The sequence below is a fragment of the Rattus norvegicus genome, chromosome 15, assembly GCF_021556685.1.
Source record: "Rattus norvegicus strain SHRSP/BbbUtx chromosome 15, alternate assembly SHRSP_T2T, whole genome shotgun sequence".
NCBI lineage: Eukaryota > Metazoa > Chordata > Mammalia > Rodentia > Muridae > Rattus > Rattus norvegicus.
In genome coordinates this window covers 34,895,573-34,954,594 of record NC_141548.1, presented here as the reverse complement: position 1 = coordinate 34,954,594, position 59,022 = coordinate 34,895,573, and the positions used below count along the sequence as shown (strand labels likewise).

The 59,022-nt window shown below is 45.8% G+C and overlaps 2 protein-coding genes and 1 pseudogene across 3 annotated transcripts; 2 read left to right on the top strand and 1 right to left on the bottom strand.

The window, feature by feature from the left end:
* The first annotated feature begins 528 nt into the window (after nt 1-528).
* Nucleotides 529-6,701, top strand: LOC102549747 (MLV-related proviral Env polyprotein-like; annotated as a pseudogene). Its single transcript, XR_015638298.1, has 2 exons — nt 529-640; nt 4,004-6,701. The product of XR_015638298.1 is annotated as an MLV-related proviral Env polyprotein-like (transcript).
* Nucleotides 6,702-13,402: 6,701 nt separating this feature from the next.
* Gja3 (gap junction protein, alpha 3) lies at nt 13,403-38,865 on the top strand. The gene is made up of 2 exons (NM_024376.3): nt 13,403-13,601; nt 37,475-38,865. The coding sequence occupies exon 2, from the start codon at nt 37,492-37,494 to the stop codon at nt 38,740-38,742; it is 1,251 nt and encodes a 416-aa protein (NP_077352.2). The 5' UTR covers nt 13,403-13,601; nt 37,475-37,491; the 3' UTR covers nt 38,743-38,865.
* Nucleotides 38,866-47,697: 8,832 nt separating this feature from the next.
* LOC148000966 (uncharacterized) lies at nt 47,698-58,195 on the bottom strand. The gene is made up of 7 exons (XM_087587207.1): nt 58,066-58,195; nt 57,299-57,386; nt 56,505-56,810; nt 55,995-56,212; nt 55,337-55,424; nt 48,413-48,715; nt 47,698-48,125 (listed from the first exon to the last, which is right to left on the bottom strand). The coding sequence occupies exons 1-7, from the start codon at nt 58,069-58,071 to the stop codon at nt 47,833-47,835; spliced, it is 1,302 nt and encodes a 433-aa protein (XP_087443333.1). The 5' UTR covers nt 58,072-58,195; the 3' UTR covers nt 47,698-47,832.
* Between the last annotated feature and the right edge of the window lie 827 nt (nt 58,196-59,022).

Here is a 59,022-nt window from a genome sequence, read left to right as displayed (position 1 = left end):
GTACCAAAGCCGTGCAGCACGCCTGTCTGTTGTTTGTTTGACTGTTGGTGTTGTTTGTTTTCTCTGTGTCCTAATCTTCCTTAGAAGAAACCTGTCCTCCCGGCAGACCCAAACTCCCCTCTCATAGATCTTCTCTCTGAAGATCCTCCTCCCCCATATCGTTTACCTACAGGCCCGGCTGAAACGGAGGAGGCAGAGCCGCCGGCCAGATCAGTTGCCCGGCCACAGTCTGATAAGGGTTTCTCCCCTGTCGCAGGGAGATTGCGCAATAAGCGCGAGGTGATGCCAGATTCAACCTCCCAGGCTTTCCCACTTAGACAGGGAACCGGTGGCCAGACCCAATACTGGCCGTTTTCAGCAGCTGACATTTACAATTGGAAACAACACAACCCTTCTTTCTCCAAAGATCCGGTGGCACTCACCGACCTAATAGAATCTGTTTTACTTACCCACCAGCCTACTTGGGATGACTGCCAACAGCTCTTACAGGCCCTCTTAACCTCAGAAGAAAAACAAAGAGTGTTCCTAGAGGCCAGAAAGCATGTTCTGGGAGATGATGGGCGTCCCACCCAGCTGCCTGAGAAAATTGATGCTGCATTCCCACTTAAGAGACCAAACTGGGATTTTAATACAGCTGAAGGTAAGGGACACCTACGCCTTTATCGCCAGTTGCTTCTAGCGGGTCTCCGAGGGGCTATACGACGCCCTACTAATTTGGCTCAGGTAAACAGGTATTACAGGAAGCAGGGGAAACTCCCTCCGCCTTTCTAGAGAGACTTAAGGAGGCCTACCGTATGTACACTCCCTATGACCCAGATGACCCAGGACAAATGACGAGTGTCTCTATGTCCTTCATCTGGCAGGCTGCTCCAGATATCAGGACTAAGTTACAGAGGTTAGAAAATTTGCAGGGCTATACATTACATGATTTACTTAAAGAAGCTAAAAAGATTTTTAATAAGAGAGAGATAAAAAAGAAACAAAGAATTGAGTCGAATCTTGGCCGCCGTAGTTCAGGGCCAAGAAAGGAAGGGAGATGGGGGGGAGCTCAAAAGGGGCTGAAGCTGGATAAAGATCAATGTGCCTATTACAAAGAGAAAGGGCACTGGGCCAGAGAGTGCCCCAAGAAGCCTGGCGGACCCCGAAAGCCTCGACCACGAACCTCCCTCTTGGCTCTAGATAAAGATTAGGGAGGTCAGGGCCAGGAGCCCCCGAGCCCAGGGTAACGCTTAAAGTTGGGGGGCAGCCGGTTACTTTCCTGGTAGACACAGGAGCCCAGCATTCAGTCCTCACCCAAGCTTCAGGACAACTCAGCGACCGGACGGCCTGGGTACAAGGAGCTACTGGTGAGAAACAATACCGATGGACTACGGACCGCCGGGTTCAGCTGGCTACCGGTAAGGTGACCCATTCCTTCTTACATGTTCCGGACTGCCCGTACCCTCTGCTGGGCCGTGACCTGCTCACCAAACTAAAAGCACAAATTCATTTTGAGGAAGGAGGGGCCCGAATAACTAGCCCCCATGGAACTCCCCTTCAAGTTCTAACCCTACAATTAGAGGATGAATATAGACTATATGAACCGGGACAGGACAAGCCACAATCCCTAGAAATAGACACTTGGGTCAACGAATTTTCCACTGGCTTGGGCAGAGACTGGTGGGATGGGGTTGGCGCTCCAACAGCCCCCCTTAATTATACAGTTAAAGGCCACTACAACTCCAGTCTCCATAAAACAATACCCCCTGTCACATGAAGCTTATCAAGGTATAAGGCCTCACATTACGAGGCTTCTGGATCAAGGCATCCTAGTCCCCTGCCGGTCGCCTTGGAATACGCCTCTTCTGCCTGTTAAGAAACCCGGCACTGGAGATTATAGGCCAGTACAAGACTTGAGAGAGGTCAACAAGAGGGTAGAAGATATTCATCCGACTGTTCCAAACCCTTACAATTTGCTCAGTACACTGCCCCCTACACATACTTGGTATACGGTTTTGGACCTGAAAGATGCCTTCTTTTGCCTCCGGCTGAGCCCGAAAAGCCAACCCTTATTGGCCTTTGAGTGGAAAGACCCTGAAATAGGGCTTTCAGGACAATTAACTTGGACAAGACTGCCTCAAGGGTTTAAAAACAGCCCAACGCTCTTTGATGAGGCCTTACATCAGGACTTAGCTGACTTTAGGGTTCAGCATCCCACCCTCATACTCCTGCAAACCTTTTGAACTGTTCATCGATGAGAAACAGGGGTATGCTAAAGGGGTCCTAACACAAAGGTTGGGACCCTGGAAACGCCCTGTAGCCTACCTGTCTAAGAAATTGGACCCTGTGGCCTCCGGCTGGCCACCGTGCCTAAGGATGGTGGCTGCTATTGCTGTCCTGATCAAGGACGCTGGAAAATTGACTTTGGGACAGCCACTCACCATCCTAGCACCCCACGCAGTGGAGGCCTTGGTAAAGCAGCCCCCAGACCGCTGGCTCTCTAATTCCCACATGACCCACTACCAAGCCTTGTTACTGGATGCAGAACAGGTTCAGTTTGGGCCCGTAGTCGCCCTCAATCCTGCCACCTTGCTTCCTCTACCAGAGGAGGCAGAACAGCATGACTGCCTACAAATCCTCGCAGAAGTACATGGAACCAGGCCGGACCTATCGGACCAGCCTCTTCAGAATGCTGACCACACATGGTACACGGATGGCAGCAGCTTCTTGGCAGAGGGAGAGCGAAAGGCTGGAGCTGCGGTCACTACGGAGGACAAAGTGATTTGGGCGAAAGCCCTGCCTGCTGGTACCTCCGCACAACGGGCTAAACTCATCGCCTTGACTCAGGCGCTCAAGATGGCAAAAGGTAAGAGGCTAAATGTATATACAGACAGCCGTTATGCCTTTGCCACGGCACACATCCACGGGGAGATCTACCGGAGGCGGGGGCTGCTCACATCTGAGGATAAAGATATTAAAAATAAGGCTGAAATTCTGGCCCTCTTAGAAGCCCTATTCTTGCCCAAAAGACTGAGTATTATATATTGTCCAGGACACCAGAAAGGGCACAACCCAGAGGAACGAGGAAACCGGCTGGCCAATGCCACGGCGCGAGAAGCAGCCATGAGCAAACAAATCTTGCCCTTAAATAGCCCAGACCAACCCACGCCCCCACCAGTGGGACAAACCAGTTGGGTTTATGCCCATGAGGACATAGAGCTCCTAGAAAAAATGGGGGCCATCTACCACCCTCAACTAAAACAGTGGGTCTACAAAGGAAAGACAGTTATGCCAATAAAAATGACTTTTGAATTGATCTCCTTTTTACATAAATTAACCCATTTGGGGTTTAAGAAGATGAAAACCTTACTAGATCGGGAAGAGATAAATCTGTGTTTTTTGAATCGGGACAAAGCGATACAAAAGGTGACTGAAAGTTGCAAAGCGTGCGCTCAGGTAAACCCGGGAAGGACCATGATTGGACAAGGAGTTCGTCCTAGAGGACACCGTCCCGGCATCCATTGGGAAATTGATTTTACTGAAATTAAACCAGGTATGTATGGATACAAGTATCTCCTAGTGTTTGTAGACACCTTCTCAGGATGGGTCGAAGCCTTCCCCACAAAGCACGAGACTGCAAAAATGGTCACCAAGAAGCTCCTCGAGGAAATCTTTCCCAGGTATGGCATGCCTCAAGCGTTGGGTCGGACAATGGGCCCGCTTTCGTCTCCCAAGTAAGTCAGTTGGTGGCCAAATTGCTGGGGATTGATTGGAAATTACATTGTGCCTATAGACCCCAGAGTTCAGGTCAGGTAGAACGCATGAATAGAACAATTAAGGAGACTTTATCCAAACTTACGCTTGCAACTGGCTCAAAGGATTGGGTGGCCCTCCTTCCCCTAGTTCTATATCGGGCCCGGAATACCCTGGGCCCCCATGGTCTAACTCCTTTTGAAATAATGTATGGAGCACCACCCCCATTTGTCCATTTCTTTGATTCAAACATTGCTGATTTTGCTGACAGCCCTTCTCTGAGGGCCCATTTACAGGCCCTACAGATTGTGCAGAGAGACGTCTGGAGACCTTTGGCCGCTGCTTACCAGGACAAGCTTGAGCATCCGGTGGTGCTACACCCGTTCCAGATTGGAGACACCGTGTGGGTGCGCAGACACCAGACCAAGAATCTCGAGCCACGGTGGAAAGGACCCTACACCGTCCTCCTGACTACCCCGACCGCCCTAAAGGTAGACGGAGTCACGGCTTGGATCCACGCATCACACGTCAAGGCAGTCCGGTCTGAGGAATTGACTAATCACAACACTACACCCCAGACATGGAGAGTTCAGCGCACTCCAAACCCCTTAAAGTTAAAACTCCTACGTGGCTCCTCCTAGTCCTTTTGTGGCCTAGAGTCAGTGGGGAAATAAGCCCCCACCACATTTATAACATTACCTGGACAGTCACTAATCTCATGACAGGAAGGCTGGCTAATGCTACCTCCGTAAGGGGGACGCTGGCCGATGCCTTCCCTCCCTTATACTTTGACCTTTGTGATGTGATAGACTACAAGTGGGAGCCTGGCACTACCCATAATTGGCATCCCTCAACCACCTACTATGGTTGCAGTCTGGCTTCCCACAGCAAAGAGATCTACGTTTGCCCTGGACACAGAGTGAGCCGGCAGTGCGGAGGGCCGGGGAGTGGGTACTGTGCCCAGTGGGGATGTGAGACTACTGGGGATGCGTATTGGAAGCCATCCTCATCTTGGGACCTGATAACTCTGAAACGAGACGGTCGGCTTCCTTACACCTTGTGTAAACGGGGTGCGAAATGCAATCCCCTCGTCCTCCACTTCACCGACTCAGGTAGAAGAGCGACCTGGGACGGGCCCAAATCTTGGGGCCTGCGCTTATACGTCACAGGGACCGATCCGGTGGGTCTGTTCTCTCTAAATAGACAAGTCTCTCCCCTGGCCACTCGACCCATTGGACCCAACCTAGTTCTACCAGATCAGAAGCCTCCCTCGCTCCCGGCACAAGCCCAACCCCCATCATTGCCTAAGGTCACCCAGGCCCCGCGTAGTACCCCTACAAGCCCCTTCTCCACAACGGGGGGCTCCACCATTTTGATCTCCCCGTCGCCAGGCACCGAGGATCGATTATTCAATTTGGTGGCTGGTGCATATCTGGCTCTCAACTATTCAGACCCTTTTAGGACTCAGGAGTGCTGGTTGTGTCTCGTTTCCAGTCCGCCCTATTATGAAGGAGTGGCAGTCATTGGAAATTATACCAACCTGACTGCTGCCCCAGACAGTTGTGCCAATACCCCCAGCCACAAACTAACTCTGCCCGAGGTCTCGGGACGAGGGCTCTGCTTGGGGAATGTACCCCCCACACACCAGACCCTCTGCAACACCACTCAGAAGATTCCCATCGGGAATTACTTCCTGGCAGCCCCAAAAGGCACTTACTGGGCCTGCAATACCGGACTAACACCCTGCATCTCAGCCACAGTCCTCAACCAATCCTCTGACTATTGTGTATTAGTAGAAATTTGGCCCAAAGTCACCTACCATGAATCCGAGTATATATACTCGTTTTTCGAGAGACAGACTCGTTTCCGACGAGAGCCTGCCACCCTGACTTTAGCTTTACTCCTAGGAGGAATCACCTTGGGGGGAGTGGCCGAGGGTATAGGGACCGGGACCACTGCACTCATAGAAACTGGTCATTTCCGTCAGTTACAAGCAGCCATGAATGCAGATCTTAAAGCTATAGAAGAGTCTGTGCGTGCATTAGAAAAGTCCTTAACATCGTTGTCTGAAGTGGTCCTCCAAAATAGACGAGGGCTAGATATGTTGTTCCTCCGCGAGGGTGGATTATGTGCTGCTCTAAAAGAAGAGTGCTGTTTCTATGCAGACCATACTGGAATAGTAAGAGATAATATGGCTAAGCTTCGAGAACGCCTGGCCCAAAGACAAAAACTGTTTGATTCCCAACAGGGATGGTTCGAGGGGTGGTTTAACCGATCCCCTTGGTTTGCTACCCTCCTGTCTACCCTGACGGGACCCCTACTTATTCTTCTCCTAATTCTTCTTTTTGGACCCTGCATCCTTAATAGGCTGGTACAGTTCATGAGGGATAGACTTTCAGTCATTCAGACCCTCGTACTGACGCAGCAGTACCATAGGCTGAGACAACAAGAGACAGAAATTTCTTGACCAAGTCGAGTGAAAGATTTCACTCAAAGTTAGCAAAAAAAATGGGGGAATGAAAGACCCCAGCTTAGCAGCAGTAACGCCATTTTGCAAGGCTGTACTTAAGATGACTGGTTCAGGGAAAGGTTAGAACACTGAGTACACAGCGGCTGCCAAGCAAGATGTGTTTGGTTGAAGGCCTGGCAACAGGACGACTGCGGCTGAGCACCTGACAATGAGAAAAGCCCCGAGAGAGGTCCCACACCCTGGTGGGGGGCCGAGTCAGCCGTTATGTTCCAGGAAGGTAGCTAGGAAACTTGCCCCTGGGCTGAACCCTTGCCACATTAGAATCCACCAATTATATCCCTGTAACCATACATCTGCTTCTGTATGCTTGCTTCTGCTCCCCAGAATCCTATAAAAAGCCCATCCTTGGTTCCGTGGGGCGCACCAGTCCCCCGAGTGACTGAAGCGCCCACAGGTGCCTGTGTATCCCGACAATAAACCAAATCCTCTTGCTGATTGCATCCTGTGGTCTCGGTCTGGTCATTGAGTTGGAGGGTCTCCATCCCGAGGGAAAGTTCTCCCTGAGAACTTTTCAAGATTCGTAGCCTGGGAACAGTGAGCAATTCCACACAGCTTGGATCCTGGCCCACGCTATGGAGGGTTGTAAAGTTTTACCCTATGAGGTTTGCAAAAAGATAGAATTTCCTAGGGAGGCATTTCCCAGAAAGTCCCCTTCCCAAGCTGGTTAAGAGTGGTGCTTGGGGCAATGATTCATATCAAACTCCTGGCTGTGTAGTCTCCAGAGGGAGCTGTCAACTTTCTGAGCCTCCATTTCCTCAGTGAAAAGTTCTGTGGATTTCAGAAAGTGGAGCCTGAATGAGTTTATAATATGTAAATGTCTCTGCCCAGTACCTGGATCAGGATGCCAGGCAACTCTAAGCTCTCTCTCTCTGAAGTGGACCTGTTTAGAAATGGTTCTCTGGGGCTGGAGAGATGGCTCAGCGGTTAAGCGCACCCGACTGCTCTTCCAGAGGTCATGAGTTCAATTCCCAGCAATCACATGGTGGCTCACAACCATCTGTAAAGAGATCTGATGCCCTCTTCTGGTGTATCTGAAGACAGCTACAGTGTACTTATATATAATAAATGAATAAATAAAAAAAATTAAAAAAAAAAAAAGAAATGGTTCTCTGGAGCAAATCCCATCAGCATTGTCAGGGAATCAGCGGTTCAGTTCTCAGGTAAGCAGCAGTCCAGTTCAGAAGTGTCAGGTTAGTGGCAGCAATGGCACGACCTAGCAGGAAGAGCCAGGCCTCAACACGAGTCAGCAGGAGGAACCAGAGCCGACAAGGATGCCAAGAGAAGTTCTCGGCTGTGCAAATAAAGATCAGCAAAGATGCAAGGCCTGAAGTGTTGCATAACTAGCTCTATAAGCAAGCCCATCTCACAGTCTGTGGAGTCCTATTTATACTCCCTCCAAACATCCATGGGGCTTGCCTCACCAAGTGTCTTGCCTCAGCACAATGAGTCTGTCTGTCTCAGCTGACATCATCCTGCCAACTAGAGTCCATGAAAGCAGCAAGAGATAGAGGTACACTGCCAGAAGGTTTTTTGGTGAGTTTCTTCCTATGGAGTCCTGACAAATGGGGCTCAACTATGCAAAGCAAGATGGACTGAACATGCACGTCGTTATCAAAGGATCCTTCTTCACATGTCCTTCCACGTGCTTGCTTTATCAGAACGTCTTTTCACCTGTGTCTTCAGTGAAACGTTCCTTCACCAGTCTGCCTTAGCCTTTCACCTGTGTCCGCTTCAGAAAAACACTCCTTCCTGTGTTTGTCCCAGCAAAACACCATCCTGACTTTCCAAAGAACCCTTAAGTTCCACCTACTCCACTGCACCCCCACCTCCCTCTCTCTCTGAGAGAGATCTACATAGTGAGGGTAATTCTGGATCCCCCCAACCCCCAAACTGTTCCAGGGCCCTGCATTAACTGCTCATTCTTTCTCTGTTTTGGTTTCTCGTTGCTCTCTTCAGACATACCAGAAGAGGGCATCAGATCCCATTACAGATGGGTGTGAGCCACTATGTGGTTGCTGGGAATTGAACTCAAGAACTCTAGGAAGAGGGGTCAGTGATCTTAACCACTGAGCTATCTATCTCCCTCCAGGGAGGGTGGGAGACTAGGTCATATGAAGCCCAGATGTAATGGGTAGTGGTAATTGTTAACTTCACAAAACCTGGAATCAATTGGGAAAAGGACTATGCCTGGAGAATTATCTTTATTATGTTAATTGGGGTTGGAAGATATGCCCATAATGGGTGGCTCCATTCCCTAAGCAGAGGCTCCTGAATTTTGTATAGTAAAGAGGAGCTGAGCATTAGAATGGCTGCAGCTCTAACAGCTTCTCCCAAGCTCCGAGGGCTGTGAATTCTCTAAAATGGTGGACTAACATGTGCAACTGTGAAATCTACTTCCTTTCTGACCCCACCTCTTTCTGTGCTGATAGCATTCCTGTCAACAAGACGCGACTGCTGTTCCTAAAATCTGCCAGAGTCTACAGTGGCAAGCACTAGCCCCACAAAGTGACACAACTCCACAAACGGCAAAGATTCTGTCTCCCCAGGGAAAGCGGTGTTATGACAGGATATGGAGTGGCTTTGGAGGGCAGAGTAAGCCTATTTTCCTCAAAAGGCTTGTTGTCTGTGCCCACTGCCTGACCCTACTTGTCCTTGGGGGTTGGAAGTGAGGGAGGCACAGATTCAATGCACAGACTCCGGGAGCAGGCGAGAAATGCAAGAGCTCTGAACCTGATATACGATTCTTTAATACCCTCCAGCCATGTTCCATTGGTTCCAAGAAAGCATCTCTTCTAAACAACAATTCCTGATTGGCTGGCATTGTCTGTGTCAGTAATCCTTGGTCTCTCAGGCAGTCCTTAATTAGGCCCTCCCACAGGAGATGGCTCTGCAGCTGTGTGGCTGCCAGCATTTATGAAGAGGTGGCCATGCTGTGCCTCCTACCAAGGCTAACACTACAAAGAAGATTATACCGAGGCTTGCATGTGCTGAGGGAACTGAGAAGGGAACATGGGCTATTGTAAGAGACGAACATTGTGGCCTGGAAGGAGAGAAGAGAAGGCGCCAAGTGATCCGTTTCTAGGACAACTTCGTTATGAAGACAATACAAAATCACCAGCCTCTAATGAAATAAAATAGTGCAGACATGAGCTAGATTAACCCTTCCCAGGGCTGGGAAGACAGCTTGGGGGTGAAGAGCACTCGCCTCTAGGGGACCCAAGTTTGGATCCTGGCAACACTAATTGAGAAACTATTCCACAGATTTTCATACTCTTCCATGAACACCACTTCCTAGTTCCCATCATGCAGTGCTACGAACAGGACAAATTACAAGAGCAGATGTCTGTTCCTGTCACTGTTTTGATCAAAGGTATAGAGGCCACATCTGGCAATGGCGTTGCTGGCAGTCGGAGGTGACACGAAGTATCACATGATAAGAGACAAGAGCACTAAGGAGCCACCGGAGAAGGAACCTGAACTTGGGATAGACAGGATGATCACCACAAGTTTGGGGCCAGCCTGATCTACACAGTGAGATTCTGTGTCAAAATTCATGCAAAGCCAAACAAAGACCGTCTAGTATCAACCACAGGCTGGGCCAATGCCCTTAGGGAATCCCAGCCATTTCCTACAGGCCCACCGCTAACCCCACATTTGGGCTGGGCCGGGGGCTTATGTCTAGACTCCCAGCAGCTGAGAAGCACAGCAGTATCAGAATGATCACATTGATCCCATCGTTTTGTTTTCACGATGCTGGAGACTGAACCCAAGGCCATCCAGACAAGCTCACCCCCTCTTCAGAGCTCCCCTGAGCTTTATAGCATGTGATGTAACTTAGTCCTGCCATGGTTGAGATGTTCTCTACATAGACCCTGAATGTGCTGGAGGTCATTCAGGATGAGAAACATTATTTAGTTTTTGTTTTTTATGACAGATTATCTCTGTATAGCCTGTGTTGGTTTTAAACTCACAGTAATTCTTCTGCTTTCTAAATCCTGAGATCACAGGCTTGTGCCAGCAGGCCTTCTTTGACTACCATTGTCTCATCAAGACTTACATGTGCCTGTGAAATCACTTTGTAATAAACACTGTTAATCCTTCGGAGCACAGAGATTGGCAGAACCCAGCACCATTAGACGCTCTGAGTACAGGAAGTGGGGCCTCCCCTACCCCCAGCCCAAAGTCTGAGATGACCAGATGTTTGATAAATAATTGGGCTTGTTATAGATGTGCTATTAAGGACATTTATATCCCCAAGTAGCGAGACACTGTGCCTGTCAATTAGTCAAGTAGCTACTGAACCATGCTGTCTGCTGCTTCTTAAAAACTCAAGTAGGAGAGTTTTATATGTCCTAAACTTTGGTGCTTAAAGTCCCATTAAACTCTGTCCTAACAAGATCAAACACAAGACTGCTCTATTACTCTGAGCTGTCACAGTGAGGAAGGACAGACACAGTCAACAAATACGGGTTGAATTTTCACACACACACACAAAGCAAATTCACTCAGAGAAGCAATTCCTGTCCTGACCACCAGGGGACGCCACACACAAACACATTTTCACTCAAGTGGCTAATGGGGTGAAGCTCTCTCTCCCAACACCCAGGTTCAGGGCACCTACCACAGAGCCAGGCTCACTGTGTGTCTTCACACTCAAAATACTGCTAGAACATAGATATGTGACCCAACTGAGAATCCCTGTCTAGTCAGTTTGTCTTATGTGTGCATGTGTATGTATATATATTCTCAAGTAACCTAAATGCAGTCTCTGTTAAAAACAAATAGTTTACAACTAACTATTAAAGCATATAGTTATTGTATTGGTTGTCACCTAGAAAATGTGTGCTATGACAGGTGCAAGTCTTTCTGGTCTTTGCATCATATCAAGTAAGATGTTCATGGTACTAAATATGTAATTTATAACTGATTGTCTTCCGCATTTTAAATACACGGTTCCTGTGGCTTTAAGTACATCCATACTGCAAAAGCCACCCCATCTGTTTCCAGAACTCTGCTTCCCAGACTGAAATTCACCACCCACCACTAACACTGCATTCTCCGCTCCACGAGTGTCAGAAACTACCATTTTATTTCCTATCCCTATGAACATAATACCTTTTTTTTTTTTTTTTGACGCAGGATCTCTGGCAGCCCAGGCTAGCTTTGAACTCCCAGTCTTTCCGCCTCCATTTCCCAAGTGCTGGGAAGACAGGTGTGTGCTTCCATACCTTAGTCTCTGTGTTTGTTTGTTTGTTTGTTTGTTTTCGGAGCTGGGGACCGAACCCAGGGCCTTGTGATTGCTAGGCAAGCGCTCTACCACTGAGCTAAATCCCCAACCCGTTTGTTTTGTTTTTAAACAGAGTATCCCTATCTACCTCAAAACAGCCTCAAATTCCCACCAAACCTGCCTGGGTCTCAAATGCTGGGGCCATAAATATTTCCCTGGACTATAAGTACTTCCCCCTGTTGAATAGTGACATGAAGTGGGTGTGCAAATACTGTTTGGAGTGGAGTTATACATCTTAATTTATTTTTCAAGATTTTTTTATTTATGTGAGTACACTGTAGCTGTCTTCAGATACACCAGAAGAGGGCATCGGATCCCATTACAGATGGTTGTGAGCCACCATGTGGTTGCTGGGAAGTGAACTCAGGACCTCTGGAAGAGCAGTCGGGGCTCTTAACCGCTGAGCCACTCTTCCACCCATACATTTATTTCTAATAAAACGTTGTAAATCATTATTATACTTCTGGTTTTACCAGAGTTTGTCCAAGAGCGTGCAAGAGTTTTAATACTTTTGATGCTTCTGCGGGGGAAAGTATTCTTGTACTTCTTAGAATAAAAACAACTGCAATTAAAACCTTCTAGAATAACATTTCTGGATTTAATAAGAATAGAGACAGGTGTGCAGTGCAGGCCTGTCATCACAGCCCCGGATGTCTGTGGGAGGATCTGACCAAGGCCAGGTCCCGCTACCCGAGACCCTGTCTAAGAGACAAAACGAAATAGAACAAAACTGCATCCCTGTGTTACCAAGTTCTGCCGGAGAGGGGTTTCGTGTGACTTTATAGGCTTTGCTTGTTTTCTCATCCGAGTAAGTTTAAATTCAGATCTGAACAGAACGCGAGAGTTCTTCAACGTTAGCTAATTGCAAATCCGAATGGAGCCAAACTTTTGAATAAAGCAATGGAGTCTTTAGGGGGACGGTAAAACAACCAGAAACGCACATTTTTCCTTATTCCTAAAATAAATCCATCAGTTAAAAAGGGAATTTAGGTATCGCTTTCAAAACTGCCACCAAAATTCAGTGAACTGTTATTTATTAATGTTCTCTGTTGTTCAAGCCCTCTGCTAGACCCTAGGAAGCCAGAGGAAACAGACAAGGCCAGGATTCTGTCCCTCTCGGTGTCCTGTGATTCTCAAAGAGAGAAACTCCCAGGGTTAGACACATTAAAAGCCTCACCCCGATGCGGACAGGCTAGCCTGACCACGCTCTGCCATCTCATCCCCAAGACCGTCTGGAACAAGTTGCCCGCAGGGACATCTTCCCCAACACTTCCGGCCATGCCAAGTCTCAAGCGCCTTGGAACAAGTTATGAAAAAAAAAAAATTAGAATCCGTGGAGCTGTCGGCTAATTTGTGTCCGCCTGGAAGCAGGCTGGTGGCCGCTATTTATAGCTTGTTGCCCGCGGGGGCGTCTCTACTGGCCAGGGAGGGACGGAATTCCGGCCATGGCTCGCCCGAGGAACAAGTCTGCATCCCCAGGCGGCGACACCCGGGCTCGACCGAGGCGCCCTCCGGACGCCCACGCAGTCAGCGCCCAGGCTGCCATGGCAGTAGGTTGTGCCTTGAGCCCCGGCTGATCACTCCAGCCATGCAGGACCGGACCCTGGGGTGTCTGTGGCCCGGAGCCCCGGTCCTACACCTGCCGCGGATCGGCCGAACTGCGGGAGCCGGGACGAGGAGCGCGCGTGGTGCGCACTGGGGTGCAGGTGACGCCCGAGGATGCGGGCGCGCGAGGAAGGAGCAGGTGTTAGCTTCCCCAGACTGGATCCCGCCGAGGGGCTCGCGGGGGCGTGGCCTGCGGGAGGCGGGAAGGCGTGGCCGGCAGGATGGGAGGTGGCGAGGGAGTGGCAGGGCGGCGGGGCAGCGGCGTGGGGCACCAAGTGCGGTGCGTACCGCGGCGGTGGGGATGGCGGCCGGGGCGGAGAAGCCCGGCCCTGGCGCGGGGCGCTCGTGGGAAGAAGGGGCGCCGCACGAGTGAAGAGGGAGCCTCCTTTACAGAGCAGGCCGAGCCCGGCTGGGCGAGGAGCGCCGGTGCCGCCGCGGCAGAGCGGGGTAAGGCAGAGTGGGAGCCCCAGGGCCATGTTGGGGACCTGGCTGCACCGGGGGTGGCCGGACTCGGCGCTGCCATCCCTGGGCAAGGCCCTGTTGCTCCCTGAACTTAGGAGGCTTTCGTGATCCTTTGGATTGTTGTGGGGTGCTGTAGGCTGGGGAAGCTGAACCTTGGCAAACTTTGATAAACTTTGGGAATGATTACTCTTCTTCTAGGCTCCTAAAGACCTGGGCGGAGCGCCTGCTCTCTTTGGTGGCCGGCCGAAGCTGGGTGGAGATGGTTTTCTCAAAGATAGTATGCCCTTGGGTTGGGGAAAGCAACCAATCAAATCTCCAAAGAGCAGGGATCCTAAGGTCCTTTTTGCAGCCGCCCCAACTACAGGCAGTGGCCTGCAAGTGTCCCCTTAAGTTCGTAGTGTTATTGGAGAGAAACAAGGTGGGCTCACTTTGCTCGTAAGAAACTTTTTGAAGTTTATATTTTCTTTTACTTTAGTTATTAATACCACAGCCCAACTTCTTGATCTATACGTGTGTGATGGTGTGCCCGAGTAAAGAATGTACGTGTTCAGAAGAGCGCCCTTAGCTGCATTCTACAACAATCGTCTAGACTTGTAGTGTCATTAAATTCCAGTGGCTGGGCAGCTGTTTGCTTTCTGTCCACTCTTTACACTGGTAACTAGAATTCGCCCTCTTGATCAGCCGTCTTGATTCCTGAATATTTGTGAAAGGGACGCCAGCTCTCCAGTTTTCGTTTTGTCAAGATGCCCCCAAAATGTGCCACTTAACAGCAGTTGTATAAAACAGCCGGGAAGTGAATTGGGCACAGGCTCTCCCCGAGCACTCAAAGCTACAGTGGTTTGTAATCTGTGAATCACTTCACACACTGCCCTTCTGTGGGGCGGTGAAATATATTGCAAGACAAACATGGAAAGATTAAAGTGGAGTAAGGGAGGGACTTTTCTAAATATCAGTTGTGTTCGAAGTAAAAATGAGCTAACTTGGCACAAAGTCTCCTGGCTCAGCAGTCTGGCCTCTGTTGAGATAAGCATCAAACAGGGCATCACTCTGCCCTGTAGTGTGAAGCCGTTTACAAAAAAAAAAAAAAAAAAAAAAAAAAACGGTCCCGTGGGGACAGGCAGTGAAGTTTGCTGACCAGCACGTGGCTGGAAGTGGTCGGGTTTTAAAACGGCAGGAAACAAAAGTTGGCTCTGTCGATAAGGAAAGAATTTTAACCAAATTTCCTGAACGATACTAACATGTCAGGTTTTTCTGTTCATTTTTCATAGCTAAGTGACACATGATGGGTTTGAAATGTCCTTGCGGCCCAGCCTGGTTTATGGAGGTAACTGGAACTACACCCTGGCCTGCTTGAACACTTGCCGATTAGTACCTAGGACACACAGCCTTAGGCTCTTCACCGCTTCACGGTCCCAAGTACATTGATAAACACTCACATCCGTAGCTTGCCAGCATGTGTGAGGACATTCAGAGGACTGATTTGTGCAGAAAGCCTGGTCCTAGGATCTGGATGTGAAGAAACCCAGCCAAACTCAGCTGGTGGCCGGACTCACCGGTGTCTGTTCATCCTTCTGGGGGTCCCCAGGACTAGGTAGCCAGGGTCCGAATTGTATTTCTATCAATTTCCCCCATGCCTGCCTCTTCCACAGCCTACAAACCAATCTCCGGAGGCAAGGACCACAGTCTTGGTACCTGAGTGTTCACAGCACATACACAGCTACACACAGGAGGCACTAGATGTTTCCTGGAGAGAGAAAAGCACCCACTATGGCTCACGGGGCCATAAGAGCACATGGGAACAGTCTGCTTGCCGTTCCAGTATAATGCATAAAGGCAAGAAAATAATAGATATCATCTACATTTTCCCTCGTAGTAATGTACGAGGTGGGAAAATCCCCCTCCATGGTAATTAGATTGTCCGGAGCTGGCTTTTTAAAAACCGCTCACAAGTGTGACTGGCTGGAGAGTTGTTTTTATACTTGTGTATTTTATCTTTTTGTTTTTGTTTTGTTTTTGAGACAGGGTCTTTGAGACAGTATCCCTGGCTTAACCTAGAACCCTCTGTGTAGACAAATTGGCCTTCAAACTAACAGAGACCTATCTGCCTTAACCTCTGAGAGCTGGTCACCCCCCCCCTTTTTTTGGCTTTTTTTTAATTGAATATTTTCTTTACTTACATTTCAAATGTTATCTTCTTTCCTGATTTTCCCTCTGGAGTCCCCCTATCCCTTCCCCCTCCCCCTGCTTCTGTGAGAGTGTTCACCCACCCACCCACTCTCTCCCTCCCATCTCCCGCCCTGGCTTTACCCTATACAAGGACATTGAGCCTTCACAGGGCCAAGGGCCTCTCCTCTCATGAATGCCCCATAAGGCCATCCTCTGCCACATATGTGGCTGGAGCCATGGGTCCTTCCACGTGTACTCTTTGGTTGGTGGTGTAGTCTCTGGGAGCTCTGGTTGGTTAGTACTGTTGTTCTTATGGGGTTGAAAACCCCCTTCAGCTTCTTCAGTCTTTTCTCTAAGTCCTCCATTAGGGACCCTGTTCTCAGTCCAGTGGCTGACTGCAAGCACCTGCCTCTGTATTTGTCAGGCTCTGGCAGAGCCTCTCAGGAGACAGCTATATCAGGCTCCTGTCAGCATGCACTTCTTGGCATCCACAATATTGTCTGGGTTTGGTGACAGTCTATTGGATGGATCCCCAGGTGGGGCCATCTCTGGATGACCTTTCTCTCAGTTTCTGCTCCACACTTTGTCTCCATGTTTCCTCCTGTGAATATTTTGTTCTCCCTTCTAAGAAGGACTGAAGCATCCACTCTTTGGTCCTCTAACTTCTTAAGCTTCATATGGTCTGTGGATTGCATCTTGGGTAATTCAAGCATTGGGGCTAATAGCCACTTATCAGTGAGTGCGTACCATGTGTGTTTTTCTGTGATTGGGTTGCCTCACTCAGGATGACATTTTCTAGTTCCATCCATTTGCCTATGAATTTCATGAAGTCATTGGTTGTAATAGCTGATAGTACTCCATCGTGTAGATGTACCACATTTTCTGAATCCATTCCTCTGTTGAAGGACATCTGTGTTCTTTCCAGCTCTGTCTATTATAAATAAGGCTGCTATGAACAGAGTGGAGCATGTGTCCTTGTTATATGTTGGAGCATCTTTTGAGTATGCTGAGAAAGCATTTCACAAAATTCAACACCCCTTCATGATAAAAGTCCTGGAAAGATCAGCAAGTCAAGGCCCATACCTAAACATAGTAAAGGCAATGTACAGCAAACCAGTAGCTAACATCAAACTTAATGGAGAGAAACTTACAGCAATCCCACTAAAATCAGGGACTAGACAAGGCTGCCCACTCTCTCCCTACCTATTCAATATAGTACTTGAAGTCCTATCCAGAGCAATTAGACAACAAAAAGAGGTCAAAGGGATACAAATTGGAAAGGAAAAAGTCAAAGTATCACTATTTGCAGATGATATGATAGTATACCTAAGTGACCCCAAAAATTTTACCAGAAAACTACTAAGCCTGATAAATAACTTCAGCAAAGTGGCTGGGTATAAAATTAACTCAAACAAATCAGTAACTTTCCTCTACACAAAGGATAAACAGGCTGAGAAGGAAATTAGGGAAATGACACCCTTCACAATAGTCACAAACAATATAAAATACCTTGGTGTGACTTTAACCAAGCAAATGGAAGATCTGTATGACAAGAACTTCAAGTCTCTGAAGAAAGAAATTGAAGAAGATCTCAAAAGATGGAAGGATCTCCCATACTCCTGATTGACAGGATTAATATAGTAAAAATGGCCATTTTGCCAAAAGCAATTTACAGATTCAATGCAATCCCCATCAAAATTCCAACTCAATTCTTCAGAGTTGAAAAGAGTACTCTGCAAATTCATTTGGAATAACAAAAAACCCAGGATAGCAAAAACTATTCTCAATAATAAAAGAACTTCTGGGGGAATCACCACCCTGACCTCAAGCTGTATTACAGAGTAATAGTGATTTAAAAAAAACAAAAACAAAAAACAAAAACAAAACAAAAAAACTCTATGGTATAGGCACAGAGATAGGCAGATAAATCAGTGGAATAGAATTGAAGACCCAGAAATGAACCCACACACCTATGGTCACTTGATCTTTGAAAAAGGAGCTAAAACCATCCAGTGGGAAAAAGAATTTTCAACAAATGGTGCTGGTTCAACTGGAGGTCAGCATGTAGAAGAATGCAAAGCGATTCATTCTTATCACCATGTACAAAGCTCAACTCCAAGTGGATCAAGGACCTCCACATCAAACCAGATACACTCAAACTAATAGAAGAAAAAGTGAGGAAGAGCCTCAAGCACACAGGCACAGGGAGAAATTTCCTGAACAAAACACCAATGACTTATGCTCTAAGATCATATGGGACCTCATAACACTGCAAAGCTTCTGTAAGGCAAAGGACACTGTCAATAGGACAAAAGGGCAGCCAACAGATCGGGAAAAGATCTTTACCAATCCTACATCTGATAGAGGGCTAATATCCAATATAATATCTATATACAAAGAACTCAAGAAGTTAGACTCCAGTGAATCAAATAACCCTATTAAAAAATGGAGTATAGAGCTAAACAAAGAATTCTCAACTGAGGAATATCGAATGGCTGAGAAACACCTAAAGAAATGTTCAACATCATTGTCATCAGGGAAATGCAAATCAAAACAACCCTGAGATTCCACCTCACACCAGTCAGGATGGCTAAGATCAAAAACTCAGGTGACAGCAGATGCTGGCGAGGATGCGGAGAAAGAGGAACACTCCTCCATTGTTGGTGGGATTGCAGACTGGTACAACCATCCTGGAAATCAGTCTGGAGGTGCCTCAGAAAATTGGACATTGAACTACCAGAGGACCCAGCTCTACCTCTCCTGGGCACATGCCCAAAAGAGTGCTAGAGCAATAGCCTATGTCACCAATATTGGCTTTGTACTTCATTCTTTCATTTGAAGAATTATCCGTTTATTTAAACCATTTACGAACTCACGGTACAAAGTATGAAAATTGCTTGTTTTTTTTTTTCAGGCTACCCATCCCACTGTCTCTATACTAAATTAATGCTAGTCTATTCATGAAGATCTTTTTCTTATTACTTTAAAAATGAATATTTTAGCCGGGCATAGTGCCGTGTGCCTTGTAATCCCAGCACTTGGAACGCTGGGGCAGGGTTGTGGTGAGTCTGAGGACATCCTAGACTACATGAGTTCCCTGACAAGTTAAGCTGGAAAAAAAAGCAAAATATTTTGACATACAGTCTCTGTTTATTATGAAAGTGGACAATAATATTCTATAACTACTGAGGTGTGGAATTTGCTCACTAAGAGTAGAAATTTTTGCATTTAAAATGATGTTTCCAGTGCCAGTGTGAACAAGGTCACTGGGGTGTCCTTAATTCCTTTTAGGGAGTCTGCATATGTGTGTGTGTGTGTGTGTGTGTGTGTGTGTGTGTGTGTGGCGCGTGTGAGCCTCAGTACACACGGAGTAAGAGTTCCAGGCTGCAGCACCGATACCGCCTTTATAAAGTTGATCTAAGGTTATGCAGAGTCTGCGGATTGAACATGAGTGATCAGGCTTGTGTTACCTGGTGAGCCATCTCAGCAGCCAGGGGGAATTTTGATGGAAGTGCCCTGTTTTAGCCACCCTCACTGGCAAAAGCTTATAGTGGACTGAGACCTGTCTGTTTTAACGCATGTGCTCGAGTGCGTAGACTGTGGTAGGATGCAAAGGGCAACTTGTGGAACCTGAGCGGTCTGCCTGCTGCTTACCCCGAAAGGCACGTGAGAGGGAACGTGACCAAGAGTTGCAGGTGAGACTCCTTGCTGGGATTGGCACTGTGGGCTGTGCAACCTCAGGCAAATCTCAATACCCTCTCTGGGCTGCCACTTCCTGGGCTGTAAGTGAGGAAGATAAATGAGACACTTCTGAGCTTCTTAGTGCAACCACGCTATTTCTGTATGCCAGGTGCAGCAGGTAAGACTCCAGATGGCATCACTCTGGCTATACAGGGAAATTACCCTTTTTTTATTAAAAGACTTATTTATTTATTATATATAAGTACACTGTAGTTGTCTTCAGACATACCAGAAGAGGGCATCAGATTTCATTACAGATGGTTGTGAGCCACCATGTGGTTGCTGGGAATTGAACTCAGGACCTCTGGAAGAGCAGTCAGTGCTCTTAACCGCTGAGCCATCTCTCCAGCCCCAGAAATTACATTTTAATTGTTTACAGAGTCCGTGCTAGAAAAGCCAATCAGGCTGCCCAACTTAGGCATTTTAGGCATACCAAGAGCCTGCTGAGATCTCTAGTATATTAGAGCATCCCATGATTTCTTTACTGCAGTATATCCTTGCCCAAACCATCCCTTAGAAAGTACAGTGTTGGTAAGTCCCGTTTCATTTGAAGGTAATTACTTTTTCATTATTCAGTGGTTACTCTTGGAGGAAGAAGTGAAGCGAGTCCTTCGAAATTAACAAGCGATGTTTAGTAAAGTGTTTTGCTAAGTGACAATTCTATTGGGCTTCATGGATCTTTCACAGAAGTCATGTAAAGACCTGTGACGCCGTTGGGTAACTGGCACAGGAGACTGGAGAGTTGGCCAGGGTAGAAGATGGGATTCTGGATGGCGAAGGCTTCAGTGTGACACGGGACAGTGAGCCTTGAGGCATGGCCAGTTGTTATCTTTCTGTTGATGTTAGAGCTCTGTAGAAAAGGCCACTTAAAGCTGATTCCCAGAGAGGATATTTATTTTGTTCAAGCATCTCAAGAAGATAGAATTCGATTTAAAAAGTAAGTGTATTGTTAAGTTGCCCTTCTTTAAAGCAGTAAAGACCTTTATTTTTTAAACATTTTTTTTTTTAGATTTTTGCCTGAATGTATGTATGTGCATTATGCATACTTGCCTGGTGCCCTTGGAGGTCAGAAGGGGGCATGGATGCCCTGGAATTGGAATTATGGATGGTTGTGAGCCACCATGTGGGTGCTGGGAACCTTTGAAACCACTGTCCTCTGAAGAGCAATAGCACTTGTAGCCATGGAGCCATCTCTCCAGTCCCAAGACCTTTATATTGAAATGAGCACTTGTTTCCACTACTTACAAATTAATATGAGCTCTCACTGCAGCCAGGCGTGGTGGTGTCCCTGCAGTCCCAACTACCAGGGAGGCTGAGGTAGATTGTTCCAGCACAGGAGTTCAAAACCATGCTAAATAACATCAAGACAAGTGCTTGCCTTGCAAGCATGAGAATTTAATACCTAGACCCTGTGTGTCAATGCCGGGCAGGAGCCTGGAGAGGTGGCTCAGAATTTGCTATGCTACCCTGGGAGCCTGAGTTTGGTTCCCTAGCACCCACATAAAAAACCAGGTGTGGCCATGATCATGCCCATGTTCTGTCAGGGACAGAACAGGGGGAGTCCCTGGGGCTTGCTTCAGGTTCAGGGGGAGACCCTGACTAAAGAGAGTAAAGTGGTTAATGACAAAACAAGACACATAGCCACATAGCCTCTCTGGCCTCTGTGCATATACTGATGTATATCCACCCCTTAATACATACATTAAACACCAAAAAAGTTAATTAAAAAAGAGGTTCAGTATGGTGTCGCACACTTGTGCACTTAGTGGTGGAGAAACAGACATGGGGATACGTGAGACTTGCTGGCCAGCCAGTCCCTTCTCCTTGCTGAGCACCGATAAGAGACTCTGTCTCCAAAGGAGTGACACCCAAGATTGTTCTCTGGGACACACGTACACACAGTCACAGTAAAATAAGGTTAAAAACAATTCTCACCAGGCTTTCACATTCCAATAGGTCGGAAATGAAAACTGATTCAGAGGTGAAGTGATCATACCAGGATTCCTGCACTTAGCCCAGTGTCCACTGAGGAGCGGCCACCCCTCAGGCCATCAGAAATGAGTGAGAGCTCCCCTTGGCAGGAGCCTAAGAAACAAGACGAGAGGAGGTGCTTCCTGTGCAATTATTTCAAAAGTCACCCACGTAGGTTGGAAGTATAGCTTCAGGACCAGGATGCAGCTCAGTGGTTGTGTGCTTGACTGGAGAACACTCAATTCCGGTCTGATCTCCACCAGGAGGTGAGGAGAAGCAAACTGTATACACATGAACTTAAAAGAGTAGAATTTAAATATAATCTTGTCTCTCTGGAGCTCTATCCTTTGACATCAGAATGATATTCTGACAGTGATCGGGCGATAGATTGGGATGGAAATGTGGACAAAGAACTGTTTATAATTTCATTACATCATGGATTCTAGGAGAAAGTGGTCTTTGAGCATGACAGGATTTAAAAGTTAAGTAAAAATTCAGGAGTGGTAGCAGTCAGAAGCTACCTGGCTGGAGCAGGGGAACTGGCACAAGTTCAAGGCCACCATGGACTACAAAGTGAGACCTTGTCTCAGTAAATACACTAAGGGGCTGGAAACCCGGCTCCATATTTAAGAGCTTGTGCTGTTCCTGCAGAGGACCAGAGATCAGTTCCCAGCACCCACGTCTGGCACAGCCACCTATAATTCCAGTTCCAGGGCACTTGAAGCTTTCTTCTGTCCCCCACGGCACCTGTATACACACACACACACACAAACACACACACATGCCTACACACAAATGCATACACACATATATACATGCATGCACACACATACACACATGCACACACACATATACACAAACATACACATGCACGTACATGTGCTTGCGTATATACGCAAGCATATGCCTTTTTAAAAAATCTTTAAAAAATAGTATAAGTTTGATAAAGAATATGCATTTTTTTTCCACATAAAATAAGGGCTAGAGAGCTGGACTCTAGTAGTTAGGAGCACTGACTAATCTTCCAGAGGTTCTGAGTTCAATTCCCAACATGGTGGCTCACAACCATCTGTAATGGGATCCAGTGCCCTCTTCTGGTGTTCTGAAGACAGCAACAGTGTACTCACATACATAGAATAAATAAATAAATCTTTAAAAAAAAAAAAAAAAGATGGCAGCATCCTGCTAGCAGAGTGATGTTTCCCAACCACTAACAATGATTTCCCAAAATGGAGGGGTTAGAAACAATAACTACATTTACCCTAAAGCAAAGACTGCCCTTGTATGTATCGTTTATAGTAATAGTGCTAAATAGCGAAACGGGCATTCTCTTTAAGCATATCAAAGTTGGTTCCAAAAGAGAAAACAAACAAAAACACGTATGAAAGACAGCATTTTAAATTATAAACTTCAGTACAAGCACCACTGGACTTAGTATTTTTTGTTGTTGTTGTTGTTTTGTTTGGCTTTTTGTTTGTTTGTTTTGGTTAGTTGGTTTTTGTTTTGTTTTGTTTTTTTAAAGAGATTTATTTATTTTTATTTATATGAGTACACTGCAGCTGTCTTCAGACACACCAGAAGAGGGCGTCAGATCCCATTACAGATGGTTGTGAGCCACCATGTGGTTGCTGGGACCTGAACTCAAGACCTCTGGAAGAGCAGTCAGTGCTCTTAACCGCTGAGCCATCTCTCCAGCCCAGGTTTGGTTTCGTTTTAAGACAGGGTCTCACTATGTAACCTTGGCTGGCCTGGAGCTCACTCTGTAGATCGGGCTAGGCTTGAATTAACAGAGATCCACCTGCCTCTGTCACCCGACTGCTGGGATTAAAGGTGTGCTCTACCCCGGCACACCTTAGAAATCATAAGCTAACATTGCAATTAATTTGTTAACAATTTAAAAATGTCTAGGAAGTGGAAATTTTCCTGAAAGACAAAATTGACAAGAGAAATAGCAAACCCACATGTCAAGAACTATTAATAAAGTGGGAATCTACTCAAATCTTCCTGCCACCTTTTGCAGAGAAAGACACTAGTCCCAGACACCTGTAAGAGACTTCCTTACACAAGATGCTTCAGAGAATTTAACCTTTTGGGCTTAATAATTTATATGTCAAAGTATAATGACAGTACAAAAATTGGTCCATCTGACACATGAATAAATGAATCTAAAGTAAATGATAGAATGTGAGTGTTCTTGACTATTACTTGTAAGTCATGATACAGACACCCCGGAAGTGCTATGATCATCAGCTAAAGCTCAAATATATTCAAAAAGAAGAATATTAAATCCAGGACTGAGTGGTAATGTTGAATGACACGGGAAGCACAGAATCTGTAGCCAGCCAGGACCAGATGCTGCCTTAGCCCGATAAAAGTGAACACGTGATATTAAAGACACGTGTAAGCAGCCATGCTAGTACACGCCTGTGGTCTCAGCCTGTAGGACATAGAAGCAGGAGGGCCCGACGTTCAGAGCTAACTTCAACTACATAGTGAGTTCGAGGTCGGCCTGAACAACATGAGGCCAAGTCTCAAATTATAAAAGAAATCAAAGCAGTAGTCACACGTTAGAAGCATTTGTGTTGAATTCATGGTAGATGTCACCATGCTACCTTGTCTATTTGGTCCAAAACAGCATGAAAAAGAGATAACAGGAAGCCAGATATTGTGTTTCAGGGTTGTGATTCCAGCAGTCCGGAAGCACAGGGCTAGAGAAATAGCCCAGCAGCTTAGAGCACTGGTTGCTCTTCCCAAAGACCCAGGTTCAATTTCCAACACCCACATGACAGCTTACTACTGTCTGTAGACTCCAGTCCCAGGGGATCTGACATTCTCTCCTGGCCTCCTTGAGCACCAGGCCAGCATATGGTACATGAACATACATACAAACAAAATATCTATATCTATATCTATCTATATAAAACAAGGGGGAAGGGGCTGAGGCAGGAGAATCACAAGCTGCAGACGAGTCTCAGAGTTAGGCATAGTGTCAGACAAATAGGAAGAATTAGGAAGGGCAACCATCTGTGTTTAATAGCAGATATGTTGAGTCTGCATAATTAGTGAACCCAGAGGGACCTCCTGCTAGCTCTGTCTAGGACTTCCTAACAGACTGCTGCATACAAGATTGAAACCTAACAGGAATAACCAGGCTGGGTGTAAAGGTCCCTGTCAGGCACAGAAGGCCCTGGGTACATTCAAATCTCATTGAAGAAATGATGGCCAAAAATAGTCAAGATACATTTGGAGAACAAGGCTGGGAGTCCTGAGCCAGGAATCAGGCGTAGTCAACCCTGGTTATCTGCTGGGGATGGGAAACAGGACCCACATGTCCTTACGGAAGTCCATGATGCTCAAACCCTACCTGTGAGACGTGCCATGTTGTGTGTACACATATCGCGACTTCCAGTACCCAGCACACATTAGTGTGATGTAAAGAGTTTCCATAATGTATGATTTAGCAAATCATGATAAGGATGTCTGTATATTATAGACGCAATTTATAAACTATTTCTCTTCTGAGAGTCTGGAAGGCCAACTGTACTGTCTCAAGGAGGAAAGCTTGAATGAGTAAATAAGGGACCTGAGACATTAGTAGTAAAGTCTTTCCATTTTTCCATGACTAACGAGTTTACTAGATCAGCCCATTTATAGCTGGTTCATATTTGTGAAAAGTTCAGCCCACCAGTTCCCTAGGAGTATATCCCAAATCAGGGGCAGCAAAAAATTATTTCCTAAACCACCCTCCCCCTCTCTCTCAAATCCAGGCAGACATTACTAGCTGAAAATAGAACTCTGGATTATAGGACCCTTAAAATTCCACTTGGTGGTGTGCCAGGCCATCTCACACACTGCATACAAAATTGCTCTCTCTAACCCTGCCCGAGTTATATTAGCTCTGTAATGTTATTGTAAAAGGGAATAAAGAATGCTACACACTCGGTCTTTCAACTCCAATACCATTCTGTGGTCTTAGGAAATTCTGCGCTTCCTAAGACTGGAGTATTGGCTCAGGGGTTAAGAACACTGTTGCTGGGGCTGGGGATTTAGCTCAGTGGTAGAGCGCTTACCTAGGAAGCGCAAGGCCCTGGGTTCGGTCCCCAGCTCCGAAAAAAAGAACCAAAAAAAAAAGAACACTGTTGCTCTTGCCCAGGACCCAGGCTCAACTCCCAGCATCCACATGGGGCTCACAGCCATCTGTGACTTCAGTCCCAGGGCACCTGACACACTCTTAGGACCTTCAAGAGCATCATACGTGCACTTGATGTGCATACACGCATACAAAACATTCATACACATAAAATAATAAGTAAATCTTTTAAAAAAAAAACATCTAAGCCTTTCAGTCAGCTGCCTGTGGGTCCCCTGTTCTCACTCTGTAGACATCAATGAGCTCCAGATTCAGATGCCAGCCACCTTCCTTCTGTCCCTGACTGATCTAATTTACTCTAAAATTTTCGTTTATTTATTTATTTTTACTTTGACTTTTTTTTTTTAAAGCTAGGGTCTCCACAATATCCCCGGGTGGTGTGGAACTTTTAATCTCCTCTAGTCTCTAAAGTGCTGGGGTTACAGGAGTGTGCCACCACACCCAGCTTGGACGTTTTAAATACCTTCTGCTTGGTGACAACTCCCAGATGGGACCTCAAGCTTGGACACTTGCCCACCTAAGGCGTTTCAAGCTTCATGTGTCCCAAATAGAATTCACAATCACCATGCTCTTCCCTGTTGACCCTCCTCTGATGGCCCACCTTGGAAAAGAGCATATTTGTTCCTCTAGTTGGAGTCATGAGCTCCATTGTCCTCTCCAGACAGGCTGGTCTGCTTCAGTCTTCCGAATGTCGCACTAGCGTGATCAGGCAGGCTCAGCTGTCTCACCACCTGTCCTGTGGGCAGTGACCTCCTTAGATGGCAGCAAGGGAGGTAGGTGGTCCTCACTAGAGGCCCTCTAAGCTTCTGTGCTGTCACTCCCTTCAACCCCTCAAAAGTCTTTCCATAAATGAGAACCAGGTACCTGTCCCTCCTGCTGCAACCTGGCTTCTCCTGGCTTACTGTGCCCTCATCCCATCCTTCATGCCTGGTAGGGACACTCAGTCACTTCCTGGAGTGCTCTGCTCTGCACTTGAGGCCCTCTGTTTGGTTTCCACAACCATGTCTCTGCCTTACGTGTCTCCTCTTGCCCTCGGGCCATGAGGACCCCTGTTTCCAACTTCTGTTTCTGGTAGTTTGACTTGACTTGTGCTGTGAGGACGGGTTTAGTCCCAAGAGTGCTCAGCCCTGAGAGGCCCAGAGTAGAGCAGCAGTGGCAGCGGCAGCGGCGGCAGCGTTTCTCCGGGCTGTGTTCTGCCCTTGGCTGCAGCCTGTGGGTGTGTTCTCAGCAAACTTATCCTCCTGGGAACTGAGGTTTGACCTCACTGACAGAGTCTCGTCTACACTTCAGGGAAGGTTTCTTCCCACAGTTGCTCTCTCCACTGCTGTTGGGAAAGAAGGCTCCTTATGTCTTGACCCCCAATGTTCCTATTGACTCCACCCTCTGATGTCCTATATCCATGGCTTCCATGGCTTGAAAACACCTTCAGCGGGGCCCTGACCCTCTGTGACAGAGCTGACTCCTCCTTTAATTATGGTTTATTAAGTAAGTGCCCATTTATTCCCACCTACTGCCTTGTAACCTCATGATTAGACTCTCCATTCCTACCTTCCTGCTAGTCTGGTCATTTGAGGACTGTTGGTAGCCTCCTCCTTCTGAGATCAAAGGGTCTTGGGCTTCCATGTTGAACACTCTTTTAAAATGTTGACACAGAGTTCATCAAAGCCCTCTATGGCCCTTAGTGCTGTGCTGGCTTCTGATTCAGGAGTGATATTCCTGTGTCCCTTTGTCCTCAAGTCCCTCCCAGGTTCCTGTGACACCTGCTAGCCCCGTTTTGACTTTAGACACTGTAGGAGATGCCTGACCACTCCTAAGCTACTACATCCCCAGCTACGCAAGAGGCTGAGGCAGGAGAATTACAAGTTTGAGGTCAGCGTGGGCTACAGAGTAAGGCCTTGTCTTTAAGCCAAAAGAAAAGAAATAGAGAGAAGAAAAGGGGGAGGGGTTTGTGAACTAACTTTCTACAAAATTGAATGGAAATGAAGACTTGGAACAGTATGGAGGAAAGAAAGATCATTTCTCAGAGCACAGACTCCAAGAACTTAAAATCCAAGTGCACTGACTTCTCTGGAGACCCTCATCTGACCTACAGTCAAGGCACAACACCCTTCTGGGTTTCATCCTTAGTGAGTCTTCGTGTCTTCCCTACCTCACCCAATCCAATACCACCTTCCCACACACGGTCCCAGGCCCCTCAAAGGGAATCATCCTTCCATGTCTTTTCTTGGTCTGACTTCAACATATACACACTGGACACAGCAATAGTTCTGCGGTGTCCCCAGTCTTCAGTCTCTGTTGCCTGTTACACAGCACACGGCTGTACCTGCGATGTGCTCAGTAATGTGGGTGCAATATGGGTAGAGCATCTGGCTTTACTGAGGAGTTAGGGGGCCACATAGTCACCGCTTTCTAACCCCAGCTCTGATACTGTCATACCAGGTCACACCCATCCCACTTCTGTGGCTCCGCTGTCTTCTATCAAGAGGCAGCACTCTAAACCCCAGCTCTAGTTCTGCTTCTCCCCCAGCTTTCCCTCGGTGCTCATCTGAGTATTAACCACCCATCTCTCTGAAATCCCTCTCCACACATAGTTGGGTGTGGTGGCCTGCCTCTGTGGTCACAGCCCGAGAGAAGCTGAAGTTGGCAGATTGACGCTGGGTGCTTGTCAGCTGAGGCTTCAGCAAAACAGCAAAACAAAACAAAATGCAAACCGACAACAGTGAAAACAAAGGAGGAGGAGAGAGGACCCAGAAGTTAAGAGCTTCTGTGGCTCTTAGAGAAGCCAGGGTTCAGTCCCCAGCAGCCACTTAGTGTCTCACAACCATCTGTAACTCCAGCTCCAGGGGATCAGATGCTCTCTTCTGGCCTCTTCAGATGCCAGGCATGTAACTAAGACATACAGACTAAGTCAGGGTTTCTCTTGTTGTGATGAAATGTCATGACCAAAAGCAACTTGGGGAGGGCAGGAACCTGGAGGCAGGAGCTGATGCAGAGGTCGTGGAAGGATGCTGCTTACTGGCTTGCTCCCCATGGTTTGCTCAGCCTGCTTTCTTAAAGAACCCAAAACCACAGACCAGGGATGGCTCCACCTACAATGGGCTAGTGCCTCCACCATCACGCACTAATTAAGAAAATGCCCTGCAGGTTTGCCTGCAGCCTGATCCTACGGAGGCATTTTCTCAGTTGATGCTCCCTCCTTTCAGATGACTCTAGCTTGTACCAAGCTGACATAAAAGAAGCCAGGACACACAGACACAGACACAGACACAGACACAGACACACACACACACACACACACACACACACACACACACACACACACACTCACACACTCACACACTCATACACATAAAATAAATCTTTAAAAAAATCCATTTTCTTTCCTTTTCTTCTTTTGCTTTTCTTTGTATCTCTCTCTTTCTTTTTGTCTCTCTCTACTTTTGTTTTTAAACTCAGACCCTCCTGAATTCAATGTCCTGAATGTGAGGGCTTCAAGACATTTCAGATGGGTAACACATTAGGTTACAGAGACAGATTTTTTTTTTTTTGGTTCTTTTTTTTTTTCGGAGCTGGAGACCGAACCCAGGGCCTTGCGCTTCCTAGGTAAGCGCTCTACCACTGAGCTAAATCCCCAGCCCCAGAGACAGATTTTGAAAAGATGTGTTATATCTTAAACTGTCCACCAAACCTGTGCATCAGAAATAAACCCCAGGCTGCCCCAGAACAGCCACCATTTGATCTGACTGGAAAATCAACAGATCCCAAAGGCCCCCAGTGAAAATTACATAACTGTTGAAAAGAAATAGAGCTGCCAAGCGCCAGGAAAGCAGCCGGGAGACTTGAGAACCGAAGGCCTGTTTGGTGCTCAGTGACATAAGGTTAAGGCTGCTGTTGTTTGCAGCATTTTGTAGCAGTACAATAGGCAACTCAGGTTCCTGAGGCTAGCCTCAGACTCACCAAGTAGCCCAGGTTAGCACTCAACCTCTGCTATTTCTGCCTCCAGTTCGCAGGTGCTAGAATTATGTACTTGGGTCACCGTGTCTGGCCTTCAGTTGTTGTTGTTGTTGTTGTTGTTGTTGTTGTTGTTGTTGTTGTTTTTCCAATTAAGATGTACCAAGTAGACCAGGTACCATTTCACAGAGATAAATGTCACCTCCAGGCGGGATGTAGCCCCAGTCCCTACCTACCACCATCATAGATCAGTTCCACCTGTTCTGACGACTGCCACAGGTTGATTTTTGTCACAGTGTGACTACAGAGCTTAGGAATACAAACTAAAGCATGCCGTCCCCGGTGATGCAATCTTATCAGACCCTGTTGCTCTGTGGTCTGTCAGGCACCACGGCGTTGCTATGCAGCATGCGACTGTTTAAAGTGCTGTCATAACGCTGGGTGCAGCATCCTGTCATTAAACTGTACGTGCCTCACAGAGCTAAGCAGTTCCCATCTATGAAGAGAATACACTCGGGTCGCCTTCGATATCAAGCAGCCACATATATATACCTGAGGCACACTGCTCACAGGGTAGTCTCAAGAGTGGGGTGCTGACATCAGCTGAGCGACAGAGGGGAAGCAAGAGAAGCTGGGTCCCACAGTCCCCTCCAGGGGCCTGCCCACATTTATCTGAGAACTATCCCTTTGGCACAGGGACAGCAGGGCTTGTCTTGGCCTTTTATTCATTATCCACATTTTCAGAACTGGTGGTGGGCCTTCAGGACTTCAGTTCCCAGCAGCCTTTGTGTTTTGTCTGCTCATCACAGGTGCAGTTAAAGTGCGGGAGGGAGGGAGCAATAGAAGGGATTGGCTGGTTTGTTTCCAAAACTGGAGCTTCAGAAGACAAGAGGCAGGGCCGTAAGTCTCTGGCTTGTTTGCGTCTTGATGTTTTGAGACAGGATCTTACTCTGTTCCTGGCTGGCTTGGACCTTACTATGTAGCCCAGGCTAGCCTCAGACTCATGGCAATCCTCCTCCAGTCTCCCAAGTGCTAGAATTACAGGCAAGAGCCTGGTTTTGTTTTCCATACACATGCACACACATTTGTGCATGTTTATGTGTGTACAGTTGTGCTTACTCATGTGCACATGGTTGAACATACTCTTGTGCGTATGTGGCCTGAGGTGATCTGTAGTGTGTAGAGGCCAAAGGATAACCCTGGTGTCATCCTTAGAAATGACATGTACTTTCTTTGAGCCAGGGGTTCTCGTTAGTGTCATAGCCCAGTGGTCAAGCAAGACCGACTGGCCAGTGAGCTCCCGGGGTCCTCTGCCTCCCCAGTGCTGGGGTTGCAAGCACGGGAGCCATTACACCTGCTGTCTCCATGGGTTCTGGGGATTGAACTCAGGGCCTCATGCTTACAAGGCGAGCCCCTTACAGGCTGAGCTAAAGCTATGGCTCCATGTCTTCCTCATTTTGTGAGACCACGTCTCTCGGTGTACCCAGTCTGGCCTCAGTCTACTGGGTCCTAGGATTACCGAACTGCTCCATCACATTTGGCAATGGCTGTGAATTTTGTGGTTACACATGTGACTTACTGTTATGGAAAGGAAAGAGAGGAAGCACCCTATTATCAGTAACCATAACTCCTTCGGTGTGGCTCCTTCCCTTCTCTGAGAGCATGTCTGTGTGCGTGAAGTGACAGCATCAGGCTGTGCCTGTCATTTGTCATTACAGCAGTAGTGTTTCTTTGTGTCACTGGCATGCTTAAAATTATACTTCATTAGTATTAGTATATGACATATACTAATATTTATATATATTATATATCAGTAGTTAGGGATCATGTGAATTTCGTTTTTCAGTAATTATAAATGAACCATAATTTTTCATTTATTCCTGGCCTTATTACTCTTTTGTCTACAGGTAAGAAAAAAAAATGTAGCCTGAACCAATGGTGGGTTTTCCTCTGGTTATAAAAAATATGGAAGCAGTTGGCAAGGTTGATTTAGCAGCCTTGTAGTGTGCCAGTGATGATCTTGACACTTTCTTGACTCTGCCCTTAGTCTTACTGACTAATGCTTACAAGGTGGCTGCCCATCTCCACATATCTTAGGGTTTCCACTGCTGTGAAGAGACACCATGATCAAGTCATCTCTTATAAAGGACACATTTCATTGGAGCTGGCTTACAGGTTCAGAGGTTCAGTCCATTATCATCATGGTGGGAAGCATGGAGTCATACGGGCAGACATGGTGTTGGAGAAGGAGCTGAGAGCTCTACATCTGGATTCACAGGCAGCAGGAGGAGAATGGATCCCACAGAAGGCTTAGCCTAAGTATAAGAGACCTCAAAGCCCACCCCATACAGTGACACGCTTCCCCCAAACAAGGCACGCCTACTTCAACAAGGCCACACCTCCTAATAGCGCCACTCCCTATGAGCCAACCCTTCAAATACGGAAGTCTATGAGGGCCACTGCTATTCAAACCACCACACCAGGCACCATGCCTGAGCTCAACTTGGGAGTACAAAAAACAGTCTTTTCTTAGAAAGCCAACCCTGGTTGGAATGACGCTCGGCAGTTAAGAACATGTGTTGTTCAGGCAAGGTCCTGAGTTCAGGTCTCAGCACTGGTGGCACTGGGCCTGTGGCTCACAGCCGCCTGTATTATAGCCCCACCTCTTGACAGGACTGTGGGATTTGTCAGGGGATCTGTATACCTTCTTCTGAACTCTATGGGCATCTGCACCGCCCCCACGCACACACACAGCACACACATATATACATAGTTAAAAATAAAGCAAATTGTTTAAAAAAGAAAAGCAAAGCATCCCAAGAAGTTTCCCAGAAGAATTCTTAAACTTCATGCACATCCCTCTGCTGGGATCAGCCCCACCCTTCTCCCATGACCTAAGGACTTGAGTTAGGCTCCTTATTGAAACCTTGGTAAGGGACCTTCCTGATACTAAGGGTACTCGGGCAGGTGAGTACCCTTCTTTTTAGGGACAGTTCTGAAGGATGAGTAGATTTAGGGCTGACTAGAAGAGAAGACAGTGGGAGCTAGAAAGGATCCCTGCCATCTCCCATCTCTCTTATCATCAGCAGGGAGTGGCTGCTTCCTATACAGCAGTTTAAGTCCTTGAAGAGCAATGCTTTACCTTCTAAAAACGTCAGAGCAATGTGTGTCACCACAGGGACAGGGGCTGTGGGATTTGTCAAGAGTAAGATTTTGTTTTCTATCTTGACCCGATAAGCAGAAAACTGGAAGAGTTCTTGAAGCTAGTATTTAGCTGTTTCTTTAGACTGCTAGTAAGTGAAGTTTTATTTAATTCCAAGCCTATTCTTAAAGATTAGCATCGAGGCTGGAATATGAACTAGAGAGAGGGCTCAGTTCCCAGCACATACATAATGGTTCACCGCCATCTGCAACTCCAGTTCCAGGGAACTTGACACTCTTTCCTGTCCACTACAGGTACCAGGCATGCGTGAGGTATACAGACATGCGGGCTAAACTTTGATACACATAAAATAAATCTTTAGAAAATTAGTAAAAATAAAAAAGAAGGCTCAGAGGATAAGATAAAGGAGTTTTCTGCCAGGCTGGTCTACCTCAGTTGGATCCCACGACCTACAGTGTAGAAGAGGTCCAACTCCTGAGAATTCCATTCTGGCTTCCACTGAAATAAATAATTTTTTTTTTTTTGGTTCTTTTTTTTGGAGCTGAGGACCGAACCCAGGGCCTTGTGCTTCCTAGGCGAAATAAATAATTTTTAAAAATCTTAGACCTATTCATTTTCTAAATTCCTGTGCATGAATGTTTTATCTACATGTGTGTCTATGTACCATGTGAGTTCCTGGTGCCCACAAGGCCAGAAGAGTGGGTACATAGGATCTCCTGGGAATGAAGTTATGGACTTGCCATGTGTGCCCTTGGAATCAGACGTGGGTCCTTAACTACTGAGCAAATTCTCCAGTTCAAATGTGTGTGTGTGTGTGTGTGTGTGTGTGTGTGTGTGTGTGTGTGTGTGTGTGAAGTTCCCAAGTACCTTCCATGCTGCTGTTCACTTTATATTTTTCAAACTGGATCTCTTACTGGACACAAAGCTCTCCAATAGGGTAGGCTTGCTTGCCAGGAGCTCCAGAGATCTATGCACTCCCCTCCCAGCCTGGCATTAGAATTCCAGACATGTACAACCAAGCCTGCCCTTTTGCATAGGTTCTGGGGATTTGAACTTGGGTCCTCATGCTTGTGAGGCAGACACTGTACTCACTGATTGTCACTTAACATCTTAAAATTCCAAGTGAAGCACTTTCTGGGTTCTGCTTGCTGCTGGTGAAAAGCTCTCAGGGAGAACTTTCCCTCGGGATGGAGACCCTCCAACTCCAAAGACCAGACCGAGACACCACAGGATGCAATCAGCAAGAGGATTTGGTTTATTGTCGGGATACACAGGCACAGGCACCTGCGGGCGCTTCAGTCACTCGGGGGACTGGCGCGCCCCATGGAACCAAGGATGGGCTTTTATAGGATTTTGGGGAGCAGCTAATATGGCAAGGGTTTAGCCCGGGGGCAAGTTTCCTAGCTACCTTCCAGAAACATAACGGCTGACTCGGCCCCCCAAGGGTTCAGCCCGGGGGCAAGTTTCTTAGCTACCTTCTTGGAACATAACGACTGACTCGGCCCCCCACCAGGGTGTGGGACCTCTCCTGGGGCTTTTTTTCATTGTCAGGTGCTCAACCGAAGTCGTCCTGTTGCCAGGCCTTCAACCAAACATATCTTGCTTGGCAGCCGCTGTGTACTCAGTGTTCTAACCTTTCCCTGAACCAGTCATCTTAAGTACAGCCTTGCAAAATGGCGTTACTGCTGCTAAGCTGGGGTCTTTCACTGGAACATACTCTTTCAGCCGTGATGGTTTTCCTCACTGCGGAGAGGCTGTGAGAACATGGGAGCTGTCTCTTCACTGAACTCCCTCACGTGCGTCTGGTCCCAGTGAGCAGCAGCAATGAAGAAACTCTTCCTCTCTCTGTCCCCTATGCTTCTCACAGAAGGCCCACATCTTCCTCCCTCACCCCTGTGTGTGGATACATGGCTGTTCCTGCTTTCCCTTTTCTCATTGTTGCAACAAAATACTGACAAAAGCAGTTTAAGCACAGGATGGTTTGATTTGGGCTCTTAATTCAAAGGTTCATATACAATCCATCATGATGCACTTGTGTTGGCAGGAGCTTCTGCTGGCCCTTTTGCACCCACAGTGAGGATGCTACTACTCAGCCCTTTCCTCCTTTTCCTTCAGCCCAAGAAACTAGCCCATGCAGTGAAGCTGCCTCCATGTGCAGTGGGTCTTCTCACTCCAGTTAAGCTCACCTAGAAACTCCCTCACGCCTGGAGGTTTACTTCCTGCTGCTTCAGCGTCTCACCAACTTGACGAGATTGAGCATCGTGGTTAGGCCTTCAGTGACCAAGCTCACAGGGAGAAGGCCTCCTGCCCACAGACTTTGCTGGGAGTGTGCTCCAAAGCCCCTGGGCCTCTTCCCCTTGTCTTTGGCTAGTATGCTAATACTTATACGGTATCGTGTGTGTGTGTGTGTGTGTGTGTGTGTGTGTGTGTGTGTGTGTGTGTGTGAGACTCCCTAACACCAGCAGCTCAGTGGGGACATGTTGTGTGCCCACTAATGCTTTTGAGTGACTATTGGACTGGAGCCTTGGTCCCAGCGAGGTAGCCATGGCCAGCCAACTCTGGGTGCTTCTTGAGCTGTCCCATCCAGTGTTGTCCAGGTATCTGGTTTGGGCTTCTATGGCGGCCACAGAGATTGCACACGTGATAGGTGAGGTGATCTTAGGTGGTCTGTTAATTACTGCAATAGTGAGACAATTGACCCTTTATCAGTTGTTTCCTTCTTCATGGTGGCCCTAACTCCCAGCAGACTGACCCAACGAGAGGGTTTTGTCTTTGTGGGGTTTCCCTAAACAATGCAATATCACTGTGTTAGCCATCTTTCTCATCACCATGGCAAGATAGCAGAAAGACAGCTTACAGGAAGAATACCCATTTAGCTCATGGTTTCAGAGGGTCCAGTCCAGTATGGCGATGGGACATGGAAGAGGAAAGTAGCTCACATTGTAACCTATGTCCTGCTGCCTTCCTACGTTCCCCTTTTTCCCTCTGTTCAGTCCTCCAACCCATTCGGATGCTGCTGTCCACACACAGGGGTGGGTCTTGCCCTCCTCGGTTCATCGCCCCTGGAAATACCCCTCAGTCACACCCAGAGGTGAGTCTCACCTGTCTCCCAGGTGATTCTAAATCTGGATAAATTGACACTGGAGATTAATCACCACACCACCTATGAGATGATCTGAAGTGTACAGCAGGGTGTGACAGGTTCTGTGCGACACCACACAGTGGTATTTATCGTCTGTGAAGAAGCTGGAAGCCAGTCACCTTTGCCGAGGAAGTTTTTATGTGCTTGTTTTTGGTATTTCTTTTGTCTGTAAGCCCCATGTATCCCAAGCTGGTCTCAAACTTACTGTATGAGCCAAGGGTGATCTGGGCCTTCCGCTCTCCCACCTGCGCCCACTAGTGCCAAGGTTAAGGTGTTTGCCCACTCACCTCACCCCCTTCTAAGCCTCTTCATCCTTTTTTGGATAAAGAATGTTTAATCAGTGGTTTTGCCAAACAATATCATCAAGTAGAATGCTATCAGTGGTTTGTTAGTTTGTTTGTGTTGAGACAGGTGTTGATATGTAGTCATAGATGTCCTGGAAAGGGCTAAATAAAGCAGATAACTGAACTTTTGACAACCCTCCTACCTCCTGAATAATGCCAATGTATTTTTTTCTTAAAGCTGCCCTTTATTTCTGGTATGCCTGCTTTTATAGTACTCGAACTATTACTTTATAATAGTAGAAGAAAGCCTTAATTTAAGCGTTATAAAGAAGAAAAAGAAAGTGGATGGTAGGTGAGGTGGTTGATTAGCAAGGCGAGAATTTCGACAGTGCCCCAGAAGGGCAGCCCTTTGCAAATGTTCTCTAATGTCATGGGAACAGAAAGGCCCAAGTCAGGAGTTAGCCAAGCCCCTAGCTGTATTCGAGTCATTCTGGAGAGAAGGAACCCAGAGTTAGAGGCAGGGGACTCATTCCTCGTTCCTTCACCCCCATTTTCTCCAGCCCTGAAGTGAAGGGTGGGGGGTGGTCAAGCCACTCACACCAGCACTTGCTTACTGTGACATCTATTGAGTAGTATCAGAGATTGGTGCCAATGTCACCTGCCTGGCGAGACAGGATATGTACAGTGTCTGTGGGGATTGGCTCTAAGACCCACACAGATTCCAAAATCACCAGTATCCAGGCCCCTCCTATAAAATGGCAAAGTATTTGCAGAGAACCTATCCCATCCCTTTGTAGTGCATCGTCTCTGGATGCATTGAAATACCGAATACAAGGGAAATGCTATGGAAATTGTTACCATACTGTATTGTCTGAGGGATAAGGACAAGAAAATGCAGATACAAAGCAATCGCTACCACCCCACATTTCAAATTAATTACTGTTATTGTGTATCTATATGTACAATATATGTGGTGCCATGGCCAGTGTGTAGGGGTCAAGGACAACTTTCAGCAGTCAGTTCTGTTCTTCCAAGTGAATTCCCAGGATCTAACTCAAGTTGTTAGCACAGCTTTACCACTAAAGAAGGGTGGTGGTGGTGGTGGTAATAGAAATACAAGGAATTACTGGGGGTGGGGGAGGGACAGGCTCCTTGGTTTGGGGATTACATGTAGTCTACTCCAGGCCTCCACTTGCTTCAGATCTGAAGTTGGTGGGACCAGAAGCAACACTGCCCCAATGCTGCGCTGACCTGCTCTCCCCAGTCTTAACAGCTATGCTTCCCTTGCAGGTTAGCAGTCGGGAGCAATGGGCGACTGGAGCTTCCTGGGGCGGCTGCTGGAGAATGCGCAGGAGCACTCTACAGTCATCGGCAAGGTGTGGCTGACCGTCCTGTTCATCTTCCGCATTCTGGTGCTGGGGGCGGCAGCCGAGGAGGTGTGGGGTGATGAGCAGTCGGACTTCACCTGCAACACACAGCAGCCAGGCTGTGAGAACGTCTGCTACGACCGTGCCTTCCCCATCTCGCACATTCGCTTCTGGGCGCTGCAAATCATCTTCGTGTCCACGCCCACCCTCATCTATCTGGGCCACGTGCTGCACATCGTGCGCATGGAGGAGAAGAAGAAAGAGCGGGAGGAGGAGCTGCTGAGGAGAGACAACCCTCAGCACGGCCGTGGTCGGGAACCAATGCGTACAGGGAGCCCGCGGGACCCGCCACTGCGCGATGACCGTGGCAAGGTGCGCATCGCAGGCGCGCTGCTGCGGACCTACGTCTTCAACATCATCTTCAAGACGCTCTTCGAAGTGGGGTTCATCGCGGGCCAGTACTTTCTATATGGCTTCCAGCTGCAGCCGCTTTACCGCTGCGACCGCTGGCCCTGCCCCAACACCGTGGACTGCTTCATCTCCAGGCCCACGGAGAAGACCATCTTTGTTATCTTCATGTTGGCTGTGGCCTGTGCGTCACTGGTGCTCAACATGCTAGAGATTTACCACCTGGGCTGGAAGAAGCTCAAGCAGGGAGTTACCAACCACTTCAACCCAGATGCCTCAGAAGTCAGGCACAAGCCCTTGGACCCCCTATCCGAGGCCGCCAACTCTGGCCCTCCCAGCGTCTCCATTGGGTTGCCACCTTATTACACACACCCTGCCTGTCCCACAGTACAGGCAAAGGCCACAGGGTTTCCTGGGGCCCCACTGCTACCAGCAGACTTCACAGTGGTGACCCTAAACGATGCGCAAGGCAGAGGCCACCCGGTCAAGCACTGCAATGGCCACCACCTGACGACAGAGCAGAACTGGGCCAGCCTAGGGGCAGAGCCGCAGACTCCAGCCAGCAAGCCCTCTTCAGCAGCCTCCAGCCCTCATGGCCGCAAGGGGCTCACTGACAGCAGTGGCAGCAGCTTAGAGGAGAGTGCCTTGGTGGTGACACCAGAGGGAGAGCAGGCTTTGGCGACCACAGTGGAGATGCACTCCCCACCGTTGGTCCTCCTGGACCCAGAAAGGTCCAGCAAGTCCAGCAGCGGACGAGCCAGACCAGGTGACTTGGCCATCTAGCCACAGTCTCTCCAGATACCTTTATAAACCTTCTCTTTACCCCTTAGAAACCAAAACCAAACCAAACCAAAACAAAACAGAACCAAAAAGCATTTCAAATCAACAGGTAGAAAGAGAAAAAACAAAAACAAAAAACCTGACAGTGCTGGAGTCCCCTGAGGGAAACACTGAACAAACTGGATCGGTCTGGTTTTAATGCTTGCTGTTTTTGTCTATATGGGATAGAGTGGGGGTGACACCAGCATGTCTGAGATCTAGGTGGGGGGAGGGGACCCGGCTGTTGGCCTTTAAAGATGTTCCGAGCAGTGTTTGCTCTTGCTGCACCTCCTCCATCTGCAGTTACTATTCTGTGGTGATGAAGCAACAGGTGCCAGCAGCCCTTCGGTGGGGGGACAATTGGGCTTCCATTCCTAAGCTCTCCAAGCAGCGCAGAGAGCCACAGAGGCACTTAAGGTCTATCTCCGTTTGATAGTTTTAACTTAGAGTTGAATTTCATTTTGGGATATTTGCCAAACTGTACTAAAAAAAGACTTAGAGGGGATCTATCTAGTGTTGCTGAGCTTCTGGAGTTGCATGTGAAGTCGAGGACATCCAACTGCAGGCTGCAGGGCAAAGCGGAAGAGAACAGTTGTCCTCCAGTGCTGGTTCCGTGGGACAGGGCCACAGACATTCCTGGTAGAGGTAGGTGGAGGCGTAGGAACCCTGGAAAGCCCTTCAACAGAGAAGGAAGGTGGTAGTATGACAGGTACAGCCGTAGGTGTTTCTCTGATGACATTTTGTGCTTAACCTGGATGGTGAAAGGATTTACACCCCTCCCCCACGTGCACACATTTTTGCCTTTCATAAAAAAAAAAAATAGTACTGTTAAAATGATTACTGATCAGAGAGATGTTTAATTAGCTAAGATTTTCCTTTCCTTTAAAACAAATCCACCTTCCGCGTCGGCCAACTAATCACTGTGAGGATGTCTAGATGATGAATTAATCACTGTGAGACTGCACGCTAGAGAAAACTCGGGGGGGAGTCACGTGCGTTTCAAATACTTGAAGTTTCAAAGTTTCTTTGCCGGCGGATCACTACTATCACCAGGGAAATGTTTATGCAGTCACTGAGGACCTACACTTCAAAGAGAGTACAAAATAAAACACTTCAAGCTTCCGGACCGGGTTTCTTTGTGTGTGTGTGTTTGTGTGTGACCATTTTGCTTTCTAAAGTGTAAATAAAATTGTCTTGGTTTTACTCCCTGTGTAAGAACGCGTGGCTGATTGTGGGTGTCTCCTCTGTTTTCCACCCACTTGAGCACTGTGCTCTAGGGAGGCTATTTATGTACACGGGCTGATCTGGGAGGGGCTGGATTCCCTCTGCGGTACACGCCGCACTGGAGCCTTTGCTGGGTTCCTTCTTTTTATAAACCAATGAGTAGTGGTCATGCAGGGTTTGCCTCCCTTCTTCACTGCCACTCTGCATTCACCCTTATTCAGCAGACATCACGGATTTTCATTTCATTTCTTTTTATAAGTTAATCTGATGGTGAATTTGGGGCCACACCTCACACATTTTCTGTCTCCAGTGTTAAAGGGGTAGAAAGTAATTTCCACACTCAGTCTTGCATGTGTACACACATACATGGTTCATTCTGCTTGCTGTACAGTGCAGTGAGTAATCACTGATGTTTCAAATACATTGACTTTCCATTTGGAGCCTGGGCCACAGTTAACTCCTTTGGAAAATTCTAGATACATAAATGCTGGCTCGGCACAGCTTAGGGGGCAGGGTGTCAGTCTTTAGAGAGAAGGGTTATGAAGAAACCCATGCTAAGAGAATTCAGATAAAACATCTTGAAGTGTTTTTAAAATGCACTTAAAGTCACCAAAGAACCACTATTCAGTCACTGGTGACTGTGGATGCTTCCTGAGTTCTTTGCAGTCTTGGGTGGGTGTGAATGCTTTTCTGAGTTCTGCAAATTGGACTAAGTGTTTATGGTATGGAAGCCCTGTGCTTACCCACAGTCGATTTCTGGCAGAGTATTTAGTTTTCACGTTTGAAGATGGGGACTGGGAGGATAGCATGAGGACTAAACTGGGGGAGCAGCACCCATGACTATTTTAAACGGGATGTGGTGGCATGTGCCTGCAGTCTGAAGCAGGGGAGACAGAGACAGGAGGTCTCTGGAGTTGGCTGGCCAGCCTAGCCAAATAGGCTACCTTTAGGTTCAGTGAGATACCCTGCCTTAAAATGGTGGAGAGCAATTAAGGAAGATACCCCACACATGTGCACGATACATGCAACATTCTCTAACATACAAGCACACATACACAGTGAGCTCTGTCCACAATCTGCTCACAAACACAGCACAGTATTTGATTAGCCATCATCTAACTGACCTATTGAGTTAATAGGTAGGAATATTGTCTTAAAAGTCGCTGGTTTATAAAAGTATCTTGCAGTAAGACATTATCTACAGCATTTTTCTTGGCACAGTGGGCGAACCATGAAAAGAAAAAGCTTGTCTTGCATGGTGTTGCTATTTGAAGTATGGTATTCAGTAGCATGGAATCGCTCTGTACTTGTGCATTAAAAACAGAAATCTAGGTTGTTTCCAGTTTCTGGCTATTATGAATGGTGGAGGATACTCAGAGGGGTTCCTATGTGCTCAGAGGAGAAGAGAAGGGGAGAGGGAAGGAAGGATTGTGGCTGGACTGGGGCAGTGATCTGGGATGTGAAGTGAATAAATAAAAAAAATATATAAATCACCTCTATGGGCAAGAAGCCACAAAGATATTTTCTGGCCTTTTAATGAACAGATTTCACCAACACTATTTTTCTCTTGATTTAATTGAAAATTATTTTCTAAACATTAAAGATGCATATATTTGTATATAACTATTATACTTACATATAATGTTTAATCTGCACTATGTTCTCTCTCTCTCTCTCTCTCTCTCTCTCTCTCTGTGTGTGTGTGTGTGTGTGTGTGTGTGTGTGTGTGTGTGTGTGTTTTAGTTTGTTTTGGTCTTTCTTTCTTTCTTTTTCTATTTTTTTAGTTTAAGTACAAGTACACTAAAGCTGTCTTCAGACACTCCAGAAGAGGGCATCAGATCTCATTACAGATTATTGTGAGCCACCATATGATTGCTGGGAATTGAACTCAGGAGCTCTGGAAGGGCAATCAGTGCTCTTAACCACTGAGCCATCTCTCCAGCCCCTGGTTTGTTTGTTTGAGACAGGGTCTCTCTGTGAAGCCATGGTTGTCCTGGAACTCACTCTGTAAACCAGGTTGGCCTTGAACTCAGAGAGCCACCTGCCTCTGCCTCCTGAGCACTGGGATTAAAGGTGTGGGCCAGCATCACCTGGCTACTTCTTGTTATATCTCTTTATTTAGAGTCTTAGACACCAACTGACCCTGAAACCAAACATGTGAAAACTGCAAAGCTTCGGCAAGGCAACAGACAATGTCCTTAGAATAAAACTGCAACCAACAGATTGGAAAAAGATCTTTAACAATCCTATGTCTGATAGAGGACTAATATCCAATATATACAAAGAACTCAAGAAGTTAGACTGCAGAGAATCAAATAACCCTATCAAAAAAAATAGGGTACAGAGCTAAACAAAGAATTCTCAGCTGAGGAATATTTCCATATGGCTAAGTTCCTAAAGAAATGTTTAACATCCTTAGTCATAAGGGAAATGCAAATCAAAACAACCCTGAGATTCCACCTCACACCAGTCAGAATGGCTAAGATCAAAAAGTCAGGTGACAGCAGATGCTGGCGAGGATGTGGAGAAAGAGGAACACTCCTCCATTGTTGGTGGGATTGCAGACTGGTACAACCACTCTGGAAATCAGTCTGGAGGTTCCTCAGAAAATTGGACATTGCACTATCTGAGGGCCCAGCTATACCTCTTCTGGGCATATACCCAAAAGATGCTCCAACATACAACACATGCTCCACTATGTTCATAGCATCCCTATTTGTAATAGCCAGAAGCTGGAAAGAACCCAGATGCCCTTCAACAGAAGAATGGATACAGAAAATATGGTACATCTACACAATGGAATATTACTCAGCTATCAAAGACAATGACTTTATGAAATTCATAGGCAAATGGATAGAACTGGAAAATAACATCCTGAGTGAAGTAACCCAATCACAAAAAAAAACAAAAAACAAACAAACAAACAAAAAACAAAACAAAACCAACCTGGTATGCACTCACTAATAAGTGTATATTAGCCTGAAAGCTCGATTTACCCAAGATACAATCCAAAGAGCACATGAAGCTCAAGAAGAAGAATGAGGAAAGTGCAGTCCTTCTTAGTGGGGGAATAAAAATATTCATAGGAGAGGATATGGAGACAAAGTTTGAAGCAGAGACTGAAGGAACGGCCACTCAGAGCCTGCCCCACCTGGGGATCCAGCCCATATATACACAGCCACCAAAACAAGATAACATCTATCTATGAAGCCAAGAAGTGCATGCTGACAAGAGCCTGATATAGATGTCTCCTGAGAGGCTCTGCCAGAGACAAATACAGACGCGAATGCTAGCAGCAAACCACTGAACTGAGAATGGGGTCCCTGTTGTAGGAATTAGAGAAAGGTTTAAAGGAACTGTAGGGGCTTACAACCCCATAAAAGCAACATCAACCAACTGGAGCTTCCAGGGACTAAACCACTACCCAAAGATTACACATGGACAGACCCATGGCTCCAGCTGCATAAGTAGCAGAGGATGGCCTTGTTGACCACCAATGGGAGGAGAAGCCCTTGGTCCTGCCAAGGTTGAACTCCCCACGCCCTGTGCAGGGGAATGTCGGGGGAGGAGGGAAGGGCAAGAGTTAGAGGGTGGTTGGGGAGGGGGAAATCCCTTATAGAAGAAGGGGAGGGGGATGGGATAGGGGTTTATGGCCAGGAAATGGGGAAAGGGGATAATATTTGAAATATAAGTAAAAAGTATCTAATTAAAAAAACGGGGGTGGGAGAGCCTATGAAAAGCTATGGGTAAAGTCTAGTTGCAGCAAAAGGACCCACATATTAGAGGGGCCAATATCAAGGGATGCCCACCAAGAACAGCAGCAGCAGTGGAGTGGATCAACCTGAGCATAGAGTGCTACAGAGGACAGAGCCGGAAAAGTGACCCAAGCCCTTTGGAGGAGTCCAGAAGATCATGTGTAGATCCCAGACATTGGAACAAGAAGTTGTAAAGTTTAAGTTGCCTTGGAGACCCAAGGTGTTGGAGAGGCCAGAGGCATAGGAAAGATGTTAAAAAGGAGTGGAACCATTACAGAGAAAGAATTGGGTTTCAGTCAAGAATGGTGAAAGGAGTTGGAGATCTGAAGACAGCTTTGACAAGAGACATGGAGATGCAGAGATTGGAGTTTGCCAAGTTGAGTTGGATTGTGGTCTTGCTTTGGTTCACTATTTCCTCACTGTGACATTTTGGAATAGAGATAGATAGATAGATAGATAGATAGATAGATAGATAGATAGATAGATAGATAGATAGATAGAGATAGAGATAGAGGTATATCACCTGTGACACTGGAGGAATGTGATCTGCTTTTTTATTTTGATTTTATACAGCACTACAGTTAAGTCGTTGGATGAACATCAAACATTGATTTTTGAGAGTGCTATAGACTGTGGGGACTTTTGGAGTTGGACTAAATTTTAAGCATTTTGCTATGGCTAGGTATGGCCCCCATAGAATCATGTGTTTAACCAAGGGGCCAGGGATGGAATGTGGTGGTTTGAATATGCTTGGCTCAAGGAGTGATACTATTAGGAGGTATGGTCTTGTGCAATAGCTGTGACCTTGTTGGAGGGAGTGTGTCATGGTCAGTGTAGGATTTGAGGCCCTCCTTTCAGCTGCCTAAAATCAGTTTGTTCTTGGCTTCCTTTGGACCCAGATGTAGCACTCTCAGCTAGTCCAGCATCATGCCACCCTAGATGCTGACTTGGCTCCTTCCTTGATTATAATGGAACAAAACTCTGAAACTGTAAGTCATCCCCTATTAATTGTTGTTCTTTGTAAGATTTTTTAGTCATGGTGTCTCTTCACAGCAATGGAAACCCTAACCAAGACAAGAGGTTTAGTCCATTATTACCATTGTAGAAAGCAATGGTTTCCTTCAAGTCTAAGTTTTCCTATCCTGGAATTGACCAGGCTGACTGTGGACTCAGAGCTCAGCTTGCTTCTGTCTGCAAAGTGATAGGATTTTCTTGCTCAAGACTCTCTAGACTCACAGAACTGATAAAATGCTGTAGGTATTAAGAGAACTTATTGGAATGATTTAGAGCCTGGAGTTGACCTAACTCAACAATCAGCATATGTCAGAGGGACTATCAAGAATTTAGTTGTTGCTCAGTCCCAGGAAGTTAGGTGTTTCAGACGGTCTTGTGGATAAGATGGAATCCTGAAGAAGTCGGATCCAAGAGATGGACTGTTCAGAGCAAGTAAGTAGAGAAGAAAGGACGGCTCCTCTTCCCAGGGGAATTATGTGGTCCTGCATTGGATGGTAGAATCTGGATCAAAGCGGTATGCAATGACACAATTGGAAACAAGTTGTTCTTAGAATTTATCCATTCCCAGTCTGACAGCCTTGAAGGCGGTGATCTCTTTGCCTTTGTGCTCTGGGATGAAAAGTGTGAATCTTTCATGGTCCTAAGATTTTCATGGTCATCATGCCTCATGGCCATGATCATAGCTTGTGTCTTTCAGTTTCAAGATCTTGAACACAAGTGTGTCCTCCAAATTTGCAATGTTGTTCCATTCATTCCAGATACAGTCACTTTGACAACTGAGAATAGCCATCACAGGAATAAAAGTCAGAACTACCATACTTAAACCTAAACGGCTCAATAATTCCTTTTCATGAACTGGAAGTGTAGCTGGGTTAGAAGTCATTACAACTTTTATTCTATTTATTAATCTGTTTATCTCCTTAAACATAGGACTTTCCCCACATTCTCCTGCTTCTTGTCCCATTCCTCCTCAATCTCTCAATGAATAGTGGCAACCATACAACACAGTCTAGAGTCTGCTGTTGTAAGATTTCCTCTGATAATGCAGTTAATGTAAACCTCTTCAATTTAGCCTCAGGATATTCTCACAACAGGACCAAAAACAAACACATTCCTCATCAAACTATTACTTGAATGATGTCTAGGCAACATGCTCATATTCTATTCCCCAGAAGACACTTGGGTTAGGCCCTACAATTCATATCACTCACAGGAACACAGTCTTCCAAGGTCTTATTACTATGGTCCATTAAGCAGCTTTTAAAATATGCTAATTCTTTCTTAATACAATGTCCCAAAGTTCAAAGGCCTCCAAAAGAATCAAGGCTGGGCCCATCACAACAAATACCTAGTCCCTGGTAGCAATTTGTATCTAAAGAAGGCTTTCTATGTCTGTTAGCAGATACTATGGCTAAGGTGAATGTGATAAAGGAAAACATTTCACTGGGGTTGGCTTACAGCTATTCCACTATCACCATGGTGGAAATCAAGGTACAATACAGAGACACGTTACTGAAGAAGGAGCCGAGAGATCTACATCTTGATCCCCAGGCACCAGAAAGGCGCTGTGTGCAGCATGTGTCATAGTTTAAGCATGGGAGAGCTCAAAGCCTGCTCTGTCCCTGGGTGACACACTTTCGCCAACAGAGCCACATATTGTCCAGAAAGACCACTGCTTCGAATAGTACCAGTTCTGTGGGCCAAGCATGCAAATATGAGTCTGTGGAGGCCTTCCCTACTCCCACCACCTCAATTCCTGTTCAAGACATTCATTTATGTTGTCCCTTGGTTTCCTTCTCATTAAAGTCAAAGCAGGAGCAATGACTTCCATCATATCTTCAAGAAAAGTGGTTTCTAACCTCCATATCTGGAAACTTTTCATGAAATTCCTCAGGTTTTTGTAAGCCCCAACCATGAAATTGCTGTCCTTGAGACTTCATAAAACTTTTGCTCCTAATATTAAAAATCAGAAGGCACATATCGGGTATTTTTCATAGCCTTAGGTGACTACCGTGTTAGCTTCATTAACTCCAAAGGCATCACTGCCAAAAATGAACAATCTCTCCTCTAACCACAGTCAATGGTTGCACTTTTCAGTGAGTATGACGTGTGCAGGTAATGGAGAATTTCCTTCTTTTGTGGCCTTCATATAGACTTATAGCAGAAACGTGTTCCTGACAAGAGGCTGGTTTTTCATCTCTAAAGATTGGGGAAAGGTATATTTTCCCACCTCAGAGATCTGGATGAGAAGTAGAACGTGTGACTTCAAGTGATTAAGCTAAACTCCTCAGAAGGATGCCTAGGAATTTGGGACATTCCTTATTTCTAGATGTAATCGAGTTGAAGTCAATCACAATATTAACTTGACTGACAATCATATCACCTCCGGTCAGGATTGATTTTCAAAATAAACAATAACTGGTTCCTTATTAAATCTAAAGTGATGTAACTGTTCCAGGTGGAATGGCAAATGCACTTTGTATATAAAACCAGGCCACGATTAGACCTACCATGATATAACAATCCCTCTTCCTCCTGTAAATGAGTGACAAATTTAGAATTGTAGCAAAGACACATTCTTTGGGTATCCAACACTGACATTTTTCATATTCTCTCAATGGGTATTATATACATCACCCATAGACAACTGAATTTCCTATCTGTTTTCCCTGTATTCTGAAGAATTTGAGTCTGAGAACAATGGACCCTAGTTCTACAGCAAGAGAGAATGAATCGCTGAGCTGATGTCTGGGAAGTAGAGGTTCCCCTTGAGGAGCAGGAGCCAAAGTGTTGAGAGTCTGATAAACAGAGGGAACATTAGAGGTGCCAACCCCATAAAAAGGAACCTCTAACATTAAGTACCACATCCTTTGCCTCCCTATCCTTATGGCCTCCACTGAAGTGACAAAATAAAACGTGAGACAGTTATGCCATAGAAATTTATTTAATTCCTATTTTCCTCTAAGGACATAGAGAAATTGAGTATCCATAGAGTGCTTACTATGAATAGCATCCAAAGAATGCTTTTTTAGAAAAGAAAAAAAGTCTCCACATGTCCTCACTAAGGTCTTGGGCTGCCATCACAAGTAGAACACGGCAGCTGAAGGTTGGTGTCTCCAGGAACAGAGGCAGGAAGTACAGGCGGAACTGACAATGGATAGGTGTCCTTCCAGGCATACCATCTGCAATCTAGTGAATTCTGACTGTATATCATCAGTGATGGCTTCCCATGGAGCTGTCCAGATGGTATAGATGCGGCAGAAGCCCATGGCTGTTGAACTTGAGATGACATCACTATTGGAGGTTGAGGGTACATGGACACCATGGGGTTACCAGACCAATCATACAGAGCACCTGAGAGAAAAAAAAAAAAAAACAAAAAGAGAGACCTTGAAAATGTCACCCTCACTCTCCATGACTCACTGTAAGGAATTGCCTGGCCTCTGGTTCATAGTCACCTGTGAATAGGTCCAAATTCCATTGACTTTGGGTGACAGAGAAGGGTAGACACACAGAGCAGGGTGCTGTGTGAAGCAAAGGGATTTTGGGAAAAGGACTTCCCTCAACTGTGTGCTCTGCCCTATGTCCAGCTGATGCTATTCTCTGGGACCTGAAGAGTCCTCTCTACACAGGAGACTCACCTGGGATGTGGTCTCTCTGGGATCTGTAACCCAAGATCCTGTACAGTTCCGATGCATAAGGAGAAAACAAGGGTTCAGTCCTTGGCCTCTCAGTACAAAGAATTCTGTGCAGGTCCATCATGGATAACATCTGTTGAAGGCAGCTATTCCAGCTCTTCCACACACCCCATGTATTGAGGCGCCTGGAAAGGGACTTGGCCTTATTTTTGATATTGGCTTGGTGCCCCATTTCATATTCAACCACTTCCCATTCTTGTAGGAAGATCCAGATTTCATGCTCAATCCACGGGCTCTCAAAAGGACCTGGTAGGGACAGAGGGAGGTGATGAGTATGTCAAAGGTCACACACGTGTACATGCCACCTTGTCTCAGAAAGTCTGGCTGCACATTGATTAGCCAGAAATGGTTTCATTCAGTTATCGAGTGTTTATGGATGCTGTCTTGCTAGACTTGTTACAGCATGTACCCAACTCTTAAATGGATGAAGTACACTCACTGGGAAAGCATAGGTGTCTCCCAGATTGAGGGAAGACATCTCAGAATTCAACCATATCCACAGCATTAGTGTTGCCAGGGAATGTTGTACCTGCCTAGACTCATGAGCAACTGCACTACAGGGAGACACTCAGAACCTTTATCTCTTCTGTGAGAAGGGAAGATGTCAGATAACCCTGAGTGCCTGTCTAACCTTGCCACAGATAACCAAATATGGTCTCCTACATCTACTTGCTATCACAGAACAAGAAACATAACAAAAGAGTTTAGGATTAAGAGTGAACTAACTGATACCGTCCCACAGTTCCCTGTACCCAAATCCCATGGTAAAGAGAGCTGAACACCCAGGAGTGCAGACATCCTGAGGCAGCAGGACAGACTGCCACCTCTGCATACCTCGGCCCACATCCCTGGTCCAAGGGTAAACTGCACAGTGCCTCTGGACACAGGGATATAGGAACAGAGAGCCGGGGGACCAATGGTTCTGTTCTGCGCCCAGGACTGAACTGAACCATCCAAACAGCTGCCTGCACCCAAATCCCATGGGGGAGAGAGAGAGCTAGACCCTCAGAAGTATAGATACTCCTGAGAAGTCAGAGGAGACTACCCTCTGCCCACAGTCCAGACCCAAGAGGGAATCACCTAGTGACAACTGTGCCCCCTGGGTTCAAGGACCTAGGAGCAATCAGGGGCAGGACCCTTTGTTTCCTGCCCACACCTAGAGCTGAAAGACAGTCTCCACCAGTGCCATCACACCTGTAATCAGAGCACCTGTTCTCAGGAAAGGCTGAAAGAAAACAGGAAAACAGTTCTATAGGAGTGCTGACACAGAGGCCTACAGCAGGGTCAAGTCACTCTCAGAAACAGCAAGACAAGCAAACACCAGAGACAACCCAATGGCTAGAGGCAAGCGCAGGAACCTAAGCAACAGAAACCGAGACTACTTGGCATCATCAGAGCCCAGTTCTCCCACCAAAGAAAATACTGGATATCCAAACACATCAGAAAAGCAAGAGTTGGATTGAAAAATCACATTTTTTTTATAATGATGGAGGACTTTAAGAAAGACATAAAGAATTCCCTTAAAGAAATGCAGGAAACACAAGTAAACAAGTAGAAGCCCTTAGAGAGGCAACACAAAAATCCCTGAAAGAATTACAGGAAAATACAACCAACAGGTGAACGAATTGAAAATGGAAATAGAAACAGTAAAGAAAGCACAAAAGGAGACAACCCTGTATATAGAAAACCTAAGGAAGAGACAAGGAGCCATAGATACAAACATCACCAACAGAATACAAGAGATAGAAGAGAGAATCTCAAGGGCAGAAGATATCATAGAAAAACATCCACACAACTGTCAAAGATAATGTAGAACACAAAAAGCTGCTAGTCCAAAATATCCAGGAAATCCAGGACACAATGAGAAGATCAAACCGAAGGATAATAGGTATAGAAGAGAGTGAAGACTCCCAGCTCAAAGGACCAGTAAATATCTTCAACAAAATCATAGAAGAAAACTTCCCTAACCTAAAGAAAGAGATGCCCACAAACATACAAGAAGCCTAAAGAACTCCAAATAGATTGGACCAGAAGAGAAATTCCTCCTGTCACATAATAGTTAAGACACCAAATGCACAAAACAAAGAAAGAATATTAAAAGCAGTGAGGGAAAAAGGTCAACTGACATATAAAGGCAGACCTATAAGAATTACACCAGACTTCTCACCAGAGACTATGAGAGCCAGAAGATCCTGGACAGATGTCATACAGACCCTAAGAGAACACAAATGCCAGCCCAAGTTACTGTATCCAGCAAAACTCTCAATTAACATAGATGGAGAAACCAAGATATTTCATGACAAAACAAAATTTACATAATATCTTTCTACAAATCCAGCCCTACAAATGACAATAGATGGAAAACTCCAACATACGGAGAGAAACTACACCGGTACAGAAAGCAAGAATATAATTTCCTTGCAATGAAACCAAAAGAGAGACAAACAAACATAATTCCACCTTTAACAATGAAAATAAGAGGAAGTGACAATCACTATTTCTTAATATCTCTCAACATCAACAGACTCAAGTCCCCAGAGGACCCAGCATTTTGCTGCATGCAGGAAACACACCTCAGAGACAAAGACAGTCTCTTCCTCCGAGTAAATGGTTGGAAAACAACTTTCCAAGCAAATGACCTGAGAAACAAGCTGGAATTGCCATTCTAATATCAAACAAAATTGACTTTCAACCAAAAGTCATTAAAAAAGATAAGGAAGGACACTTCATATTCAAAGGAAAAATCCACCAAGATTAACTCTCAATCCTAAATATCTATGCTCCAAATGCAAGGGCACCTACATTCATAAAAGAAACCTTACTAAAGCACACATTGCACCTCACAAGATAATAGTACGAGATTTCAACACCCCACTCTCATCAACGGACAGGTCATGGAAACAGAAATTAAACAGAGACAAAGAGAAACTAACAGAAGTTATGAACCAAATGGATTTAACAGATATTTATAGAACATTCCATTCTAAATCAAAAAGATATACCTTCTTCTCAGCACATCATGGAACCTTCTCCAAAATTGACCATATACTCAGTCACAAAACAGGTCTCAACAGACACAGGAAGATAGAAATAATCCCATGCATCCTATCAGATCACCACACACTAAGATATGTCTTCATAACAACAATAATGATGAAGCATACATATACATGTTCTACAGCTTTTAGGTGTGCTGTCAAGCTGCTGACATATGCTCTCTCCTGTTTCTTTCTACAGGCACTCAGAGCTATGAGTTTTCCTCTTAGTACCACTTTCATTGTGTCCCATAAGTTTGGGAATGTTGTATCTTCATTTTCATTAAATTCTAAGAAGTCTTTAATTTCTTTCTTTATTTCTTCCTTGACCAAGTTGTCATTGAGTAGACCAAGTAGAAACGAAAGGGACTATACAAAGAATCAACAAAACCAGGAGCTGGTTCTTTGAGAGAATCAACAAGAGTGATAAACCCTTAGCCAGACTAAGCAGAGGACACAGAGAGAGCATCCAAATTAACAAAATCAGAAATGAAAGGGAGACATAACAACAGAACCTGAAGAAATTTTAAAAAAATCAGATTCTACTACAAAAGCCTATATTCAACAAAACTGGGAAATCTGGAGGAAATGGACAATTTTCTAGACAGATACCAGGTACCAAAGTTAAATCAGGAAGAGATAAACCATCTAAACAACTCCATAACTCCTAAAGAAATAGAAACAATCAGTAAAAGTCTCCCAACCAAAATGAAAAGCCCAGGACCACATGTGTTTAGTGCAGAATTCTATCAGACCTTCATGGAAGACCTCATACCAATGCTGTCCAAACTATTCCACAAAATAGAAACAGATGGAGCACTACCAAATTCCTTCTATGAAGCCACAATTACTCTTACACCTAAACCACACAAAGACCCAACAAAGAGAGAGAACTTCAGACCAATATCCCTTATGAATATTGTCGCAAAAATACTCAATAAAATTCTTGCAAACCAAATCCAAGAACACATCAAAATGATCATCCATGATGATCAAGTAGGCTTCATCCCAGGGATGCAGGGATGGTTTAATATATGGAAATCCATCAATGTAATACACTATATAAACAAACTTAAAGATAAGAACCACATGATCATTTCATTAGATGCTGAGAAAGCATTTGACAAAATTCAACACCCCTTCATGATAAAAGTCCTGGAAAGATCAGGAATTCAAGGCCCATATCTAAACATAGTAAAAGCAATGTACAGAAAACCAGTAGCTAACATCAAACTAAATGGAGAGAACCTTGAAGCAATCCCACTAAAATCAGGGACTAGACAAGGCTGCCCACTCTCTCCCTACTTATTCAATATAGTACTCAAAGTCCTAGCCAGCAATCAGACAGCAAAAGGAGGTCAAAGGGATACAAATTGGAAGGGAAGAAATCAAAACATCACTATTTGCAGATGATATGTAGTATATTTAAGTGTCCCCAAAAGTTCCACCAGAGAACTAATTAACCTGATAAACAACTTCAGCAAAGTGGCTGGGTATAAAATTAACTCAAACAAATCAGTAGCCTTCCTCTACTCAAAGGATAAACAGGCTGAGAAAAAAATTAGGGAAATGACACCCTTCACAATAGTCCTAAATGATATAAAATATCTTGGTGTGACTTTAGCCAAGCAAATGAAAGATCTGTATAACAAGAACTTCAAGTCTCTGAAGAAAGAAATTGAGGAAGATCTCAGAAGATGGAAAGATCTTCCATGCTCGTGGATTGGCAGGACTAATATAGTAATGATGGACATTTTGCCAAAATCAATCTACAGATTCTATGCAATCCCCATCAAAATTCCTACTCAATTCTTTATAGAGATAGAAAAAGCAATTTGCAAATTCATTTGGAATAACAAAACACCCAGGTTAGTGAAAACTATTCTCAACAATAAAAGAACATCTGGGAGAATCACCATCCCTGCCTTCAAGCAATATTACAGAGCAGTGGTCATAAAAACTGTATGGTATTGGTACAGAGACAGGCAGATAAATCAGTGGAACAGAATTGAAGACAAAGAAATAAATCCACACACCTATAGTCACTTGATCTTTGAAAAAGGAGCTAAAACTATCCAATGGAAGAAAGATAGCATTTTCAACACAGGTGCTGGTTCAACCGGAGGTCAGCATGTAGAAGAATGCAAAGAGATCTGTTCTTATCACCCTGTACAAAGCTTAAGTCCAAGTGGATCAAGGACCTCCACATCAAACCAGATACACTCAAACTAATAGAAGAAAAAGTGGGGAAGCATCTCAAACACATGGGCACTGGGGAAAATTTCCTGAACAAAACACCAATGGCTTATGCTCTTAAGATCAACAGTAGACAAATGGGACCTCATAAAACTGCAAAGCTTCTGTAAGGCAAAAGACACTGTCATTAGGACAAAACGGCAACCAACAGATTGGGAAAAAATCTTTACCAATCCTACATCTGATAGAGGGCGAATATCCAAAAATATACAAAGAACTCAAGAAGTTAGACCACAGGGAGACAAATAGCCCTATTAAAAAATGGGGTACAGAGCCTAAATAAAACATTGTCAGCTGAGGAATATCGAATGGCCAAAAAGCACCTAAAGAAATGTTCAACACTCTTAGTCATCAGGGAAATGCAAACCAAAACAATCCTGAGATTCCACCTCACACCAGTCAGAATGGCTAAGATAAAAAAACTCAGGTAACAGCAGATGCTGGTGAGGATATGGAGAAAGAGGAACACTCCTCCATTGTTGGTGGAATTGCAAACTGGTACAACCACTCTGGAAATCAGTCTGGAGGTTCCTCAGAAAACTGGACATTCCACTACCTGAGGACCCAGCTATACCTCTCTTAGGCATATACCCAAAAGATGCTCCAACATATAACAAGGACACATACTCCACTGTATTCATAATAGCCAGAAGCTAGAAAGAACCCAGATGCCCTTCAACAGAGGAATGGATTCAAAAAATATGGTACATCTACACAATGGAGTACTACTCAGCTATCAAAACAATGACTTCATGAAATTCATAGGCAAATGGAATGAACTAGAAAATGTCATCCTGAGTGAGGTAACTCAATCACAGAAAAACACACTTGGTATGCACTCATTGATAAGTGGATATTAGCCAAAAAGCTCGAATTACCCAAGATGCAATCCACAGACCACAGAGACCAAAATGCGGATGCTTCCACTCCTTCTTAAAAGGGAAAAAAATATTCATATGAGGGGATATGGAAGCAACGTTTAGAGCAGCAACTGAAGGGACGGCCATTCAGAGCCTGCCCCACATGTGGCCCATATACAGCCACAAAAAGTAGATAAGATTGATGAAGCTAAAAAATGCATGCTGAAAGGGACCGGATATAGATCTCTCTTGAGAGACACCTCCAGAGTATGTCCAGTACAATGGTCAATGCTAGCAGTAAACCACTGAACTGAGAACAGGGCCCTCTTAGGGGTATTAGAGGAAGTATTGAAAGACTTGAAGGAGCTTGTAATCCCAGAGCTTCCAGGAATATACTGAAATACTAACGAAAGAATATACATGGGCTGACCCAGGGGTCCAATTGCATATGTAGCAGAAAATAGCCTTGTTGGGGCACCAGTGGAAGGGGAAGCCCTTGGTCCCACCAAGGTTGGAACCCCTTGCAGGGGAATATGGGGGGGCAGTAAGGTGGATGTATGGGGGAATACCCATATGGCGGGGGGGGGGGGGGGATGGTGGCTTAAGGACAGGAAACTGGGAAGGGGAACAACATTTGAAATGTAAGTTAAGAAATAGATCTAATGAAAATTTTAAAAAAAGAATTTATGATTAAGCAAAGATTTGATTTTAAATACCTAAAGAGTTTTGGCCATCATGTGTCAGGCTCCATGTCCTATTTGTTTCTTCAGTGTCACTCACACTTTGGACTTTGTTTGCTTCTCTCTGTGCAGAAATGAATAAATCAAATCTTAACAGTTTTCATGCTACAGGAATCCCTGTCTCCCAGCTGTGAATGGACTCAGGAACCAGCTAAGCAAAGGACTCTTCTTTCTTCAAACACAGCTGCTGGTCCATTCTCACCTAATTGCAACTTGAGTGTGAATTTAAACCAAGGACAGTCTAGGGTGAACTGGGCATGTGGTCAAGTGGAAGCTAAGGAACAGAAGCACGTCTCCTTTCAGAGGACCTCAGCCACTCTCTCAAGCTCACTCTCTCCCCATTATCTGCAGGGGGAAATCCCTTTCAAAATCTCCTAATAAACTCTCCCTGTGCTTTAAACATAAGGCATCAGGAACCTTTTTGAAACTATACTTTTCCATTCTATATCACAGGACATGGGTGTCTGCAAGGTGGCCCTGATGCCGTTCACTCTCAAGAAGTATCGGGATCCCAGAAGTTCAGCATCATTCTTGGCTACATAGTTGGTAGTGGGAATGCACTGGATAAGTAAGAGGCTGATTCAATAAACTAAAACCAAGAAACCTAAAAACAAAATAAATCTGGTTCTTGTACCTCTGCAAGAACAGTCACTGAACAGCTGACTTCCAAAGCTTCCTGTCTGAGAGCCAGAGGATCCTGACTGGACAGCATCGATGATGAGTTCCCATGAAGGTCTCCAGAAGATGCAGGTATGCCAGAGTCCCAAGGTTGTGGTATTGGAGGTGGCATCGATATTGGAGGTTGAGAGTACACAGAAAGCAGGGGGTTACCAGACCAATCATACAGAGCACCTGGGAGGAGAAGAAACAGAGAGAGAGAGAGTGTGTGTGAGCATCAAAACAACACCTTCAGTCTCCCTGACTCACTGTAAGTAATCGCCAGGCCTTTTGCTCAGAGTCACCCATGAGTAAGTCCAAATTCCATTGGCTGGAGGTGACAGAGACAGATAGACACACAGAGCAGGCTGCTAAGAGAAGTAACGGACTTCGGGAAAAGGACGTCCCTCAATTGTGAGCTCGAATCTATGTCCATGGGATGCTACTCTCTGGGACCTGAAGAGTCCTCTCTGCACAGCAGACTCACCTGGGACTTGGTTTTCCTGGGGTCTGTGTCCCAAGATCCTGTACAGGTCCCATGCATAAGGAGAAAACAAGGCCTCAGTCCCTGGATGCTCATTACAAAGAGTTCTGTGTAGGTCTCTCATGGAGAGCATTAGTTGAAGGCAGCTATTCCAGGTCTTCCTCAGACCCCGTTTATACAGGCGCCCACAAAGGGCCTTGACCTTCTTTTGGATCTTGACTTCATGCCCCATTTCATACTCAACCACTTCCCACTCCTGCAGGAAGATCCAGATCTCATGCTCAATCCACGCCCTCTCACAGGAACCTGCTAGGGACAGAGAGAAGAGATGAGTATATCAAAGGTCACACACATGTACATGTCACCTTTTTTCTTGGACTCTTTTGGCACACATTGAATGGCCCAAAATGACATCACCCATTTATCAAGTCGAATGAACACTGTCTTTGCCAGCCCTGTTACAGCACCTACCCAGCTCTTACATGGATGAAGTACACTCACTGGGAAAGCATAGTTGTGTACAGATATAGGGAAGCCATCTCAGAATTCAACCATATCCACAGCATTAGCTCTCCCAGGGAACGTTATACCTGCATAGACTTATGAGCAACTGCACTACAGGGAGACACTCAGACCCTTTGGCTCCTCTGGGTGAAGGGCAGACATCAGATAACCCTGAGTACCAGTCTAACCTTTCCACAGATGTCCACATCTGGGCTCTTGCGTTTACTCACTGTCACAGAATAAAGAAGTATAGTAGCAGAGTTTCGGGTTAGCACAGGTTGGACTCTACATACCTGAGGGCCTTCGGCCTTGCTGCCTCGACCTCCTTCTCCTACTGGTTTCATCAGTGGTTCTCACACTTTGGACTTGGTTTCCTTCGCTCTGTGAAGATATGAATACATTAAATATTAAAATAGGTTTCAAGCTGCAGGAATCGGGTCTCCTAGCTGTGAACAGAGTCAGGAACCAGCCTCCTGTGGTGTTAGCTAAGCAATTGACCGTTACTTCCTCATCCACAGCTGCTGTCCATTCTCACCTAATGGGAACCTGGCTCTGAAGTAAAGGGTGACCTGGACAGTTGCCCTTAATTAAGTGGAAGCTAAGGAACAGAAGCACCTCTCTTTGAGAAGACCTCAGCCACTTTCTCCTGCTCACTTTCTCCCCACAATCTGCATTGAAATAAATGTCTTTAAAACCTAATAAACTGCAGCCATGCTTCAAACATCACAAGGTTCAGACAAAGTCTGTGAAATGATCCTTTTCATTTCATATGACAACACTTGGGTGTCTGGAAGTTGTCCTTTGCCATTCACTTCTGAGGGGTGTGGAGAATCTCAGAAATTCAGCATCACTCTTGGCTAGTTGGTTGTGAGTAGCCTTGGATAATCAAGATACTGACTCAATAAACTAAAATCAAGAAACCAAGGAAAAATACTTCTGGTTCTTGTAACGCTGCAAATTACAGACAAATACAAGGTAGTTACCTATATTTCTCTATATGAGGAGACCCAAGTATCCCAACTATTCTACAGACAATTGGAGTGGAATCCCCCCATCTCACCTGCATATTCTTTCCTGGACTTCCCTGGCTGGTGACAGTGAGGAAGCTAGGGTCTGCTCTGTTCTGGTGTTGAATAGAGCCTGAAGTTGGAGTTGGAAGTTGGCTTACTTCCCTGGACTACTGATAGTCTGACAATCCTGTGCAAATGTGGTCTTTATAAAGGTCTTCTGTTTGATTGAATCTGTCCCACCCAACCTGTATGTGAAGGGTGTGTCAGCAACCTTAACCTGGGACCTTTAATCCCACTTTACATGCTGAGGAATGAACCAGGGTGATGATCAGGATCTTGTAGGCTACTTAGCAAGGCTCCACAGTCTTCATTGAAAACAATTATAGAGACTGAGGAACACCAAAGGCAATTAATTTAAGTTCCTTTTATGAGGCAGAGTTTATACACATAGTCCTGGGAATTGTTCAACTCACTAAAACTGAGACCAAAGTCTGGAGCACAATACACTGATCTCCCTACCTCTGGCTCTCCCTCTGATACCTGAGATTAAAGGTGTGGCTCAGACATTAACCCATTTGCTAAATACTTTCATTTCATGTAAACTTAACCAGAAACTGAAGGGAACCGAATTTGATTCTATGTCGTTATTTGTAAATGAAGATCATCTCTTAAAAGTGTCCCTAAGCCATAATCATTGGGAATGTAGATCCTGGAAATATTTTCCCCAAGGAGCAGGAAAAGAAAAAGGGAAGCAGAAAGGAGATGGGGGAAGCAGGAAGGCATGGCCTTTGGACAAACAGGAGTGCTGGGACATGGGGCTTTGTGATGGAGGCCACACTAGACATGGAACTTCGGGCCCAGGCCATAAACCTGCTCTTCTTCATCTCTTCTCATGAGTCTTCAAGCCAGGAGGCCTGGGTCCTGGAGGCTTCTCTGATCTCCAGAAGGTCACAGTTACCTGGTCTAGCACAGCAGTCCTCAGACTCTGTGTCCTACCTCCTTCATGT

What these genes read in the sequence shown, in the direction of transcription:
- Gja3 (NM_024376.3), top strand. Translation starts at nt 37,492, where the DNA reads ATGGGCGACTGGAGCTTCCTGGGGCGGCTGCTGGAGAATGCGCAGGAG.
- LOC148000966 (XM_087587207.1), bottom strand. An exon ending in GCAAGGCCGAAGGCCCTCAG is followed by an intron (nt 56,811 to 57,298) that starts GTATGTAGAGTC and finishes CTCTGTCCCTAG; the next exon opens with CAGGTTCCTGTGAGAGGGCG. An exon ending in CCAGGAAAACCAAGTCCCAG is followed by an intron (nt 56,213 to 56,504) that starts GTGAGTCTGCTG and finishes TTCTCCTCCCAG; the next exon opens with GTGCTCTGTATGATTGGTCT.